The sequence below is a fragment of the Gossypium hirsutum genome, chromosome D13 (assembly GCF_007990345.1).
Source record: "Gossypium hirsutum isolate 1008001.06 chromosome D13, Gossypium_hirsutum_v2.1, whole genome shotgun sequence".
In the NCBI taxonomy this organism is placed as follows: Eukaryota; Viridiplantae; Streptophyta; class Magnoliopsida; order Malvales; family Malvaceae; genus Gossypium; species Gossypium hirsutum.
In genome coordinates, this window is record NC_053449.1 from 46,575,157 (window position 1) to 46,645,511 (window position 70,355).

A 70,355-nucleotide genomic window follows, 5' to 3' on the forward strand; every position below is an offset into this window, starting at 1 on the left:
AGTTTAAGTTAAATATATATTTGCATTGTTGAAGCGCATTGAGCATAAACAGAGGGAGGCAGCTTTTCCTGATTTGATTCTCTTATCCACATTCCCTCCTTTCCATTTCTCATTCCCATACTGCGAAATTTATCGTAAACACCGTCACCTGTCGTTGTTTCTTTTGATTTTCATTTCGCTTTCGTTTTCGATTTCGATTTAGAGGCTGCCCCTTGGATTTGGCTTTGGACTTTGGTTTTATCACAGCAAGACCAAAGCTTGCTTTGCTTCTTTTTTTTTTTTACTGCTATAAATAACCACTGTCTTGGCTCCTCCACTTTCTAATTTTGTTTCAAAGAAGGCATTTCTCAAGGAAAAGACAAAAAAAATATGAAGTACGTGCTGGTTACTGGAGGCGTTGTTAGCGGTCTGGGGAAAGGGGTAACCGCTAGCAGTATCGGTCTTCTCCTTAAATCATGCGGCTTTCGCGTCACTTCCATTAAGATTGGTACTTATTTCTTCTTCTACGTTGAAATCCCAATGCTTTCGCCTATAGAATAAACCCTTCTGTTTTAATACCATCTGCAGATCCTTATCTCAACACTGATGCCGGTACAATGTCCCCTTTTGAGCATGGCGAGGTTTTTGTCCTCGATGATGGAGGCGAGGTAATCTTTTTTTTTCTTTTACTTTATCATCAAATGCTGTTGATGATGTAAATTAAACCCTGTTCTGCATTTGAAGGTGGACTTAGACCTTGGAAACTATGAGCGGTTTCTTGACATTACGTTAACGCGTGACAATAATATAACAACAGGAAAGATTTATCAGGTCCATTCTCATCTCTTTTTTTTTTCTCTTTCAATTCAAGATTTCTACCTTCTGAAAGTCTCTTATCAATCCCATGCCTTTGATTTTGACAGTATGTTATTAACAAGGAGAGAAAGGGAGATTATCTTGGAAAGACTGTTCAGGTCTGTTTTAGAGGTTATGGTATTTTTTCAACAAAGCTTCCCAACATGTTTTATACTTTAAATTTCCTAATTTTGTTTTCCTTCTTTGCTTTAGGTTGTTCCTCACATTACTGATGCAATACAAGAGTGGATAGAACGTGGAGCATTGATACCAGTGGATGGGAAGGAAGGTCCTGCCGATATTTGTGTCATTGAATTAGGTGGAACTATAGGTACATTCACTTCAAGAGTGTGTCTTTGTTGCATTTCTTTTTTATTTTTTCTTTTTGTTCTGTTTCTTAATTGCAACTTTTCTTGGTCCAGGGGACATTGAATCTATGCCATTTATTGAGGCACTTGGGCAATTCTCCTACCGCGTAGGTAAGACTATTCTGTTATGCTTCCTTATCTAACCGGTTTATACGAATTCTTTTGAATTATATGCTGGTGGGATTTACTTTGTGTTTCTCGTCTTAGGCCCTGGCAATTTCTGTTTGGTTCATGTCAGCCTTGTGCCCGTTCTCAATGTTGTTGGTGAACAGGTATTTCTTGATGCTTTATCTTTTACATGAAATGAACTTCTCTTTTTTGACGTGTCATTATTTCTAATTATCATTATTACCAAATCAAATAACAGAAAACAAAGCCTACCCAGCATAGTGTTCGTGGACTTAGAGGACTTGGCTTGACACCAAATATTCTTGCTTGTCGCAGTACAATGGTTCTACTCTCATTTCTCTTTTTCGAATGTATTTTCCAGTGCTGATTTGGCATTTCTTATTCACTCACCTATATTTTTTTGCAATAGGCGCTTGATGAAAATGTCAAGGAAAAGCTCTCTCGGTTTTGCCATGTGCCGGTAATGCAACATAAAGCTATTTGTCTGCTTCTTGTCCATCTTTGAAATCAGTAATTACTGTTATTAAGCAATATGACCTATTTTCAGGCAGAAAATATTGTCACACTCTATGACGTTCCAAATATTTGGCACATTCCTTTACTACTAAGGGTAAGTAGTTCACTTTTTGAGTATTTGTAGTCTAACATCTTAGGACGAAACTAGAACTGACAATATCTATTTACTAATTCATTTGTTTATTTTTCTGGTCATGAATAGGATCAAAAGGCACATGAAGCACTCTTGAAAGAACTGAACCTCCTAGGGTTTGTCCAATGAACTCTCTAATCCACCCTGCATTCATATCTTTTCCTTTTGATTGCATGATCTATCTCAAATTCGTCTATGTTCTCTTTATGTTTTGGCTATGATGAGGATACTTATTCATTTGGCCACTTCTGGATCTAGTTTTCTGGTACGTATATTTACAATTGTATGAATTGCAGGATTGCAAGGAAACCTGACTTAACAGAGTGGACTGCTAGGACCAAAGTTTATGACATGCTTCATGATCCTGTGGGTGCAAAGCATCAGTAAATTGTTATCTGCATCTATTTGCATATGGTGAAAATCATAATGCGTTTGCATTCTTTTACATTGCAGGTTAAAATTGCCATGGTTGGAAAATATGTTGGGCTTAAAGATTCTTACCTTTCTGTTTTAAAGGTGAAAGCTTTGTTTGTTCTGAAAAATATGAAAAGCTCCATCCTTTGTAGTTGTTGTTCTTCATTTATTTATTTCTGCCCCTTCTACCAAGTCATTTCAGCTAGTGCTGCTTACTCTACTCTTACAATGCTTCCCTACAGAATCCTAGTTGGGAAGAGCAAATAGGCATGCTGTGAAATTGGTTTCTAATTTTTTCGGTTCACTGTGATAGGCACTTTTGCATGCATCTGTTGGCTGCCGCAAGAAGCTAGTTGTCGAGTGGGTTGAAGCAAGTCATCTTGAAGATATTACTGCTAAAGTGGTCAGTTTTGATTGTAATACTTCCCTACCACTTTTAACTTGTAGTACTTATATACTCACAATGTCTATAAATTACCACCTTACAGGATCCTGACACTTACAAAGCAGCATGGAATCGTTTGAAGGTTCTTCTCACCACAATTGTTAACTTGGAATGATTTATTTTAAATTTGTGTTTATATCCTTCAGTTTCTCTTGAGCTATTTCCTTGGAAAGAACCTCTGAAAGGTCTTTTACTGTAGGGTGCTGATGGTATCTTGGTTCCTGGAGGTTTTGGTGATAGGGGAGTGCAAGGGAAAATTCTTGCTGCGAAGTATGCTCGTGAAAGCAAAGTTCCTTTCCTGGGCATCTGCCTTGGGATGCAAATAGCTGTAGTAGAGTATGCACGTTCGGTTCTTGGCCTGTATGATGCAAATACTGAAGAGTTTGATCCTCAAACCTCAAATCCTTGTGTCATATTTATGCCAGAGGTTTATAAACATATTATTTTTGAAAAAAAAAAAAAACCTTGTCTAGTACCATTAAGTGAATAGTATGTATTGTTTGTTTTATTTCACAGGGTTCTAAAACTCATATGGGAGGAACAATGCGTCTGGGATCAAGGAGGACTTACTTTAAGGTTCCTGACTGCAAATCTGCCAAGTTGTAAGAACGTGGCTCTCTTAAGCTTAATGCTTATATGTGAAGTTACAAACTTAATGAAATTTTTAGGTTTATATTCTATGCATTATATCTTTTTCTTAATAGCTGTTTATTCTAGGTACGGTGATGCAACCTTTGTTGATGAACGGCATCGGCATAGATATGAGGTAGTCTACTCATGCATGGAAATTGCAATTTATATGTGAGTGGAAGACTGTTTATTTTTAAGTTCTTAAGAATGATGTTCATCCTTTGTAGGTCAATCCTGATATGATATCACAACTTGAAGCAGCTGGTCTATCATTTGTTGGCAGAGATGAAAGTGGTAGGCGGATGGAGGTAAGTTACATACAAGAGTAGCATAGTTTATCTATATGAAAGCCCATACTTCCCTGGCTCTACATTTTCACTGATTGTTACTTCTGAATTTAGTGCCTGATGATTATGAGCATTGTATGTTGGCTGCGCAGATTGTAGAACTACCAAGTCATCCATATTTTATTGGTGTTCAGTTCCATCCTGAATTCAAGTCCAGGCCAGGAAAACCATCTGCACTTTTCTCAGGTACTTATCCACAATTTTGTAATATCTGGAATTAAGGGTTTACGGTGATTGCAGCATAATTGCATTTGGTATTTACGCTTATTTCATCTTTATGTGTTGTGCCTCCACTTGCTTAATGCTGCATTTTCTCCACGGTCCACTAGAACAGTTATCTAAATTTAGGGGTGCCACTGCATGTAGGACATTTGGGTCATTTTTGTAGTGTGCAACAATTGAAGGTGATGTGCTGTTTTCGTTCTTGTTGCTCCTGATTCTCATTCAATACAAAAATATTTCCTCCATAATTTGAAGCATTGCATATTTGTTAGTTGTGCCATAAATGAGCTCATTTAGAATGCCAAAGCAGCAAAAGTGCATCTTGCTGCTGCATTGGAATCTGTAACCTGGAGAGTCAGTTGCCTAGATTGCTGACGGTTTGCCTAGATTAATTCTGAATAATATGTTAGTTAGGTGATTGACTTCAATGCAGTTGACGTCTGTGATCTGCATTGAAGTGCATAACACGATTGGAGAATTTGTTGTTGGGTTGTGATTATGTCATGTCTCTAGCATGTACGAATATTGCTTATACTAATGCTTGGCAGTAGGATATTTCTCTTTCACGAAGGAACACCTAAAAATCATCTGTTCAACTTTGGCAGTCAAAAGGTCACCATATAATTTTTGTAAATCTCCAGGGCTTATCGCTGCATCATGTGGGCAAATGGACTTGCTTTTAAACAAATCTGATCATTTGAGCAATGGAATGGCAAATGGGATAAATGGGAAAGCAACTTCCAAGCCCCGGGCAAACGGAAACTGTTTCAAGTCATCCAACGGATCATTAAATGGTGTATACAGCAATGGTAATGGTGTCCACCATTAAGGAAGCTGGATAGAACTCTTCTGGTTATGGGTTTAAGTGTGCGTCTCCAAGAGCTTTACATGGACAACGTTTTATATTATGGGTTAAGTTTCCCCAAGAGTTTTTCAATAGAACTTGGGCGTGTCTGTACAGTGGTCGAGTACAAGTAGGGTTTAGCAATTGAGAAACATACTTTTTTCCAGGGAGTTGTTGGGTTTTTTGGTGTTGGATGAAACGGATATATATATCATTATATGCAACAGGAGGTTAGAGAATATGGACAAGAGGTGTCCAAAGTTGAACTTAATATCCTCTGTTTGCTAGGATTTTGGCTTTAATTCATTTAGATTGTAAGAAGAGAATGCTCTATCAACAATTGAAGACCTAGCATTCCTCTGCAACTATACACAAGCCTTTATGTTTGCAGTAGAAGAAACTGCATGATAATGAAGATGCTGATGATGTTGCATTTTAGATTAGAGAAATTGAAATCTCTCTTATATTATTCTAGGTTGATTTGAGTTTTGGGTTTTATGATATGTATTGCAGTTTCATATCAAGCCTACTTCTGGATTTTATTCACTGTTATAAGGACAAATATTATCATCATTGTTATGGAGTTAAAATTGATCATGATATCGGATCCAAATCTTTAATAACAAAACTCGTGCTTGCTTTGAGTTTCAATATTTGATTACGAATTATTTGGATTTTATGTTTGAGTCCAATTTTGTTTTGTTAGGCTATCTCGTTTAACGTGTTCAATTTGTAAATTTAGGTCTCACGTGATGATTTATAACTTGAATCAAATTAGTCAATCTCACGGGGTGAAGAGGTTACAAGTACAAATACATAAATAGAATATCATATTATGAAGTCATTCATAGCAAATTCGTGTTGCCAACCAGTGATTGGTTAGTTGAGAATCACAAAGAGATTATTCATAGGTGCGAGAAAACCAACATAATGGTTGTTTATAAATAACAAAACAAACATTAAGTGGTAACCCAAAGGAAGGAAAGGCAACTGTGATATAGGGAAAATAAATATCTTTTGCCAAAAAACTGAGGGTAGGAAATGTATAGACAACTACTCTGCCATAAATATTATTTAACCAGAAATTTCCTATTTCATAAAAGCCGAGGATTAAACGGTGAACCATTCAAAAAATCCAGAAATACTTCAATTAGCTAATGGGTTTGGTTGTTGTTTATTATCTCTCACAATTCATTTATTCTTTTAATCCCTCAAATCTCTCTCCCCATTACCAAAACAATCATAATTAATTAAACTCCCTTCTTTTTTCCCCATTAGATAGATCTGTACATCTATGATGGGTGGTGGTGCCACTGCTCCTTCACTTTCATTTCCGACCAAAATCTTGTTAGCCTGCTGTGTCCTAGACTGCTTCTTTAATTTAATTTATCCTAACTAAATTCCCTTCCTTCTGGTTAGTCCTCCATGTCACCCTTCCTTTCGTTTTTCTGCATTTTTTTATATAAAAAAAATATACTAATTATTTGTCATGTTCTTTGAAGATCTTGTCTTTACATTACATGCATGGATCATGTTTTACGTGCCTACCATAATCTTAGAAAACGTGTTTAACCGATCAAAACATGCATGCAATTGCAAAACATGATTTGTGTGTGTTTTTTTAATGTGTTGATCAGGAGTCGTTCGAGTTTCTAATTGGTACATGTCGTCAAAAATTAACAAAACCCTCAACTCTGACAATAACGAGGTAGCGTATGCGTAACTTTCTGGTACAATCTTTTTTCTTTTTTTTCTTAATTTTAATGGTGGTGTTGATATGTGATGAAGTGGAGCCATATGTCATCGGGAGCAGCAACAGATTCACAACATTCCAAGAAAAAGAACAGCTTAGCTTGCAATCCACCACCTCAAGACCAAAGGAAAGTGGAAGGGATGGGTAAAAACAGTTCCAGTGGTGCATCACATCATGGACATGGGTCCAAAGTGAATGAAAACGTGTCATCTAACCACCAATATGCCCCAAAAATGATGGATCCTGTTAAGATGCCCAATACCTCATCAGATGCTGACTTTCAAAGCTCCTGGGCCAAAACCAACGATGCAAGAAATGCCAATCATCAAGGGAGTAGGAACAGCAATCGCAGTGACAGCATGGAGAGCACCACCGCGCCGCTTAGGCCGCATACCGGGGGTGATGTACGGTGGGATGCAATTAATTCTGTGAGTGCCAAAGGTCCTATTGGTCTGAGCAACTTTAGGCTTCTGAAGCGCATTGGATATGGAGACATAGGGAGCGTGTACCTGGTTGAACTTAGAGGAACCAATGCGTATTTCGCAATGAAAGTGATGGACAAGGCATCCCTGGCAAGCAGGAACAAGTTGCTGAGGGCCCAAACGGAACGAGAGATTCTTGGCCTTCTTGACCACCCTTTCTTGCCAACTCTCTATTCCTACTTTGAGACTGAAAAATTCTATTGTCTGGTGATGGAATTCTGCAGTGGGGGCAATCTTCATTCCCTCCGCCAAAAGCAACCCAACAAGCATTTCACCGAGGAAGCTGCAAGGTTCATATCGATTTAGTTGGAGTTGTAGGCCATTGATTGAAGATTCAGCTTAATTAATGCTTGATTTGGGTTTTGCAGGTTCTTTGCATCAGAGGTGTTGCTGGCACTGGAGTATTTGCATATGCTAGGTATAGTATACAGGGATTTGAAGCCAGAAAACGTGTTGGTAAGAGATGAAGGCCATATAATGCTCTCAGATTTCGACTTATCGCTCCGTTGCTCCGTCAGTCCGACACTGGTGAAATCCTCATCCAGTCATCAAGCGAGCAACGGCGGCGGCTCCACTGGTGGCATCTTGGACAACGAGCACGTCCCCGCGCATGGCTGCATGCAGCCATCCACATTCTTCCCCCGCATCTTGCCTGGCAAAAAGAACCGCAAATCCAAATCAGATTTCGGTCTCTTCGTGGGAGGCTCCATGCCGGAGTTAATGGCGGAACCCACCAACGTCCGATCCATGTCCTTCGTCGGAACACACGAATATTTAGCACCGGAAATCATCCGAGGCGAGGGTCACGGCAGCGCAGTCGACTGGTGGACCTTCGGGATCTTCTTGTACGAACTCCTGCACGGGACGACCCCATTCAAGGGCCAAGGGAACCGAGCCACTCTGTTCAACGTAGTAGGGCAGCCGTTGAGATTTCCGGAAACTCCACAAGTAAGCTTCGTGGCTCGCGACCTTATACGAGGCCTACTGGTTAAAGAACCCAGTAAACGAATCGCATGCAAAAGGGGAGCAACGGAGATAAAGCAGCACCCATTCTTCGAAGGGGTGAACTGGGCACTGGTGAGGAGCGCAATGCCGCCGCACGTGCCGGAACCGGTGGATTTTTCGCTGTTGTCTGCAAAGGAAGAGAAGAGGAATCATCATCTTCAACATGAACTCGGAGATCCTGGAGCTCCTCAAAAAGCCAATTCCTCTGACTATGTACAATTCGAGTACTTTTAGCACCACATTTCTCCCATTAATTCACTGCTGCAAATTGATTCATATGAGATGAATTTCAATATATAATTATAATTAACTATAATTATAAGTATGATAATTATTACTATATAGTCTTATACGTATACAGATTGTTGTATGCTTAGTAGGATTGGAGTTTTTGTTTCAAGCTCTCCCGTCATTATTACTACTAGAAATGTGTAAAATTTCTCACATTTTTAACATGTATCTCTTTATATTTCTTTTAAAAATTATCTTGAAATATTAGAAATTTCGCCTTTCTATTTTATTTTCTTTTGTGAACTTTTATTATATTTGAAATTAAATATAATTTAACAACCAGGTGTATATTTAATGGCATATTATCATTGTATGAGTCTCAGACTAAACCCGAAACGAAGCAATTTTACCCATTACAATTTCATCACAATTGTTGTTTGGATAATATATATCAATTACAGTTTCACACCAATGGTTTTTTATCCCATAGAAATTTTGCTTTACAACACAACACTTTTTTTTTCCCCACATTTGCCCATTTATTATTTTTTTATTTTTACTTTTGCAAATGTAAATCATACAAATCTATCATACTTTTGGGTTTTGACCACAATAAACATATTCTTTTGATTAATTTTATTGCAGTAAACTAAGAAATAATTTTGTTAAAACATCATAAGATAACAAGTAAATGATATTTTAATTGAGTAAAAATATAATATTTTTAATATTTAATTATGTAACTATCATTCAAATAATATAAAAATATGTATCTTCAAGGAATGGAGTCTGCGGCAGGACTCAGGGTGCAAGGACTCTTGGGCGGGCCCCTAAAAAGGTGAGTGTAACATCCCTAAAACCCCTTTAAGTTAAAAAGATTGCTAATACAAGATGACATGTGTTAGAATTTTCCAAGGAAAAAAATAAGAATTATTAGCATTAGTAGAGAAAGTAATTGGATACCAAAAGAAATTGAAAAGACTCGTGCATTGAGAGAAAAATGAAAAATTATTAGTGTTAGTATAAGTTCTGATTACGTATTTGATATATTCATGAAGTAGAAAATGAAAAGAAATGATGAAAGTGTTAGAAACAAAGTGAACATGGTTACAAAAGTGAGGAAAAAAGGAATTAAAGCAAAAATAATGAAATTCTACAAAAGAGAGGTAAGTACATCCAAAATCTTACCTTACTCAATTAAAGTATGTGTGATTTTCATTTAAATTGTTATACTAAAATTCTTAAGATTGAACTATATATATATATGGAAATATTAATATTTATTATGAAATTAATTAGAAAGATGTGGATATATGAGCTTTGTTCTAACAACAAAGTAAATAGACTAGGTGAAGTGAAAATTAAAGTAAAAAGGATTAATTGTAAAGTGTACAAAAGTTTGTGTGAAATGAGATAATATGATAAAGTACTTAAATGAAGAGTTAAGTGCTAGTAAGATTGATATAAAGTGATATTAAAAAGATACCATAGTGATTATTGAATTAAATGACATTAAAGACTAAATTATACAATATTCAAAAGTAATTAAGTGTACTAAAACTTTGAAATAACATATTTTAAGTGTAGTGATTTATAGAAGTGAAGTGAATTTCAAAGTGAAAATATAATGATTAATGAAAAGGGATTAAATTGCACAATATGCAAAAAAAGTTAGAATTAAGATAAATTTATGTTCTGATGTGGGAAATGAAGTATGATGAGATAGTGCGTTATATATCTTATGTGTAAATGAATCATAATTATAGTGCTTATTGAATTAAATGACATTAAAGACTAAATTGTACAATATTCAAATAATTAAGTGTACTAAAACTTTGAAATAACATATTTAAGTGTAGTGATTTATAGAAGTGAAGTGAATTTCAAAGTGAAAATATAATGATTAATGAAAAGGGATTAAATTGCACAAGATGCAAAAAAAGTTAGAATTAAGATAAATTTATGTTCTGATGTGGGAAATGAAGTATTATGAGATAGTGCGTTATATATCTTATGTGTAAATGAATCATAATTATAGTGCTTATTGAATTTTTATAATAAGGATTGAATGGAAAAGAATTCAAAATTATATAAGTTTTATTCTAAAATGTAAAACTGAAGCTAATTTCGATATATTTTCCCAACTAGACAAGATGCAAATTAGTGGGATATAGATGACATGCCATTAGAAAACATTCAGCGCTTTTTGTTCTAATACTGCACTTCGGTGCCACTCTGTTATGATAAAGCAGTTCGGTGTTGTTCTATTCTAATACTGCACTTCGGTGCCACTCTGTTCTATTATTGCACCTAAGTGCAACTTTGTAATATCTCTGTATATCTTCCATGTTCTGTTAAGTCTACATTGGGTATCTGTTAAATAATTAATGACAAAATAAAGTAATGATCAATATGACAAGTTTATGTGAAAGTGAAAGGAGATGATGGTAAATTAAACTATATTGAATAATATATAATTATAAGTTTTAATTTTAGTAAATTCTAAACTTATGTTATATAATACTAATGTACATTATTTATGCTTGTTTAAAGAAGATGTACAATTAAATCTTATTTTAGTAAATTTTAAACTTGTGTTATATAATATTAATGTACATTATTTATACTTGTTTAACATGTAGGTAAATACTCGAAGTAAAGTTTTATTGAGGATTAGGCTCTTCACATCTCAAGGACTTGGATATAAGTATGAAATCTTCAAAACTTTGGTTTAGGTTAATGCCATGCACATAGGTGAGCAGTAGTGTAAGAAAGGGGATGTTTAGTTATACTTACACTTGTGTTTTAATATTTAGAATGGGTAAATGCAAGGTATTACATGATTTAGGGGGTCTTGGTTAATGCTTGGATTGATTATGAGTAAATTTGGTATGGTTTAGAAGTGTTTGGAGCAAAACTTTCACGTCCCCTATCTTAGGTCTCAAGACATGCGAAATATGTCTTAAGACATCAAAAATTTGAACCTAAAAATTTATAGTAACAATGCCACGTCTTAAGACATATTGGACTTTGTCTCAAGAAAAAAGCTCTATTGTCTCGAGACCTACACCCTATTTTCTCGAGACAAGGCAACTAAATTTCTACTGTGCCCTAGAAATGTCTTGAGACATGAAGGCCATGGTCTTGAGACATACAAACTTGCAGGGCAAAATTTTTAATTAGGTGATATGGGACTCAAAACAAATTTTACATACAATTAATCTTTCTTATTAGTCAAATTATGTTCCTAAAAGCATAATAAAGACTTGAAATCATTTTTAAAAGTCTAATTTAAAAGTATTTGAATTCATAAATGAATGTTCAATATTCAATGTAACATTCGTTGCTCGAGTTTACTTGAGTAAAGAGTGTTACATTTGTTTTAGTATCAGAGCCTAGAAATTTTTATTCTAGGATCAAGAATGGGTCTAAAAGTACATGCCATATAGACTATATTGATGTGATGAGATTTGACACCAATTTTAGAAGTATTGATAAGTGTGAAAATTAGAATCATTACTGAAGATATAATGATTTTAAATTAATTTGTGGTGACATAATTGAAGCATAGATAACTGATATATATGTAGATAACTATTGAAACTTGATAGTGAACATCTGATGAAAATTTATTCTTTGTTATAGATAGTGGAAGAAATGGCGGTAAATTTGATATTGCCTAACGTGATAACAACCCCAAAATAGAGAGAATAAGTTGATAGGATGATGAGAAAAGTGCAAGATTATATAATGAAACCTGAAGAAGACATTGCTCAATACCTTATTACTGCAAATCGAAAGATACGAAAAGTGATATGGAAAAACCACGAATTGATTAGAAAGAATAAAGTACAACTCTTGACCTTTAGAGGGACACTAGTAGAATATGAAAAACAAATAATATTTGACCAACTTTGGGAGACATTGACACTGCGAACATATTGGAATCTAGTTATATGTTATGTGAATTATATAATCTTTTATGGAGTAAAGAAAATGGCAGGACTAAGTGTAGGTTTGCAAAAACTTATTAGGAAACAAAATACTTTTGAAATGCCATAGATGGATAAATTACTTATTAGGAAACTATCGAGGGAATTTATATATCCTATATCTATTATAAAAATGGAAGAGGTAAAAGACCTTAAAGAGTTTTCAAATTGGATTGTAGAAGCTAAATTTGAAGAGAATTCGAAATTGAATATAGAGAATTTTCCTGAGGAAGATACATAATTTGAAATAGAAGAAAACTAAAAAACGGGCTCAAGTAAGTAAAAATAAAGATAATGTAAAGTTTGCAACACCCTAAACCTGGCCTAGACGTCTAGACCAAGTCCAGTGAGTTACATCAATAATGCTAAAACACCACATTTATACCACAATCAGTACAAACCATTTAATACATAATACCCATACAACAATTAAGTGAGTATACAATCTTTTCCAAACATCATATATCTTAAAATATCGAAATCCCTAATAGTAGTATTTAGAAGAAAGATAGAAGTTTAATTGAGCTCCCACGGCATCGACCCGTTCAAGATTGAAAATCACCTGAAATCCAATCAATAATGAGTGAGTTGTGAACTCAATGCATAAAGAAGTTTGTTAAACTAAAACACATTTATTAAATAGTTTCTAAATTCAAAAGTTCGATTTGGTAACAGATGCATTTCTAGTCCAGATTTGAGATAGATTAATTACATGTTAAAAGAAATTTAGTTTCATATACAGAACAGATCAGATTTAGATGTAGATATTCTTAACCCCCATCCGCTACACACTATCTTCGACAATCCCAACACACCGTTAAAGGCATTCAATGCCCAACAAACCCTACACATCATAGAGTGTTTGTCTGACATGTTTACAGAAACGTAGCTTAGCTGCTAGATCGTAATGGGACAAAGCACTTGAATCAGAATTATAAACATGGTGACTTAGCCACTAATTTAGAGCAAAATACTTCCTTCTTCACAATATCCCAACCCATGCAGAATATAGAAATCCACAATATGTATTCAGTTATTTTGAATTATTTCACAAGTAGATAACACAGTTCAATATCAGATTGAGTATCATAGTACACATACAGTTATGGTATTCATACGCCCGTCACCAAGTGTCATAGAATACTCGTTCATTCAAATTCAGATCATCCATACAATGGGGAAATTAATATCAGTCTTAGGTAACCTTTACGGCCTCAAAAACGGGTTTCGGGCCCTTTTTATATGCCACACGACCTGGACACATGCCCATGTCCTTGGCCCGTGTGGTTTTGAAACATAAATAGAGAGTTACATGGCCTGGACACAAACCCGTGTGGCTCCAAATTGATGAACAGTGAGTTACATGGCCACCCACACCGCTTAGACACAGTCGTGTGGCCCACATGACCTGGATACTATCATGTGGCCCATACGGTCTGGACACACACCCGTGTGCCTGGCCATGTAGCTCGACAACCACCATTTCCTGCGATCGAAACTTGTAAAATTAAGGTTTTGGGCACGCACCTGATGTAACTTTCGAAGTAGCAACAACGTAGGGATTCTCTAACACCTAAAACGAACAATTAACAGTCAATTAAAAATAGATCATCATCAATACTAAGTTTTGATGCGACATCGACACACTTCGAAAAAATCCCAATTCCATTTAACCATTACTTTCGCCTACAAATGAAATTCATGAATTACGAACATTAGAGAAACTGTCGTTCTCGAAGCTTCCTCCTAAGGCCAACAATTAACGTGCAAATAGAAAAATTCCATCACTAATCGCGAAACCAATTTCATAGAAAAAGAACAACAACCAATTCACAAAGTTTTTCGAAACAACTTACCGACAAAAAAAAAAGACAAAACACGAGTCTAAGTAGAAGCTACGAAGTAACAAGGAATATGATCGATAATATGACGAACGAAAATAAGCAAAAGAAGACAAAGAGAAATAAAGAAAGAAAAGGGAAAAAATGAAAAAATGAAGAAGAAACGTAAATTTTAATTGATTTAACTTCCAACCAAAAATCTGACAGTTAGCAAAATTTTCTTAACGCATACAATGAGATTCAAACTAGGGACCAAACAGAATACAGACAAATGCTTAACTAGTGAACCAACAAGCTCATTCTTAACATAGGTTCACTCAGAATTACACTTAACTATATAATGCATGAATAGGGGTTATTCTAAAATGATAAAACTTTTAATGACGCGACTTGAACTCCAGACTCTAATCACAAAAGCAGAGCACACAACCACAGATACAAAGACTTAATTACTACAGATTCTCAGAATTAAATTCTAAAATTTTAGAGCGGTACAAAGTTAAAGACTAGAGGGTGTATATGAGAATGAGTAAATAGAGTTGTACATATATGAAATGAAATTTAGAAAATTTTGAACCCATAAATGAAAAGTTTGATATATTTTAATGTTAGTCTTTTGAAAATAAAAAAGATGGTAGAAGTATAAGAAACAAAATAGAATTATGTGATGATTTGATTATAAAAATTGGCAAATGAATTTTGAAGAAAAGAGTACAGAAGTAAATAAAAATATTAGTCAAATTAATACTCAACATCAATAAGAAAATAAAAGAAAAGAAAATTTCTTGAATGAAGAAATCGAGAATAGAATAAGTCTAGGAGATTTACAATGTTTGAAGATTAGTGTATCTTTAAGTGATAAAGGAAGCAATTGAAGTGAAAGTTGGAAGCTGAAAACCATTAGGTGAAAGAGGCAAACTATGATAAATATAATTACCTTAGAGAGTTTATTGGCAACAATTGGGCCAATAGATTCTAGAGGAGAATTGTAGCGATTCAAAGATCTACTAAGCTATTATATTATATATCTTTGGTCAATCAATGTTTGCTTTTAGAGAAGAAAAGATTAGGAAGAACATAAGTAATTTAGTTACAAGTGAAGATGGAAGTATATATAAAGAAAATGAAAGTGAAATGATGATAATGTGAAGTCAAGGAAAAAGTGTGAATAAGAGAAAGGGAGTTCATAACTAAAAAAGTAAATTTAGATTTGATTAAACATTGCTATGTAAAAGAAGAGTTAAAAGAAGAATATTACGATTAATCAAGTTTAAAGTCATACAAGAACTAGAGAGATTATGATAAGGCAAGTGAGAATTATTGATTGAAAAAGTTGAAAAGATTTAGATGATCAGGAATAGAAGGATGTATGTTTACCCCTATTTTTGGTAGAATAAAAATTATTAATAGAATTTATACTTAGAAAATAAATCCTCTCAATTTTCAGGCAAAATAACAATATTTTAAAGTTGTATGTTTAGCCCTGCCAGTACTATGTATTTATAGGGAGAAGAAGTGAAGCCCTTGTTGAATTAGTAGAAGTCTATTTGAATAGAAAAACAAAATCCTAGTCAAACTAAAAGAGAGATGGAGAATAACCATAGTTAAATATACTAGGGTTTGTCGTCCCATGTAATAGCATGAGGGGCTTTTGGGCATCTCCTGTATTGAGTCTAATTATAAGTACTTTCTGAACTTTTAATCTAATACTTTATAATTCAATCTGACCCAATACATGTTTTCCTATTTTCCAAAATAAACATCACAAATTTATTTAAATAAATAAATTAATTTTCCAATTAAATAATTTTCTCAGCTTGATTCTAATTTTGTTAAAACATGACAACTTTACCGTAAAAGAATATATGAGAAAAATATATTTAATATTTCTACATTCAACAGATTCACTATAACCAATTAATTTAATTCATTTTTTGAACTTCAATTAATTTATTGATTAATAATTTAAAAAACCATAAATTAATTTTCTAGGTCATTTCCATTTAGTGAGAAAACCACATTCATTTTCGAATGTTTCTCATTTCTCCAACTTTACAATTTCTATCCATTTCTGTTGTTTGATTCAACATATAATTCATTTCTTATTTTAATGAGCTAGCAGAGGGACTGATTGGACATATGTGGTTAGGGCTCAAATGATTTATAATTAAGTTCCAACTTTTCGCCTATTAATTGTAAACTCATTTAGTCACAAAGTCATTTTACTATAGTATTGTGACTGAGCTCTCCCTAATGACATACCTTTACGAAAGTAACTCTATCAGTACTCCTCAATGACCTTTTTATAAGTGTGTTACCCACATAGGGTATCCTTAATCTCATTGGGATAAATTCGCTCTCCAAATATGAATCTATTTTATCTTATGGTAACCATTACATCTTCCTTCATAAAAATTTAATTACTATAAAATATTAATCAAGTCATTCATCACAAAGACAAATAACCTATGACCATGTTTACTTTTCATCTATCATGTAATGCTAATGAGAGAATATCATTTACCCGTGAATTAGGCTATGAAATCTAATAGTGTGGATGATGCTACATATTGCAGAAATCGTCTACCCAATGCATCAGCTTTCAGTTCGTTATTTGTTTGAACTCAGGATTTTACTTACATCAAAGTATATGAGTTGTCATACTTCAAGGCTTAGAATTTGTATTTGACTAGCTGACACGATGGCATACTCTTGTAAGTTAGTTTGTCTAATTAGCAAGATTAGACCGATGTTGGGATGGAACCGTCTGGCGAATTATTTTGCTGTGATCCATCATCTAGCAGACTTTCGTTTCTCTAGTATTGGCGAACTCCTGCATTAGCAAGTTCTCCCATGTGTGAACACACCAGTGGCATGTTCTTTTATAACTTGGTTAATTGTTCAATATTTTAATCCGGAGTAGGTGGGAAACATATCAGTTATGTGTTAAACTCTTAGTAAAGAACGTGTCATTTTTCATGACACTTGTAAAACCTCGTTTATGATGTTTGATTTGTGGAACCATGTGTGATTAGTGGAATCATGTGTGCATAAAAGGTGATTAGGTAACCCGTTATAGTGGGATTATGGGATAATTCCTATATAAATATGATGAAAGCTTAACGGAGAAGAACTTTACTTTCTGTTTCTTTGTTCATCCTTGTTCTTTCAAAAAAAAAAACCTAATGTATTCTTGCTGTGGGAAGAAGGTACCATCTTTCAGCTTGATTGACCTTTCTTAAGCCAACTGTTGGTAAATTCTTAGGTCCTTTAGATTATTATCAAGGGATAATACGATCGTAGGAACCATTTATAAAGGTTTCTATTGGAGGTTAGAGGGAAGGAAACTTTTTTTGGGTTAATGTTTGCATGTTTCCGTTTCTTGTTTTTACATTAAAAGTTTAGCTATTTATGTACTTAAAGGAGTGTTTAATCTTATTTAGCTTAAGAAACAGGAGAGGGCTCGAGTGCAAGGGAAAATACCTTGTAGATTAGGCAAATCTTTTCTAGTAATCTCTGGTGAGTTCATTTCACTCGCGCTCCTATTAAATCTCATCCTAATTCCTTTATAGTGTTGTCTTCCTGGTAAGTATGTTATTTACAATCAATTGTGAATTTCTATGTTAACAAACTAAAATGATAAATACAATATACGCATGAATGGTTGTGAATGGATAGTCTTCCTTGGCGTACAAACTCCCTATTCAAAATGGTAGAAGGGGGAAATGGTAGAAACTGTTGAGATGTGATGGGTGATATGTATGGAGATTATGATATGAAATGAGATTTGCATCCAGTATGGTATGTAAATGCAAATTGTGATTGGTGAATTCCCCGACCTTTCAAGAGAACACTTAAGTGCTCAAATTAACAAGGAAGATTTGCAGAGGTTTTTTGGATATGAAATACTGGCTCAATGGAGCATTACTATGAATATGAAATCATGGCTCTTCAGAGTGATATGTGGATCAGAAGCTAACACAAGCAAAGGTCCATGAATAGTCTATGCAAAGCATGCAAATTTTAGATAAATTTAATGTACGTGAATAATACTTAAATGAATAGGTATCTGCATGAATTACGCTTAACAGTGAAAAATATCAGCATGTGAGCTAACTTGGGTTGTGGTGTGAAATTGTCTGTTGTTGTGGTTAGATTTAACTAGTATTCGCACGAAAGTTAAGTTACTGGTAATTGTATTTAGTGGTGGATAGTATCTGCTAACGAACCTTAAATTGTTTGATGTTATGAATCCACTAACAGATCTTATGCAACTATGTTGGTGTATCCATGTGTAAGTTGTTGGTTTTGCTGAGTGTGGTAAAAACCCATCTAAATTTCACTTCTTGAAAACCTTAACAAAATGTTTATTATTTATCTTTGGAACTCATTAAGTTCGTTATGAACTTACATAGTCTTTATTCCCTTCCATTTCAAGATCTGTTGAGAAAGAGGACTTTTGAAGGGACTCAGCCAGCTAGCGAACTCTTTTGTGAGCCGTTCATTGTTCTATTGTAACATGTATATTATTTTGGGGCGGCCTATGGTTTTAGTCTCTTGTATTAAATCATATAAAAAGGGATTCAAACTTTTTTATTTCAATTGTTTGTATGTAATGAATGCTGGGCCCACTAAATTTTATGTCATGCGAGTTAAACTTACTTACCCTGTGGCTCCACAACCTCCACCCCTTATTGTCCCTTCCTTAGCACCCCCGCATCCTCAAGATTTAAACTTGATAAATGTTCACAAACATCGAATCGATAAAATCTAAAAATATTGAACTGAGGAATATTAAGGAAATGAGATGACGATCTTGCTAAAGCAGAGTATTGGTTAGAAAATTGGTCAACTGCACGTGTACACGTTAAAACAATAAATTTATATAACAATTTTGAAAGTCCAGTTTTACTACAAACGTACAGTGTCAGTTGTAATATTTTTAAGTATACAACGGAACACTTAGAGTATTCCAAGGACTGAACCTAAAGGAGTTAGCGATTTAATGATTTCTATTAAAAAATACATGTAAAAAAGGAATCTAGCTAACTATTCACTAATTTCTATAGGATGACAAAGCATTAATAGAGATTTTTAACACGAATTTCTAAACTAACTATCCTAAGGACTAAATTGTAAAAAGTAAAAAAACTAAGAAATTATCCTATAAATCACTAATGGTGGTTGGTTTACTTCAATGTGGTTCACTGAACTTCAGACAAGGGACATAAATTGCTTAAATTACCAAGTGGCTCCATTTTAACTTTCGATTCAATTTTATTGACTTAGATGAATTAGGTCTGATTTATCATCTGATCTTACCGGTTAATCTAGGACTAATGAATGGGTGCACGACAAGATTACCTTTTGGTCTCACTTTGTCTAGATGTTCCCTTAGGGGTGTCATTACCTAAGTTCTTAGTTCTATTCAATTTAGTCCAATTTGTTATGATTCAGTCCCTTATCTAAAAATCACCTTACCCACATCTCTATCAACTAATCCGTTAGGGTTTAGTTACCTATTACCATATTAAAGCTAATACACATGAAAGAAACAACTAATATGTCCATAAGCATCAAATGCAAGAAAGTAAAGATAAAAGATTGGATTTTTAATGAATGAAACTAAAAGCAAAGTAAAGATGAACAACTAGTAGCAAGGTAAGAAATAAGAAACATTGAAGGTAAAATCTTTAACAACTAAAACTAAAGAAAACTGAAATAATATTAAGAAAAGATAAAAGAGTGATTACAAGAAAGTTTAAAGTCTTTAACATGTAAATAAAACTAAACTTCAAAAAAAAAAATAACTTGACTAACAACTAGGAAACTAAGTAAAACCAGAAAGAAACATAAACTAAAACCATAAAACTATAAAGAAGAAAACTACCCTACTCCTAAGCTAAAAGATGAAAGAAACCCTAAAACTAAAGAACTTTCTAACTTAAACTACAAATGAAATGAAAAAGAAAAGAAACCCTAACCCCTAACCCAAAACTAAGGAAAAAGATGATAAAAACAAAAGTGAAAAACTCATCTTTTTCATCCAGCCAAAGGTGGCTTTAAATAAATGATTTCAACCTAACTTTTGTACCAAAATTCCCCTAGGCGTTTAATTTTGATTGGTGTGGCCGTTGGACAAAAACTACCCCTGTAGTCATTTTTTGCGTCAAGCTTGTGTATTGCGATATCCAGGGCTGGGCACCACGATACCCAATTTAGTATTGAATTTTGGGTGGGTCTCAGTATTGCGATACTTATCCTTGGTATCACGATACCATTGTAGGTGACCTTTATTTTCTTCATTTTAGCGCTATAAAGGGTATCATGACTTTTATGCTTCAATATCGCAATACCCCTATTCTAGGTGATGTTTTCTTCATGTTTAGGCCACTGTTGACTCCCTACAATACTCAATCAACTTGTTAAGTTCCCCATGGCACATGTAACACCCCAAACCTGACCTAGACGAATATGGAGTCTTATACAACTTAATTTGAAGAAAATTAACTTAAATAATAAAAACTATAATTATTGTATGTCACCTTCAAAGTAGACAAACAAGGTAAAACATACAAAATAGCATAAGTTCAATAAAAAATAAAAATAATCCAACAAAAATGACCGAGCTTCCGCCACACCGAGCCATCTAAGTCAGTGGGTTACTTGAAATTCAGTCAAACAGACAAAATTAGTTTACCGAAAAAATGTGTAACTTATAATTTTTATTAAGCATAAATTATTTCAGTTTCTCATTACTCAAACAGTTCACAGAATCAGAAACGAAAGTAGAATAAAATATATATTAGTTGCAGACATTATAACAAATACATATATAGGTTTCCTACAACCATCCGCTACACCATCGTCGTCCAACCCTACACATCAAAAGGGTATCGAGTACCCATCCATCCCTACACACCGTATAATTATTATATGTCACCTTCAAAGTGTCGCAGACTAGCTACTAGTGTCACGGGCCACAGTTCAAAGCCCGTGACCATCGCACCAAATGCATCCAATGGAGGTCTATTGCTCAGATGGGGATCATTTGGCCCACGAGAACTGGCCCGATTCAATGAGATATTGGAGAAGCCTATCAGATTGAAGCCTGGTTGGCCCGATAGCGAAGAGATGGCAACTTAGGCTAATATGGAAACATGATCTTAAAAGATATGATATTATAATCTTAGAGATCTTAGATATGATATGGAATCTTATAAGATATTATTTTATAAGATTACATATCTTATCTAAGATATGTAATCTTAGAAGATATGATATTATATTCTTAGAGATTTGATGGTAGGTAGCCTTTAATCTCGTCCGTCGATGTAAATGTATCTTGACCGTCGGTTTTGGGGGAGCTCAAGTATAAATAGAGAGCCTCCCCCTCATTTGTACTCACTCCATTCATTGTTTCATTATTCTTTGTGAATAAGAGAATAGAGAGCATTTACTCAAACACTTTGTGTGCGTCCCTTTCTGTTGTTCTTTATAAGCTTCTTTTGGCATAAGTTTGCTTCCGCTGTACGAGTTGGTGCCTTGGAGGAGTTCTTAAGGAATCCTCATTCGAGTAAAGGCTGACTTGGGCGAGTTTGGACGAGCGAATCGCCTAAGGCCGCACGGATTGCGAGACGAAAGGTCCAGCCCCGTGTCAAGTGGTACCAGAGCTAGAGTTCGAACCAAGAAGTATCCGAGCTGTTGGTTCGAAGGCACCGTTGGGATGTCAAGAGAAGAGTCTGAACAAAGGTGGGCGAGGAAGTCTTTGAGGGAGATGTTGTCGGCTGTTGAGGAACGCGTGGGGAAACTTGAGGAGTCCATGGAGGACGCCAAAGAGTCGAGCAATGCGCTTGGGGAAAGCATTGATGACTTGAGGGAGCAGTCAAGGGACTTTGTTACCGAGTGTCTCACCTTCCACAGGGATAGTGTGCAAGAGTTGCTAGATTCCCAAAGGAAGAAGCTGACGGAGAGGAACAATGCTCTCGAAGCCATGATGATGGCTTTAAAGGAGGAAACAATAGCCACGACGAGGGCTTTGAGCACAAGGATAGAGGAGCTCGAGGGAGAGTTAGCCTTGTGTCAAGCAGACGTGGGGAAAGGAGTGTCGAGTGCAGCACTCAGTAGCGAGTGTGTCCCGGAACCGAAAGAGTTTGTGGGGACAAGGTCTGCATGTGAGGTGGACAATTTCTTGTGGAGGATGGAACACTACTTCCGTGCCAAAGGAATCGTGGATGATGCGGTTAAGGTAAATACTGCTTCAATGTTTCTTACTAACAGTGCGCTTTTATGGTGGCGACGTAGGACCACAGATAAAAGGCAAGGTGAGATTGGGACGTGGCAGGAGTTCCAATGCGAATTGAAGGGACAGTTTTACCCAGAGTTTGCCGAGGAAGAAGCTCGGGCAAAGTTGCAAGGAATAACGCAACGGGGCACAGTGGGGGAGTATGTTCGTGAGTTCAAGGAACTCATACTCCAAGTTGCAAATGTGACCGATGAAGAAGCATTGCTTGCTTTTCAAAAGGGATTGAAGCCGTGGGTCAGACAAGAGGTGGAACAAAGAGGTGTCCAAAACTTGTCGGAAGCCATGACGGTAGTTGAATCCATAGTGAAGCTTGGTCAAGGGAACGACAAGCTTGGGTCTTCCAAGTCCGATGGAAGGGGCGTATGTGAAATGGATCACAAGGAAGATAGTGTGGATGGCAATGGCAACGGCGACAATGGTGGTAATGGGAAACCACGAGTTGGGAAGAAGAAACCCAAGAGGAAAAGAGACAAGCTGAAATGCTTTCTGTGCGACGGTCCACATATGTTGAAGAAATGTCCAAGGAAATCCGCGCTTGAGAAGAAGCCGGTGGGTAAGGCCTTGGGACTTGGTTCGAGCGCAAGGGGTGTTGAACCTAAGGAGGCCAAAAGCGAGAAGAAGCCAGTCGAGTGCTTCTTATGTCATGGTCCGCATCGGTTGCGGAAGTGTCCGAGGAAGTCTGTTATCGATGGGAATGATCGAGCAGATACGGAGCCCAAGAAGCTTGGTTCGAGCAAGGGTAAAGCCGAAGCCAAGAGGGCTAAGAGGAGCAAAAAGAAGCGAGTAAAGTGCTTCTTGTGCCGTGGTCCGCATGAGTTGCGGAACTGTCCAAAGCAAGCCGTAGTCAAAGGAAAGGCAACGTCCGAGCATAGAGAGTCGTCGGAGGAGCTTCCACCCAAGGGAGAGGTGAGTTTGTCATCGAACTTAGAGGAAGAAGTTGCGATGAAAACAGTGAAGCTAGGAACAATGAGGCTCGAATCGAGTGAAGCGTCGGAGTTGGCCGAGTCATCGACAAGGCTTCCACCTATGGGAGAGGTGGGTGGTGCATCGGACTTCAGGGAAAAAGAAGTGATGCATGTGGGACAGTTGACCCGAGTAAATGCAAAGGTACATTCGAAACACTCTGATAGTGTTTTGCATTCTAACTTGTGTACTTGGCGAGAACGTAGGGGCCATTTTGAAGTTCTTGAGCAAGGAGGCCAAGAGACTGTGGGCAAAGCGAAGCCAAGTGTCGTGAATCATGAGGATTCTGTTCGAGGGAAGTTAGAATGTGGGCAAGGGAGTGACATAACTCCTTGTCGTCGAGATGTACAAACGAGTAGGACGGCTCGAGTTAAGAAGCGACGGAAGCCGAGGCAAAAGTCCCAAATAAAGGGAAAGGCTAAGGCGTCGAGACGAGATCGAGACGAATCAAGTCAGTACCATTCAGAAGTCGCAACGAGGGCGTTGCGAGAATGGGTAGGGGAGAATGTCACGGGCCACAGTTCAAAGCCCGTGACCATCGCACCAAATGCATCCAATGGAGGTCTATTGCTCAGATGGGGATCATTTGGCCCACGAGAACTGGCCCGATTCAATGAGATATTGGAGAAGCCTATCAGATTGAAGCCTGGTTGGCCCGATAGCGAAGAGATGGCAACTTAGGCTAATATGGAAACATGATCTTAAAAGATATGATATTATAATCTTAGAGATCTTAGATATGATATGGAATCTTATAAGATATTATTTTATAAGATTACATATCTTATCTAAGATATGTAATCTTAGAAGATATGATATTATATTCTTAGAGATTTGATGGTAGGTAGCCTTTAATCTCGTCCGTCGATGTAAATGTATCTTGACCGTCGGTTTTGGGGGAGCTCAAGTATAAATAGAGAGCCTCCCCCTCATTTGTACTCACTCCATTCATTGTTTCATTATTCTTTGTGAATAAGAGAATAGAGAGCATTTACTCAAACACTTTGTGTGCGTCCCTTTCTGTTGTTCTTTATAAGCTTCTTTTGGCATAAGTTTGCTTCCGCTGTACGAGTTGGTGCCTTGGAGGAGTTCTTAAGGAATCCTCATTCGAGTAAAGGCTGACTTGGGCGAGTTTGGACGAGCGAATCGCCTAAGGCCGCACGGATTGCGAGACGAAAGGTCCAGCCCCGTGATACTAGAGCACAGTGCAATAAATCGCCAGAATCAGATACATATACGTCGCTTAGCCACCAGCCTTGGTAGATTATTAGACTGCCCACACTTCTTCCTTTAATCATTCCCAATCTCAATGTTGATGCAAATTTTTTAGATATCAGATATAAGCATATAGTGTTACAGATTCAAATTAGACTCATTTAATACAGAATACACTTACTCACCAGTCTGCGTATCGATTGTACATATAAATAGCAATTTGTGCATAAATAGATTATCAGGTAATGGGTTTTATAGCCCAAATCAAATCAGATGGAACCTACGATAGGCCTACGTTCATCTAGAATGATGTTTACGACCTTAACAAAAAATCTTGAATTTAGGTCCATACGCTCGTGTGGATTCACACGGCATGGTAGGCTGGCTTGTGTGGTCTACACGGCTTAGCACACGTTTGTGTGACCCATTTCATTTCCACATACGGCCTACCATATGGCCGTTTGGTTCAAAACAATGAGTTACACGACCTAGCACATGGCCTAGCACATGCCCGTGTGACCCCTGACCCACAATATATCTCACATGGCCTAGACACATGCCCGTGTCTCTGGCTCGTGTGTCTCTAATTCCAAAATGGTGAGTTACACGGCTCGGACACATGCCCGTGTCCCTAGCCTGTGTGCTTGAAATTCTTAACCAGTGAGTTATACGGCTTGACACATAATCGTGTGGCTTACACGACCTACCACACGACCCGGCACACGGTTGTGTGGCGTTGACAACCATGTTTTTTGATTTTTGTCATTCATAAGATTTAAGTGTTTTCATTACACACCTGACATGGTTTTGACGTAGAATCAACCAAGGTGAATCCAAAGCCTAACAACGACAATCCAAAGGCCAATTACATAATTAATCTCAACGAAATACTAGAATTAACATACAAAACCAAAACTGATGTCGCAAAGCTTCGACACAAAACCCCATCTCAAAATTTAACGTTTACCTTGCACAAAATTGTGAAAAATAGAACTAGTGCGTTGGAAGAACGATTCTCGTAAGATATTCACTTGAAAAGGAAGCCAATGGAACACTTAAATAGAAAATTCGAGCAAACTAAGTAGAAAACCAATTTCGACAAAAGCTAAACAAGAACAACCGTCTAATAGAATTTTTAAAACAAAAACTCACGCAATTAACCTTTCAGTTGACAAACAACATAATATGCAATTTCCCTGATAACACAATAGAAAAAAATCAATAACAGAACTTTAGAGTTTATGGAAGAAAAAGAAAAAGAAGAAAGGGAAGCGAACATGAAAACAAAAGAAAGGAAAGAAACAATTTAGTTAAAATTAAGAAAATAAAATAAAAAATAATAAGAATAACTAACTCTGCAGAGTAGTAAAAACATATACGTTTCTTCTTTACTTAGTAGAGACTCAAACATAAGACTAAATAGTATACAGAAGCTTAACCATTGAACCAGGAGGCTTATTCTTGACACAAATTAACACAAAAATAAGCTTAAGTCAAGAGTTCAAAGATAGAGGTTGAACCAAAATAAATAGTAAAAATTCAAGAAGGGAGATTCAAACTCTCGATCTCAAACACATAAACATAACACTTGACCATAGATACAGAGACTTAATTATTGATATAATTTATTAAACAGATGTTCAAAATTTGGTGCATTATAACACAATTGGCCATTTTGGGTCTCAAAAGTGTTAAAAATATAACATTTCATTTATTAAAGCTAAAAATGAAAACTAAGTAAAACATGATAAAAAATATATAAATTGCTCGAAAATAAGTATGTTGAATGTAAAGAGGAGACTAACTTGACACATCAATTTGTGGCAGATCAAAAACACATAACGAATTTTTGACGAGATGATCTGCTCACCAAGTGAATATTTGAGGTATGTCGACTTGTTATTAAAAGATGAGGCATATCAATGGTGGACTACTCACCGTACAGATGCTCAACTTGGCTTTGACATCCGCTTTCCTGCTAGACCTGCTAGGAAAGAGTTCGCTGAGGAATGGAAGAATTCGAATAGATTTTTTCTTGCTGATAACCTTGTTGAAACCAGTGTTGCCCCCATCACTGGATGTGAAAGGGATGAGAATGAAAAGGTAAAAGTGGAAGAAGATAATATTAACCCTAATGATGCAAGTGCAAACACTTAATTTCATTTTTTATGTATTTATTGTACTTTGTCATTCTATTTTGAAATGAAAAGACTGGCTTTTAGTTATGTCTTAAACATTTGATAACTGATTATGACTTTCCTTTGCTAAGTTGTTGAATTAATTGTAATATTAAATTACTAACCAACAATAAAGCCAATCGCGATTGTAAATCATTAAACTACTCAATGTAGCTGAGATCTTAAATCTGCATACTCTAAAAAATATTAATAGGTTTAACTCTTAAGCAAACAGTTTGAATGGAATTGCGATCCTAAATTGATGAACTCTAAATGAGTTTTTCATGATCGTAAATTAATAAACTAAAGCTGTGATCATAAATAAAAAAATTGTTTGAATGGATTTGCGATCGTAAATCAACACACTCTAAATGAGTTGTTTATGATTGTAAATCAATGAACTAAAGTTGTGATCGTAAATCAATGAGGTTTAAGAATGTCAGTTGTGACCATAAATCAACAAACTGTTTGAATAAGTTGTGAATGTAAATTGGAGAACTCTAAATGAGGTGTTCATGATCGTAAATCAATGAACTAAAGCTGTGATCGTAAATCAACAAACTGTTTGAATGGAGTTGCCACCGTAAATTGACGAACTCTAAAACCTATCTAATATTTCATAATAATAAATGAAGTTACCAATAATCATAAATTTATTAAAAATAAGAATGAATTTCTCATACATTCAAGTGACGAAAGTTCCGTGTGTGAGGCAAAATAGGACCATCCATCTTTTGCTATTTTTGTAACACCCGGTTGATTTTTAATTGACCCAAAATTTAAGAAAGCTAAGATTAAATTGAAAGGATTAGTGAAATGTTGGGCTTCACTAGGAATTTTAAAATTTTGATGGTTGAATTGTAGTTAGTTGGATCTCAATTTTAATTTCGTTAGATGGGAATCAATTGGTTCTATAGTGGGAGATAAAATGATTAAAGATGAATGGTTGTACCGATCTATGTAAGAGTATATATGTGTGTATGTGTATGTGTAGAGACGAAATTTCTCATTTTGTTCACACATTTTTCTCTCCACAACATCATCTTCTTCAATCACTCTAGAGAAGAAGAGGATGTACCTGAAGGAAGCTCTACATGTTCCAGTAGTCCTGTGTATTGAAGTTTAGTAATAGAGCAATTGAGGAATTTGTAAGCTTCTTTACCTCTCTGTACTCATGGGCTGAATAAAGAAGTAAAGTAAGAACTCTTAAAAACTTCGTATAATGATGGATTCTGGGTTTTAAGGGTTGAACACCTTTAGTTTAATTGATAAATGGTTGTCATGTTTAGTTGCTACAACAGAAGAGGCTCTGGTGTTCGGACAAGCTAAGTTGACAAAGATAAGGAAGAGAGGTGAGTTTTTGTACCTTGCATTTAGATGATAGATGATGTTGTGTGACTTGCATGCATCACATTGATGATGTATTGAGGTTTCCTAAGGTGTGGTATGTATATGCTTGAAGAAAGAGTAGGTTGTGTGAGCTTTCGCAAGTTGACTGTTGATTGTTTTATGGTAGATAATATAGCGTGATGTTTGTTTAATGATAAATCGTATTATGTGCTTAAGTAATGTAAGCATAGTGTGGTGGAAAATGTTGACGGAATAAATGAAGTTAAGATGAATGGAAATTTTTGTTAGATACCGCCATATGGTGTTACTGAGTGCAAGCTGTGATGTGTAAAGTTTTGGGCCTTATAGAGGGGACACTGTGGTGTTTGAGCATCAAGGTTAGGAATGGTGAAATGGAGGAATGAGTGGAGGAATAGGGAAAATAGAATTCCTTTAAAAACCGCCATACGATGTTGAAAAGTGTAGTCGTGATGTGCTTTCAGGGATTGCGGAGGGACACTTAGGTGTTCGAGCATCAAGGTGAAATATGAAACAAGCCTTTCGGGATGACATCATGATGATGGTTATTAGGTTCCATTGAGCAACACCGCAATGGTGGTTATCAAACTCTATGGGGTGACATTGTGACAACGATAAGGTCCTACGGGGCGACACCTCAAAAGAAGTCTAAGATGTAAGACCATAGCTCGGCTAATGGAAACCAGTACAGTCCGCTAGGACAGTAAACACGGGATAGTAAACATGAGAAAGTTTGCTAAGACGTAAAACATAGGATCACATTTGGAAAGTTCGCAGTTCAAGAGGGAGGCTAAGGGATTTAAGTGGAGTTTACGGTGTGATTAGGGCAACAAGTCACAAGAATGAATAAGCTTGGTGTGTCTAAGGAAAATAGACCACAGGGATAATGAGAAAATTTACCAAGGATAGTAATGAGTGATGCCAAGGTTATGTTTCAACCTAGTTTGAGTGAAAAGAAAAAGAGACTCCTTAGGTAAGGGGGTATACGTAATGTACGACAAAACAAGTTAGCTAGGGAAGTTGCGGATCCCACATGGTTTAAGCGGACACAAAATAGGCTCTATTAGGATGCAATCATAAATTGTAAGCCAACTCTGGGGAGCCTGGTCCATTGAATTGAGTTGAACTTCTATATGGTTTAGTTGATTTTGACCAAACTAAATTCATTTTAAGATCTTTCTTCTTCTTTTGTTGCTTCTTCTTCTACTTCTGCCCAGCCCATCCCAAATTTCAATCTTCTCTTTTCTTTTTTTTTGCTCGTCCCTTCCCCCCCAAAATTATGTCCTTTCAACTGTTTAATTCCAACGTGACGAGTTAACTGGCCACGTCAGCTAGTTAACGGACCATGTCACCTGTTCCGTTAGACCTGTAATAAAAAACGTTAGTGGGTGACTGGTTTGTTATTTTCCTAAAATTTAGTGACTGAGTTAAAAGTTGAGTGCTTATTGGTGTAGTTTAGCCTTTTCTTTTTAAATATATATGTTTGACACTCATTTTCGTATTGGATATTTATTTGTCTTAAACACTCACACACCAGTCTAAGTAATATAGATAGTTTATAGGTTCAAGCATGTGTAGATAGTTTATTTACAAGAATATATGAACAAAGCAATCTCAAGGAAACTAGCTAGCTTTATTGGTTTTGGTTACAAAGCAACAATCACAACCAAAGGTTAAGGCTAATGGAGTCTTTCTTTTAGATCAAGAAAGATAAAAGAAAGGTCTCCTAGTGAAACTGTGCCATTTTAATACTGGCAATGTTATTTTCCATTTTGGTTGTAATGCTGACAAAAAAGATAAAGGTTTAGTGTAGTTCTGCTTCCTTGTAGACATCATGTTCTTTGCAGGTATTTGCATCTACCCTTGTAATACTGACAATGTTATTTCCCATTCTAGTTGTTTTCTTAATATTGAGCTATTGGTTAATGCAAAGATGCCTGTGAAAGTTTTGGCTTAGACATCATATATACTCAAAAATATATTATTATGGTATTTACATGACTTTTAGTGGCATACCATATTTTTGACATATGGTGTGTAATATTTTCATTTCTTATCAAATGATGTGGAACTTGTTTTCTTTAATTATTAATAATGTTGTTTCTTTCTCAACACTTGTTGTGAGAAGTGCAAAAGGTGTCCAATCTGTTGTGTTTCTATTGAAGAGCAACTGTCGGTCTATGATGTCTAGTCTCAAATTATCTGTAGAAAAGTTGGTGTAATTTTTTTTCTAACCGTTTTGAATTTGCTTGTGTTTTTAGATGAAGCAACCATTGAGAAGCTGATCATTCTGGTTTCTCCAAAAGTGATATAGTTGTGTTTTGCCACTTAATAAGTTGTAAATGACTAGTTGCATTATGAAATGAAATTATAATGATTTTGACATGTTTTGTGATAAATCATAGGTCTTTTCCCCTTTTTCTCTTATGAAATATAAATAAGGATGGGTAGCATTATTCTTTCACCATCCTTATATAAATCATGGGTCCTTCACCATCCTTATTTATATTTCATAAGCAAAAAAGAGAAAATGACCCATGATTTTTAGGAATTATATGTTAGTCTTGGATTTTTAGGAATTATATGTTGCTTGGGTGGCTTGCATTATGAGGATAAAGAAAGATTGACGAGTTAAATCTTTTGGTTTGTGATAAGGAGAAAATGGTGGGACAGTGTGATTTGGCTAGGGTCAAATGGAGAAATAATCAGAGTTGTTGAGCAGAAACAACCAAATGAATGCAAATATAATGATGCAATTGATGCTTTTTGTACTATAAAATGTTGTGGAGGAAGATGAAAATGAATTTCAAAAAATCTTTTAATATAATTTAATATAAAATATTATTTCTAAATTTCAAAAAATATAAAATATGATTTAATATATTTGTCATTTGAGTAATTTTTTTTAGATATTTATCATTTACAATTAAACGTATGAATACTCTTACAATAATAACAATAATAATTCTATCCAGCCAAACAATTGTTATGCCTATTCAATTTCATTCCAATTCATATTACAGCCTATTCCATTATAGATTTATTTCATCCCAGTGAATTAAACCTGCTGTAAAAGTTGGATTCTTACAAGAAATGTTCTCTCCAATAAACCTGTTGGGAGATGAATCGAGAATTGCAGAAGAAAAAAAAATGGAACCAAAAGTGGCTAACATCATTGAACAAAGAAAGGATGAAACTGAGTCCAAGGTTGGTGATGATCACTCTGTGACAGACATGGCGCCGAAGATTGATGTATTAGTGAACAAGGTAACCAGCTTAAAAACTACAATTTCATCTCTGTTAGTTCTTATTCAAAGATTAAGATAAAAAATGATGAATTTCAAGTGCAAATTCAAAGCCTAGAAAATGGTAAGCAATCTGATTGATAGGAATCTTGATTTGAAGATGAAGATGATGGAGCTAAATTTGTTATATATAAGGTCATGATTTGAATATGAAGATATAAAAAAAATCCTTTTTTTTTTAATTTTCTAAAAATAAGGATTAAATTCTGTAAAAAAATAAGGATTAAATTGGAATAATGTGTAAATATTCAAGATTAATTTTTAAAATTATAATAAATTAATATAATATGCTACGCCTAGATTTATTATTATAGCAATTGTAAAACCAACACTACTAATGAAATTGAATAAAAGGACAAAAAGTGATTAGTTGCAGTTTACACCCCCCCCACCCTTAAATAATAATAATAACCGTATCGGTGATACCGATGGGGACTGCTTACTGAGTAGTCGAAGAAACATTCTGCGACTGAGTTGACCTATTTTTTGGAATTGAATCATTTGTCTGGACGGTGGCCACATAAGGAAGGCGTATGAGAAGTTGAGGTTCTGCAGAATCAATATCCCATGATCTTTATTTGAAACCTCTGAGAAGGAGTTGGTGAGTGGGCGTTTCAAGTAAATTCGAATCGACATGGCATTCCCTACTAAGATAAAAGTGATGAATCCAATAGTTGAGATGGACGGTGAGATTCCAATCCCCCGAATTCTCTCTTTCCGCTTTTTGTTTCTCTACCTTAACCGCTGATTCTTCCTTCCTTTCTAATGCAGGAGATGAAATGACTCGTATTATTTGGAAATCTATAAAGGAAAAGGTATTTTTTTTCAGTTTGTTTTTGAGGGTTTTTTTTCTTACATCTGTTTTTGGTTGAATGTTTTCAGCTAATTTTTCCCTTCTTGGAGTTGGATATAAAATATTTTGACCTTGGTCTTCATAATCGTGATGCCACGAATGATGAAGTTACCATCACTAGTGCCGAAGCTACTCTTAAGTATGGCTTTGAAATCAGTGTTCATATGTTTGTAATTGTATGCAACATTTGATGTCTTTGCTTGCTTTGCTTTGCCATTAATTACTTTTGTATTTGTGTTTTTAGGTATAATGTAGCAATTAAATGTGCAACCATAACTCCAGGTATGAGTTTCCTATTTTCTTTTCGTTTTTCTTTTCGAAGTTTCAAGAGTTCCAATAAAATCAATCATTACTTGTACTGAACTAAACATCTAACTCAACAAATAACTTAGTTCTATCTAATTAACTAGCTAACTATCCAAAGTAAATTTGAAGGGTGAGACTCGAACCTGAAATATGAAAGTTACCATCAGAATCAGTCGTTAAAAAAAAGTGTGGGATTCAAAATTGGGCAAGTGTTGGATTCACAATTGAGATCTCAAAATTCCAAGGCCTCAACCTACTATGAAGAGAGGGAAGAGGAAGAAATGAGAGATAATAAAGTGGAAAAGTAGAAAAAAAAAGAAAAGAAATTTGGACAATGCTTTTTTTCTTTTTTAGTTTTTGTAAGGAGCAGAATAGGTGAAAATGTTTCCATGTCTCATGTTGTTTCACTGTAAAATATCTCATATCATCACGGTAATGGTGTTTTCCTAATGGGATTAGTAATTTTACACATTATTAACAATGTCTACATGGAAGAGGACTGCAACTGTCCAGATTGACTAAAGAGGGTTTATCAAAGTGATTTACTGTATGATTTTTGACAGATGAAGGTCGTGTTAAGGAGTTCAACTTAAAGAAAATGTGGAAAAGTCCAAATGGGACTATTCGAAACATTTTAAACGGTTGGTGATTCTCACTTGGTACCATGTTGTTCCCAGTTTTTGGTTATTATTATTTGCTTTTATTTTGGGGGGTTTTGAAACAGCTAAAATTATTTCTTTTTTTTTTGGTGATTCCAGGAACTGTTTTCAGGGAACCAATTATCTGCAAAAATGTCCCTCGGCTTGTCCCTAGTTTGAGACTTCATCTTAATATATCTTTTTTATTATTCTTACTATTACTGTTATTTGTATTTATTCATCAAAAACATTACAGGTTGGACCAAGCCAATCTGCATCGGAAGACATGCTTTTGGCGATCAATACCGAGCAACTGATTTAGTTGTACAGGAATCTGGAAAACTTATGCTTGTCTTCGGTAATCTTGTATTTTTAATAGAGAGATTCTGTTAATTCATGTTTTGTTTTTTGACAAAGATTGTAGATTTTCTGTAAAAGAAAACCCGAATCAATCTTCATTTATCTTATTTTATCTCATTAATCTCAATTTTTGCAGTTCCTGATACGAGTAATGAGAAGAAGGAGCTTGAGGTTTTCAACTTCAAAGGTGCTGGTGGTGTAGCTTTGTCGATGTACAACACTGATGAGGTACATGTTCAACATGTTTTGCTGATTGTATGATCCAACAGGTTTCTAGAAGCAATTAACTATTATAATGGCTTTGAATTGGAAACAGTCTATTCGTGCTTTTGCTGAGGCTTCAATGACTACCGCTTACCAGAAAAAATGGCCACTTTATCTAAGCACAAAAAATACAATTCTAAAGAGTTACGATGGAAGGTTTGCATTTGCATTATATGGTCTTTTTCTCATTCTGAGTTATTATTTGATCTTTGTTACCATGTATTCCTATGTTCTGGTGATATCTTCTAATGTTTTTCTTTTTATGAAGATTCAAAGACATATTCCACGAAGTTTATGAAACCCAATGGAAATCAAAGTTTGAGGCAGAAGGTATTTGGTGAGATACAGTACCCATTGCAGTTTGCACTTGTTCTTAGTTGGAGTAACTACACTGACAATGCTTATATTGCTGTGTTGTAGGTATGAGCACCGGCTTATTGATGATATGGTTGCTTATGCTCTAAAAAGCGAAGGAGGTTATGTATGGGCATGCAAAAACTATGATGGAGATGTCCAGAGTGACTTCTTAGCCCAAGGTCTATCATAATTTAAAATTATTACATCTGCTTCATATGTAATCATGATCAATTGCTTCTTGAAAGTGAAAGTAAGAAGCATTTCATTGAGATATCTCTAACAAAGGTTTTATTGTTATGCTTGATTTCTTTTGTTGAGTTCCTAAGCACTTTTTTTTTGGCATGGGACAGGGTTTGGATCACTTGGGTTGATGACATCAGTGCTGGTATAGTCTCTCCCTCCCTCTCAACCACACTCATGCTTAGACAGACAGAAAACATAACCCATATGCAGAGCAACATAATGGCCTCACACATGAAAAAGAGGAAAAAAAAGACAAAAATATCCATGCACAAGCACCCACAATGTAACAACAATTAGGGAATTTTTGTGTTTTTGTGAGCTGTTGGTGGGTCTTTCCTTTTTTCTTTCTTTTTTTTTTTGGGGGGGGGGGTTGGTATAAATATAATACTGATGAAGCAATCCATCATCTCTTAGAAGATAGAAGTTTTAATTGCAAGCATACTTGGACAATTAGCATAAAATCATAGTTACAAGGAAACAATTCTTACGTTAACATTGATCAATAATTCATTAAGTTTACATAGAGGTTTTACTAGCATTGCATTATTGTAATTTGTAAATTAGTTATATAATTATTTTAACACAAACAAAATTAGTATAAAGTCATCACGTTTACGTATACTAAGGGAAAATGTTTGGTTTATAAGGTGGGTCCATTGTACAACTTTGAAAAAATTCATTATGTTCGCAACGCTGACTACTATGACAAATCCCAGAACTTTGATTTTAAACCATTATCTTGTATTTTCTTTTTGGTTATATGAGGAATTTGATTCCTTTTCAGATGTGCCCAGATGGAAAGACTATTGAAGCTGAAGCAGCCCATGGCACAGTTACCCGCCACTACCGTGTTCATAAAACAGGAGGTGAAACTAGCACTAACAGCATAGCATCAATTTTTGCTTGGTCACGAGGCCTTGCACACAGGTATTGACTTGTTATTCTTAATCTAGTTATTGAATGTATGTAGTTTATTTTCTGAAAAGCTTGGAATCCTTATGATGGTGGTGTTTTAAGTCTGGGCTAACTTCTCTTGGAAACTAGGAACTCTTGATGAACAATAATGTGAAGGAAAATACACAATAATGTAAATCCTTGCATTTGGAATCATTTGCAATTTTTCATGGAAAATAATTTTCCTAGGCTTTTGGACCCACATTTTAGAAAATAGGATGGTTAGCGCATGTCAATAAATTTCCTATATTGCCCTTGTTTGCAGATATATTTACCTGAATAAAATTTTCTTAGTAATTCAAATTATACTGTGTAATAGACACAAAGTTGATCATTTTAAATAGTCAATAGTATCTTAACTAAGTTTGATGCTCTCCACAAAACAAAATATATTATGGTATAAATGGAAAAGGAGTCCAAAATAATCCTTATTGTTAAACTGTAATTTAAATTGCATTCAAGCACCTTTGACATAGATGACCTGTTTGTCCAATCACAATTTTGTCCACGTTAATCTCCTGTTATGGTCTCTAGTTATGGACCGAATCACTGGACGATTTGTGGGAAAATCGTTTACCTTAGCGGGGCTTTTCCCCTTGTTTTTGTTTCCTCCATGCAAATGCCTTATGGTGAATGTGTAGTACTCTTCAAAGGGGGTCCCTTACCTTAGACTCCTTAGAGGAAGTCTTAAACCTCTTAAAATTGATTTAATCTGAATTTTATTTCTGCCAATCGGCCACTTAGATAGAGGTTACATAGGTTTACTTGTTTGAATTAAAGACTTATAAGCTAAGGAAATTAAAACAAGGATTCTAAATAAAGAAAGAGACATAATATCATAAATATACTTTGCATTAAAGAAGATCTCATCCTCCTAATAAAAATAAGCTAATCTCTCTGAAAATAATAATTAATGTCTTCAATGGCAAGATAATAATTGATGTCTAACATTACTCCCCTTTAAGAAAAAGAGCTTGTCCGCAAGCTTGAGATTGAATGGTTCGTGCATTTTTTGGCCTGTTATTGCATGCGAGAAGATTTAGGTTCCCTACCCTCCTCTTGAGTCTTGATTCTGTGCAATATCGTTAGGATCTTTTCTCTCCCACCAAAATAAGTTTTTATGTTGGTGCCTGAATGAGTATGGTCTGTCACAATCATAGCAAAGATCCATGTCTCTTCGTTCTGGCATCTCTGAACAAGTCAACCTTTTAGAAAAGGGAGGGTTTGTCTTGCTGGCACTGGAGTCTCTTCTTGATGCCCGACTCCCATCCGAATTGACTTTTGACGCTAAGTCAATAGGTCTGGTTAACTGTTGTTTTTTTCTCAAAAGTTCTTGTCTAGTTCATTGCCTGAATTGGAGGTTTTTGTATCTCCACATCTAACCGAATGGAACTTGACAACCCTGTGGTAAATATGTCAACTTGTTGATCTACTCGCACAGATTCAGTATGGGCTAACAGCTCTTCAAATCGGCACTAGTATTCCTCTACCGTTCTTGTCTGTCTCAATTCTATCAGTTCTCCCAGGGGGTTATCACGCATCGCTGGCCCAAATCTGATCATACAGTACTCCTTGAAGGCAACCCATGAGAGAGATAGAATTCCTCCTTTTCCATCCGGTAAAACCACAAGTGTGTGTCTCCCATAATGTGAAGCTCTCTCAATCGCACTTCATCTACCTTAGTTGTTTTTTTTATTTGAGAAAATTTTCTCACACCTGTGTAGCCAAATTAAGAGATCTTTCGTTCCGTCAAAGGTTGGAAAGCCTTAACTTTATATTGCGACACCATTCTTGAGCCACTTGTTGACTCTGCCCTGTTCTCTTGTCTATTTGGTCAACTACCAGCTTCGTTGACACTGTTGTTTCCTCTGTCAAACCCTCTTTCCCTTTCAGGATTCTGGTTGGAAGCTATCAATTCTTGTATCTGCAGACAACTGTTGCGATAGCTTATTTTCCAACTTTTCAATGCTTGCAGCCATTGTAGAATTCCCTTCTTCTAGTTTTGCGTCAAATTCTCTCTAAGGTTGGAATCGTCTGTGGTGTCTGGCTTTGAGACCAAATTGTTACAGTCCCCAGTTCTGGATCAAGTCGCAGACGATTTATAGGAAAATTGTTTAACTTAGTGAGGCTTTTTCCCTTGTTTCTATTTCTTCTGCGCAAATGCCTTCATGGTGAATGTGTGGAACTCTTCAAAGGGAGTCCCTTACTGTAGACTTGTTAGAGAGTCTTAAACCTCTTAAGATGAATTAATCTGACTTAATTTTATTGTTGTAATCAGCTTCTTAGATAGAAATTACAGAGGTTTACTTGTTTGAATAAAAAACTTATTGAAGATAAATCTGAATTTTTCTTATTCTTAGTAGAATCCTATTACAACCTAATATAGGCTAAAGAGTGGCTGGAATCACAGTCCACTAAAATAGAAAACAGAATTCCTATTAATTAGGAATCCCAACAAAACAGGGAAGTGAATAAATTGCAATAGCTAATTCCTAATAAACAAAAACTAAATCTAATCTTCTAAATAAATAAATAAATAATGATCCCTTTTTCTACACTTATAAGCTAAGGAAATTTAAACAAGGACTCTAAATAAAGAAAGACTCCTAATACCATAAAGATACTTTTAATTAAAGAAGGTATCCTAATAAAAATAAGTTAAGATCTTTAACAAAAACAATTAACATCTTTAATGGCAAGACAATAATTAACGTCTAACATCTCCCTTAAGCATTCACTTTCAAACACAGATGATAGATTGCATAATTTAAACTTGAACTTCTAGATACAATAAGGTGTGGTAAATTAGTCAGATTATCTAAACTAGTTTTAACTCCAGTTACATTGATGGAGCATCACCTTGAGGTTTTATTAGGTTTTCTATTACTTAGAGATATATTTTGAGTTTTTAGATTATGACCAACCATGCATAGATCCCATTGCCCCACCCGATTTTGATTGTGCTGCATCTCTTAATCAATTTTTAGGAAGCCGAAAATCTTTGCTTTTTGAATAATCCCTTTACTTAAGTAGATCACTCTACTCATGGCATCAACAACCTTGTTCTTTACTTTTTACTTAAAATTGCTTTTCCAGTAGTATGCTAAACTTGTCTTTGTATGTTCAGTGTCTTCCTTGATGCTCTTCTTGATCCACCAATTCAGGCTTCAGGATACCACCCTTCCACCTGTTCAGCTTAATCTGTTTCACATGCAGCCAGTGCCTTTATTATTTCCATCCTCTTTTCACCTCTGATTTAAGGTTTGATTGACAGTTTTACAAGCAAAACAAAGATTGTGATGCCCATGTTAGCCTCACATTCCTGTATTTTCTTCTATTTCTCTTTTTGATCTCTGATATCCTAATGCCTCTCTAGTCAGAGCAGTGTCACAACTACCATTGCTTCCTCTGATATGATATTATCTCTGCTTTTCATTCCTGTTTTGGTTCTGAATTCTGATATAAAACCTATTTCATATATATATATATATTATTTTTACTTTACCAAGGAGCTTCAGCATGTCTGTGGCTCTGTGTTTCATATACCGAAGACCTTTCTATTCCCTTTCCAAGTGAAAACTTGCTTTTCTTTTCCTAATGTGAAGATTTTTTGTTCTCTTATAAACTGAGTCCTTTCTTTTCTTCCTATCTGGATATAGCTATTGAGCCTAGGATGGAAAGCAATATATGTTTATTATAGGTTGAAACTACATTCTGAAATACTGCTGCGGTAGTTCATGTATAATCTGATTCTGATGGCTCCTTCCACTGGATTATGAACTTCTGAAACCCTTCATATTTGGTAAATACTATTTCATTGTCTAGAACATCTTTGATAAACTTTACCTTACATTAAATGTGGCAAAGATGCTGCTTTCTTGAAGTTGTTATGCCCTCCATAGATCCTTGGTAAGAAGCAAGGTCTTTTGCATTAAAGATGTGGATAATTTCTAAATCTTATGGCAACACCAAAAAATGTAAGCTTTTGAATTGAGTGAAGTTTTGTTTGGGGGAGCAGTTTCTTCAGGAAATGTCTCTGGTGATTAATAACCCTCTTGAAATAAAATCTCTTGTAGCTTTTGTTGCTAACAACAATATTTTGTTAAATTTAATCAAGAATTTCCTGAAGGCTGGATATATTGAGGAAAATAAATTTAATGGGATGGTGCAACCCATTAAATGTTAAATGGCAAATTCTTCAATAGATAGTATCATATCCCATTTAGAGAAAGGCTTACCAGCCAAACGACACGGTAGTTCACCTAGATTTCAGTTGAGAACATAGCATCATCTATCTGAGGCACAGAAGCCAAGGAATATTCCTTATTGGAACTTTAGATTTGCAAAATCGAGAGAAGATCCAATTGCATGGAAATTATATCGCTACAGTTTAAACTTCAAATGCAGTTTGTTTGAAACGCTTGTATGAAATTCCAAGATTTTGCCAAGGAATTTCCGTACGAAACTAAACACTACTGTAAGAATGCTAAATTTTAATACTGCTTGAGAGTTGAGACATGACAATTGCACTTAGGCAATATAATGTATATGCAGGGCAAGGTTGGATGGCAATGATCGACTTCTAGATTTTACTCAAAAACTGGAAGCAGCCTGTGTTGGAACAGTTGAATCTGGGAAGATGACAAAAGATCTTGCGCTTTTGATTCACGGTCCTAAGTAAGTTCTCTCTACTAGCTTTCTAAAAGTTTTGCCGCACCTTAGGCAAGTGTATGTGAAATTAAATTCATGTGTTTTGCAGGGTTAGTAGGTCTCAGTATCTAAATACCGAAGAGTTTATCGAAGCAGTAGCCAAGGAGTTGAGTAACAGAATGTATGTGAAACCAAAGTTGTAAAGCATGCGTGTATTGTGTGCCCTCTCGTCTCACTTTTAGCTTTATTTATACTTGCCAATAAATAAGGTCTGATACATGTCCTGCACTGCATGCCAGTTATATAGATTTATAAACAAATAATGTATTGAATTCTACATAAACATTATAATAAGTTGAAGTTTGGGACACTTTATTTGATTGAAACAAATAAGTCTCGATGAGATAGTTTTATGTTTAGAGTGTTATCGTCTTTTATAAAGTACCTAATTTCAGTGAAATCAAAGACGTTGAGTTCATTAATCTGTATGAACAATGAACATGGTGAAATTTCCGTTGTGTGCGTTGGGAGATATTGGACTTTTGGATATTTCCATTGATTTCCCTTTGTAGTTTTTCACGTTAGAGACTGCAAGGCAGGCTTTTTAAATGTCTATAACTTAAGTCCTGAAGATAGATACTTTTGTACTATTTTTCTAAAGAGGTGAAAATTTGCAATGATTTTTTAAATTAATTCCATCCAATATCATGGAGCAATTCCATTGGATTCTAGAAGTTTGGATTCTTAATTTCGTTACAGAAACCTAAATCTTACATTTAACATAGTATTATTACAATCATATCTTTATTTCCATTCAAGTACAAATCTTATCCCGTTATTTGAATACATCAATCTCGATTGATTTTGTTTTATTACTAAATATTATATTTTATTAAAAAAATTTAGATAATTTGTAAATTTAGTTAACATACTATCTTCTATTAAACCCAAGTGAAACGAGAATTTTAACCATAATTTCAAACAAATTGATTATGCCGAGAATATAAAATGGCTTGAACCAAACACTCTTGAAAAGGTTTGGTTCAAATAATATAACATTATCGGCCTATGATTGATTTCTCATGTAGGTAAAATGATTTGTATGGTCTCTCTCAATTTTGATATTAAGCACATTGGTTCTTTTTAAAAAATTGGAGTAATTCAATTTCTCTCAAATTTGAAAGTGAGCAGTTAGATAATTAATATTTTTTTGTCAATTGATAAAATAAAAAATGTAGCCTTCAAAGTTTATACGTTCTATCAATTTAGTATTGATTTAATAAATTTATCCCACGATATTTACGTATTCTATCAATTTGGTCTTGATTTAACAAATTTAGCTCATAATATTTATATATTTTGTAAACATTTATACAAAATATATAAAACCAATAGCTAAATTTGTTATTATACTAATAAAAAATATACATTTAACGTAAAATACTAATATTATGATCAAATTAACTTGCTCCAATTTTGTTGAGAGGTACAAATTCAATTAGTATAGAAATTGGGAGGACGGGAGAGTAGTTTTTACCCCTAATGCATTAAGTTAAATTTTGCAAAAGTTCAAAAGGTCTAGAGGAAAATGAAGACACGTGGCGTCGGTGCGTGTGAGACAAAACAAGAGGGCGGGCAAAACAGAGCAGATCGATAGCCCAACTTCATTATCTCCTGATGCCAAAAATTACAGTGAAATAGTTTGAAAAGCCATGGATAAGGAGAAGAAGGAAGAAAGTAGCGCAATTCACCCCGCGGTTGCGCCACTGTCCTACTTGTTGGGCACATGGAAAGGCGAAGGCGAAGGAGGATACCCCACCATCAACTCCTTCCGCTATGGCGAAGAGCTTCACTTCTCTCACCCTGCGTCTGGGAAGCCCGTCATAGCCTACTCTCACAAGACCTGGAAACTCGATTCTGGTCAGCCTATGCACTCCGAGTCCGGTTATTGGCGTCCTAAACCTGATGGCTCTCTTGAAGTTGTCATTGCTCAGAGCACTGGCCTTGCGGAAGTTCTCGTATTCTCTTCTCCCTTTCTCTTTTCCCTTGTCTTTAACCTCCGTTGTTCTTCTTTTGCTTGATGTATGTTTTATTATATCAGAAGGGGACCTACAGTGCAGAGGACAATGTCATCAAGCTTCATAGCCAAGTCGTAGCCAATGCTTCCAAGGTATTCTTTTCTTTTCCTCTTTTCTCATTTCTCAGCTATATATTTTGCTATCATTATGATTTCTTTTTCCATTTCTATCTCTATTCTTCGTGCTCTTTGAATTTGTTTTGCTCAATTTCAAATAATATATTTCTTTAGTAAAATTGGGTTGGAGTTCCATGTTCAGTATGTTGTGATACTGCCTGTCGTTTGTAGTACCTGAACCTCTAAATCTTGAATAAAAACCTCTGTTTTTGGCATCTCAAGCATGGCCCTTGATACATTTTAGCTCGCTGGCCCTAGCTTTTTGGTTGGGGGATAGTTCAGGGTGATAAAATCAAGTAAATTTTGGTCAAAGTCATTTCTAGCTATGATGGACTCTGTCTTCCTAATCCATTTGCTCACTTTTTGATTATCTTTACTAGTGAGTGGTGACTTAGATATAGGAACTGTTGACACAAAGGGATATTCTTCTCTGCTTACTAATCCTTAGTAAGTTTAAATTCTTTTACTAATGTTCTTATCATGTCCCACTAGATACACTTTGAAATAGTTAAAAGTATAAATAGTCATTTGAAATGTTTGAATGTGTAGCTTAGGATACCCATCTTTTAACGTTTCTGCATAAAAATTCCAAGTAATCAACTGTTAAAGTTATGGGGTTGGAGTTCCTTTTTCGTTGAAGTTGGGTCTAACTTGAACCATCTATGCCCTTGCCAATAGCAAATTATTTTTAAAGCATGAGCACAGACAATTAGTTAATATGCTACAATGTAATTACTTAACAGAAGCAGTAGCTAAAATTTCTTTGTTGGTTCTTGTTCTGATATAACATCTTCTTCTACGATAGAATATAATGGAACAGAAGGAGAATCTGCCCTTTTATAATTCAAATTTATGTTTCTGGATAAAGTATGATTCTCCACTATGCTTTACATCTTTTGTTATCCACATTTCCACACACTCGTCCTTGATACAAGAAGCAACTGTGCCCTTTCTCTTTGGATTTATTAGTTCTACTTTTTCGTTTTTGCTCACGGCCCATGATTTATATCTACTTGAAACTAATCTTAATGAACTTTATCAAATAAAATTTACTTTGTTCTCTTTTGAGTTCCTTGACAATGTTGCTGCACATTCCACACACTTAGCATTTCTGAAACTGCCACATCAGACTCGGGAATTCCCAACTATCCAGAATAGTTGTCCTGCTAAATTATGTGCTTGTTTCACTTCATTTTGAGTTATATACTGTTGAGATATGGTGCTCCTTGTTTTTATTGTCCTGATATCGTTAACATAGCCTCTTTTTATTACTTTAGCCTTGGATTGTGTGTTATACAGTTGACCTCACTAATGATCTCAATTTGTAATTGCATATTTTAAGAATAAAATGGGATATCATCGTGGAAGTCATAGATATGGTTCATGCTGGTGGTATCACTTAGGAGATGATCGTTAAAGCCGATTCTGAGGATGAGAAGGATGGCTTGAAAATCTAAACAAATTTTATATAGATACCAAAACCAAATAGGATTTATTTTTTATTGACATGGTTTGCATTGGTTCGAAGAAAATAAATAGTGGCATTGGTGAGAAAACTAAATAGGATTTTACACAAAAAGGTCTAGTATTTAGATGGGAACTAAAAGAGTTGTAAAATATATGATAAAGGCAATTTAGCAATGGATAGTGATTTATGTGGGACAACTTTTATTTTGAGAACCAATTAGTGTTTATGTTCAAAAAAATCATTGAGCTATTAAATGAAAACATAGTGAAAAAGTCGGAACAACAGGTTGAGTAAAAGTCAAAACTTAGACAAATGGAATTGAAATATCATAGTTACAGGGAAAGGGAAACTATAAAGTGCAAGGAAAGATGAAATGTCAGATCAACATTTTAAGGTTCTTAATAGTCTATAAAGTTACTAGAAACTGAAATTTGAAGTTACCAACAACAGGATGTGCCAAGGCATGAGAGTAGCGAATATGATGGGTGCATAAAGATGGCAAGAGTGATGAAATTAGTCCCTTGGGGTCCTTATCTTATAAGTAGTTATCTTTAGAAATTAGATTTATCTTTAGTATTTAGCTTCTGTGATTCTCATTTTGTGAACTATATTGATGTTTATCTCCTTAGGTTATTATTGTTATTATTATCATTATCTTTTATCAATCAACATAAAATTTTGTTATTAGTTAATCTTATCAAGTTGGTTGTTTATGCTATAAGAAAATTTCATATTCTCTTTGTTGCTATGAACCAAGTGGCCATGTTTACCTTAAGCTCAATTTAGTACTAGAGACGGACTTGAACCATTATATAGATTTAACAGGTCACATTTAGGGGTGAGTATCCAGTCGAATCAAGCCATATTGAGTGAAAAAAATTTGAGTTAATAAGGTTGATTTGTTTTATTTTGTGAACCAAACTTGACTTGAAAAATTACTGAATTGTGTCTAATGAAAAGAAATTCAAGTTAGATTCGATAGATCTGTTCAAGTTAAAATAAATAATTAATTATATTTAAGCATATAAAGCAAGTGGTATAAAATTTTAGGTGACTTGAGAGTCCGCTTAAAAACCACAAATCACCCACAAACACAGATGCACAACTTTTAAGTGGAAAATCGTTTGATAAGAACGTAAAAACTACTGGACTAGGGTCCACCTAAAAAGTTTCATTTAACCACAGCATTACAATTTTTTAGCTATCATAAAACAATGAAAGTTCAGGATTTTCACAAAAAATTAAGATTTTTGTTTAGGCTTTAGATTGAAAAGCTATATTAGTTAGATGACTAATTTAATAATTCAAAACTAGCATTTACAAGCCTTTTAGTCATTGTCAAAAAATCTGCTCGATCGAACCATTTGATAATTTAATCGATTTTTTTGAATCAAAGCAGATTTGGCTCACCTTATCAGATAATAGGACGGAATTTTGAATCATTGCCACCCAAATCTTAGACAATCTCATAAATGTAACAGATCACAATCACAATGAAGCCCCACTCCTTGGGACTAAGATCTGACCTGCATGGTATGGAAGCCTGCATCGGGCTGACACATGCTCTGTTACTAATGGTAAGTAGTAACATTCAGGGCCTAAGCATCTCTAAGCCTAGAATTTTTCGAGCCTAAACCATATTACCCTTGAAAGCTTAAGCTCAAGTTGCTAGTTTTGATAGACTTAAATCATACCTCATAAGGAAGAGAAAGAAAAGGTGAAAGCTAAAGCTTCTTTTTTCTCATTGGACCACCACAGTTACCATATGAGGAAGAGAGAACATGGTTAGAAAAGTCAACCACGAAGAAAAAGTCTACAAATCTAGTACTCTCTTACATGGCTATACCAAATAAAGAGCAAATGCATAAAATGAAGTAATTCCTCCACAACAAACATGAAGGGGCACATGAACTCCACAGAAGTGGACCAACGGGCAAGCCAAATACATAAAGGTATTAGGGACATCAGTACTTTGCCCCCACAGATTCCCCTATTTTGCCTCTCTATTTTATTTCTTTAACAAGTGACGGGATTCGGGTCACACAACTCTAACAGAGGGAATAAGGTCCCCAATGTCACAAGGCTTGCAAAATTGATGCCACAAATGCCACACAAAGAAAGAGTGCAAGCCATGTACACCCCAAGAGGAAGAAAACACAGACATCAACCATCGTGTCAACCATTTTTGAAGGGAGGGATAACACAAAAGGAAGGCCCAAAGAAATCTTGAAGACTCTTCGAAGGACCATAAGGAAGTTCAAGTGGAAGATGTTATTAAAATAACTTTTAACACCTGAGGGATGATGTGAAGTTTTTTCAAGTGGAGGATGTTATTAGAACACCTGAACACTTGACAGAAACCTTCGAGTGGAGAATGTTATTGAAACATTTCAAACTCTTGGAGATGATGTAAAGACCTCCAATACAGAAAGAATTTGTCAAAATAATCTCAAGGACCGAGAGGATCAACAATAAGAACCCTAAAACAAGTGGATGTCATTACTAAAACACTTTGAGCATTTGGAGAGATGACGTGAAGACCTTACATACATAGAGAATGTTATCAAAACAATCTTGAAGACTTGGAGAAACAATGATAGGATACTAAAATAAGTGGAAGTTGGTCACAAAAACACCAAACGCTTGGAAGGATAATGGGAAGACCTCCACGGCATAGAGAACACCATAAAGCAATCTCAAAGACTTGGAGAAAAAATTTCAATGACAAATAACCCCGAATACGTGGAAGTCGTTGAAACTTTTGAACATTTAGACGGATGATAAGAGAACTTGCAATACATAGAGAAAGCTATACTTGCAGAATGTTAATGGAGAAAACATCAAACAAGTGGAGGATGGCATGGAAAACCCTAAACAAGTACAAAAAGTTTAACTATTGCATCAATAATAGTAAATTTCTCATGTGCCATAAACTTCTTGAAAACACGTAGAATAATTAAGTTAATAGAAAACTTTGCACCAAATTCCTCATTTGCCGTGATAGATATGATCTTGCTTCTTAGGTTAGGAAGATTAAATCAATGGAAGCTAAACAAGATAGCACTTCAGTAAAGCATTTAGTCTCAAAATGTAGAGATTCAACTTGCATATTCCCCACATTCTCAGGTTTAGACAGACCATGTTGCATTATGTCTTTTGTCCCTACCTATTTGTCATCACCTTTTGATTATTTGTTGTGCTTGTTTTCTATGATGGAATTGAAGTGAATGGTTTTTCCCCAATTTTCAAGCATTATCTCATTCGGCCTACCTCATTCTTTTCAATCATTAAAGGCGTGCATAATTGCAAGTGGGATTGATCAACTGCAATCCAAATCAGAGAAAATACCCTAACTAATAATCTAAAGTTGTACATTAGGCAGTTTGAGACTTTTGTTTCTAGCCTAGTTTGAGTGAAGAACATAGTGTGGATGGCATATGAAGAATAAAGTGGAGCCTTATTAACGGCAGTGCATTGGTTTTTTTGTTGAGCAGGTGAGGGAGATAAGTCGAGTTTACGAGATGGTTAATGGAGATCTACATTATGTTGTTCAAATGGCTACCAATCTTACCACTCTTCAGCCACATCTTAAAGCTGTGCTCAAGAAGCTGCCATAAAACTTCAAAGTAAGTAGTTTTTCATTTCGTTGGACCGGATCAGACTATTTTTTATATAATATCCCTAAACTCTGGTCCCGGTCAAATGCCAGAGGCAGATTGTTTTGGCTACAAAAGATATTGCAATGTGGTGGCCAAGTCACAATCTCTGGCGCAGAAACTGGATTATCGTGTATTGAAGGCCAACTCATTTAAATGTTGACTTAAAACAAGTCCAACTTTCTTATAAATTAAAAAAAAAAAGAAAAAAAAAACTTCATGACAGACAACAACTTATGTTGAAAAGAAATGGTAATGTCTTACTTTAGGGTGGGTGCAGTTTGCAGATTGAGAAAATTAAGATGAATGAACAGCTGGATCATTCATTGACTTTGCATTACTTGACTAAATCAACTGTCTAAATCCTTAGCATTTGGCATTGGATTTACGTTAATTCACCACTATCACATTTCCAGTCGTGTGTGATATTGAATAAATTTAGAATTCCAATATTTTTAACATTGCCAACTTTTCTTGTTCTTTTAAATATCTTTCAAGTCTTTGGGTTCTTTTGTAATTTAAAAGGAAAAAGAGAAACGTTTTTTGCTTTTTCATGTTTTTAGTTGAGAGGCATATGCTGAGCCAACTCCCATCTCATTTCTCATGTGATGTGAGTGAAACCTTTGAATGCGATGCAAGTTCCTTAACAACTATGGGTTTGAGATTTATGATTATGGAATAACTTTTCTTTCATTTAGCATTTCAATATTATGAAGGATTAAAAAAAATATGATACTGTTGTCCAATTTTACATTGATAATAAAGAAAAGATGAAGTAACCGAGTATATGTAGACCTTATTAATTTATTTCTCCTACAGCAATCTCTCATAATAGCTTCTTTTTTGTTCCTTGGAAATGGTTGCTTGTAAGTTTTGCCTAATGTTGAATACGTTAACCCTATAAACGTTATTAAATATGATCTCAAGATTTTAATTTAATTGTAGTAATAACAACAACAACAACGTCATTGTCAAATCTGTAGATAAGATACTAAATAAATAAATAAAGGAAGAATTTCCTTGTTTCTGTCTCCTATTATCTCTCTTCAATAATCCCTAACTAAAAGAATGACTGGTTGTTTACAAGTCTTTAGACTCTTCTAATTATTATTTTTAAAACTGTAATTTAATTATTTTATTATAAAATTAAGCAACAAATCTTAATATTAGTATAAATGGCTAAAGTTGATGACAATGCTTCTAGGTAAAGGAGTCTCCTACTTTTATCCACCGATTTCTTATATATCTATTAAAATCGATTTGAATAAATTAAAATTCTTTTTCGAATTGTGACTTAATGAATTAAGTTATTCAAGTTATTTGTTTTTTTTTTAAGTCAAAGTAATTCAATTTTTTGAGTTCAGGTCGAATTAATTTTACAATTAAAATAACTCGAATAATTCGAACAATTCAAATAATATATTGGCGTAAACACCCTTTTAGTCCCTGTTAATTTCGAAAATGAGCAAATTGATTCCTCTAACAAAAATTACTGAAAAATTCAAAATAATTTTAAAAGTTCAAATATTTTAAAAAATTGAAATTTTCATAAATTTTTTTAAATATATATAATTAAAAATTCTAAAGTTAAAGAAAAATCAAAATAATAATTTTGAGGCCTAAACAAGTAAATTATCAATTCAAGTTTATCATATTTTTTCTCTTTATTTTGGTTTCAAAGAGTTCTCAAATTATATTTAAATTTGTGGGCTCTAACAAGAAATATTAATATTGCTACAAGATTTTAATTTGGCATGTTTATTTTTTAGTTTAACTCAAACAATTTTACTCGGATCAACTCGACTCGATTCGAAAAAAATTCAAATCAAATTAGAATGATAAAATGAGACTGAATGACTCAAAAATTTTGGCTCCAACATTCATCCCTAAATATAATTATCGAGGTCACAAATGATATAATATGTTTTTAAAAATTAAAAAGAAAGTGTAATAAATAAAAATGCAACATTTAGATGATATTTTATTAACATGATTGTGGATTTTATTTATTTCTGAAAATTGAGATGAGAGCAACTTGGTTGCCACAATGCAACAGCTTGAGTTGCTTGAGTTGATTAAAAAAGTAGTCCTCTACCCTAAAAATTTGACACGAATTATTAGAAGAGCAGGGCAGCCACCGCGTTACTGACTTTTTACTCTTTTTATTTATTTGTTTTGATTAATAAAATGCCAACACAACAATACACAATAATTGGGTTTTAATTTTAGATTCCATCCCTAGATATAAGAGAGTTGAATTTTGGGGCAGCCATTTGGAATCCAACCAATGAGAGAGAAGGAACACATAACCCTACTCAACACAGGCAGAGGAAATTAATTACTATTTTTATAAATAATTTTAACTTTAACTCGAAAAATCCTTCTTCATATTTCAGGAAAATTAATAAATTAATAAAATTGAATAACAGTATTAAACCTATAGTTGACATGTAAATTAGCAGTCCAATACAAACACTTCAATAATCTACCAAAAATTAATAAATATTATCAATTGAATTAATTTATCTGCTTTTTATAAAAGCAATCATTTATATAATAATTAATTAAAAAGGAAAAAACAAAAGAAAGATGAGAGAAGTGGGAAGGGATGTCTGTGTGGTTGAAGACTTGAAGCAACAATCTATAAATATATATATATATATAGATATGTGTGTATGTTATTTATTACAAGAAGCAAGCACAACCTAATCAAAAATCCTAATTGATGGCAGATTTAAAGCAAAGGGGTATATATAGATTGCAACCAAAATAAGCATTTTTTTCCTACTTTCATTTCTCTTTTTCTTTCTTTCTTCCTGTCTGGTCTGGATCTTCTCTTTTGTTTAATTTGTTTAGAGTGAGCGTATACTAGTTATGAAGGTGAAGCTCATTATTTTAGTCCCATTCATGGTGTTGGTTTCCATGGTTGTAGCTCAACAACATGTTGATCAAATGCAGCATCAACACGATTCCAACTCCATCACATTAGAGTTAATACATAGGCATGCTCCTCAGTTCACCAACAACCACCCTATAACTCAGCACCAACGCCTGGTCGACCTTCTCTACCATGACATTATCCGCCACGGTATCATGTCCCACCGAAGACGAGCCAAAGAAGAGGATCCACTCACTGCATCCATTAAAATGCCGCTTGCCTCGGGTAGAGATTTCGGGATAGGCCAATACATTACGTCGTTCAAAGTGGGGACACCGTCGCAGAAGTTCTGGTTGATAGTCGACACGGGAAGTGATTTGACGTGGATCCGGTGTCGATACCGATGTTCGAGAGGGGATCGTAGTTGTACCAGAAAAGGGAGGATAAACCGAAGGAGGGTGTTCCATGCTCCATTATCTTCATCCTTTAGCCCAGTTCCTTGCTTTTCAGAGATGTGTAAAGTTGAGCTCATGAATCTCTTCTCTCTCACAACATGCCCTACTCCAATTACCCCTTGCGCCTATGATTACAGGTACGCATATTAGATTTAGTATTTAGATTTGGAAACAACTTCTAAATGGAGTTACGACACATTGTTGGTAAATAATTGACCTCACCTCTCCTCTGCTTATGATTTTGTTTATTTCCGTCCAATGTCCAATACACGTATCTCCACGATAGGTGGAGTTGAGTTAAATAACCTAACCCTAAAATTGGGTATTAAAGTTAGAGCTGCTTGGGAGGTAAATGCTGTTGGGAGAGCTGCTAAGGCTCACTGATATTTATGTCAATTGCTTCTTTTGTAGTTTGGCTTTAAATGCACTAAACCAACCTCCAGACAATTGAAGCCCCAGAGTTGGCTTTTAAATTCACTACCTGTCCATATAGTAAATATTGATTCAGAAATTATGATTTGGAGCACGTTTTTAGTTGAATTATATATTTATTACACAAAAATAAAGATTTGTAAATCGGAGAATAAATGGTGTCAGCCATATAGTTACCGGATGAGGCTGGGTAGTGCAGATACAATAACCCATATTGCTATCTTAACTACCATCCAACACAAAGATATTAGTGGTAGTTATTATTAGTAGGTAAGGTTCACATGACCCAATATTTTTTTGGTACCAAAACCGGACATTCAAGTCCTGTAAGAGTGGGGCCTTATTTTGGGAAAGCCAGCAATTCCTAGTGGTGATGGTGAAATGTGTCTGATTTTCCTAGTGGTAGGGTTATTGACAAAAAATATAAAAATTTATTTTTATAAAAATGAAAATTAATACTTCAATTTGGATTGGTTTGATGTTCAATTCGATTATTATTATGAAACAGGTATTCAGATGGGTCAGCTGCAATGGGAGTGTTTGCTAACGAGACCGTCAGTGCTGGCCTTACCAATGGTAGAAAAACCAGACTCCATAATGTGCTAATAGGGTGCACTGACTCTTTCCAGGGCCCAACTTTGCAAAACGTAGATGGTATCATGGGATTAGCCAATACCAAGTATTCTTTCGCAACCAATGCTGCCGCCACATTCGGTGGCAAATTCTCTTATTGCCTCGTTGATCACTTGAGCCATTTAAATGCCACCAACTACATCATCTTCGGCACTAACCGAAACCAAGTCAAAGTGTCTGGCAATACTCGCCACACCCAGCTCGAACTCGATGCTATCCCTTCATTTTATGCTGTAAATGTGATAGGAATCTCTGTTGGGAACAAAATGTTGGAAATACCAATGCAAGTGTGGGATGCAAGTGAAGGCGGTGGAACAATCATCGACTCCGGCACTAGCCTAACATTTCTAGCTGATCCGGCTTACCAGGCAGTGATGGAAGCCCTTAAGGTGTCGGTTTCAAAATACCAGAGGGTGAAATTGGATGGGGTACCAATGGAGTATTGCTTCAACTCTGAGGGTTTCAACGGGAGTTTGGTGCCAAAATTGATCATTCACTTCAATGATGGAGCTCGGTTTGAACCACACTGGAATAGCTATGTCATTGCTGCTGCTGCTGGAGTTAGGTGCCTCGGGTTTTTGCCTGCACGTTTCCCTGCACTTTCTGTTATTGGAAACATTATGCAACAAAATTATTTGTGGGAATTTGATTTGAAAGGGAAAAGGTTGGTTTTTGCTCCATCTTCTTGCAACAGTAGCTAGTACTTGGTGTTTCAACACTTCCACTCCCATTTTGTTGTTAATAATTCTTTGTAATTCCTCACATTTTTCTTCTATTCACTCCTTTGCTTTCTCTCTTCCCCTTGTACTCATCAAATGTTTTTTGTTTGTTTGTTCGTTTGTGTCTGTTTACACTTTAATGAGATTCTTTGTTATACTGCTGCTTTCCTCTTCATATTGAAACAGTTACTGATTTCAATTACTGGAACATTTGATATTGAAATGACCTTAAAAGCCTAAATTCAATTGATTCTAATAGGCAGGCAAGGCAAAATTTGAGGCGACTGTAGTTTTTTGTCAATAAATGACGAAATATGCAGGCAAGGTAAGGCCAGGCACCACTTACAGTCATCTCTAGGAAGTTTAAATATCCCTATTAATACCATACTAGTACTTCAAATCATATTACCTTATTTAAGAAGCTTTAAAACACTGCAAACACAAACAGCATCACCATTCTCCCCAACAAAAATCCAACTTACTAATAAACAATACCCACATTCAAATGAAAGCAGTTCGTCCACCCCTTCGACTATGCCTATCATAAGCAGTGTTGAATTTGTCGACTAGCTCATTCATTGTGCTGCAAGAGTACACGTCAACGTCATTGTCACCATCACCATAATAATACATCATACCAAATCATTTTAGCCAAAGTAGGCATATTATGTAAACAAAAGTAAACATAATCCTTACCTTGAGCAGTTAGTGAACATTGCAAGATAAGTAATCAATAATGTGTCGTTGTATTCCTGAGAATAGGTTATGAAAAGAGAGAAAGAAAAGCATGTAAGTGATCAAAAGGATGAAAATGCAGCTTAATCATTTGCTTCACCAGATTAAAAAATTGATAGGCAATTCCTCAAAAGGAAGGTCACTAAATCCAAAGAACACAAATGATTGAAGTAGGCAACAATCATGCCCATACCAATACACTTAAGTAGATTATGTGAATTTTGAACTGTCAAGATCCACACCAGTTTTATTTCCAAGATACCCTTGCTAACTAGCATAACATATCTTTCCATTTTCACTGTCGCAACAGAACAATTAACATACAACAAACATCTTCTACAAATCTGCTAACAAGCTGCTATGAACTAAAAGTTTTAGAAGACCCTATTACCAGAACATAACCGAATATTCTACCAACTTTCTGGAGGTAGGTTGGATTTTCAAATCTTTACATATGGAATTTAGGTAGCCGCAAGAAATGGTACTCCGGCACTAACAAGTTGAGAGGATGGTTGCCCATTTTAAAATACCACACTTTCGAAGGTGTCAGTCGCAGTTATGCTAGAAAAACCAAATCATGCCCACAAGAACAGAAAACATCTCTACCTTCTTCTGGTTAGCTATCTTAAGTGGTATATTGTATGATTACACATCTATCAACTTTTAGGCTACACAAAGTGACAAATAGTCCTTCACTTGCTTAAACAGACCCAGAGAAAAAAAACTCACCATCAGAAAGTCATCCTGAAATTTTTCTGATTCAATGGCAGGTAACCTTCTGAGGAGACTTGATACTTGCCTTAATAGTGAATTTTCGCAAGGAATATCACCTGAAATGGAAAACAACCAGAACTAGTTCATGGCCTTGTAATCCACAATAGCCCAAACAATAGTCAAACTTTGTCAACCTATCCTCTATAAATAATATATAACATCCGATAAAAATTCGGAAATGACTGATTAAAAGTCATAAAGACAATAAAGGATGGTAGCATTTCCTTTTTAAATCCAGAAAAATTTGTCAAATCTAGTCTTCAAATTTCTTGTCAAAATGGAAAATTAATAGTTTATATTCAAGTATTTTCCGTGTTTGAAACTTTTATCTACACCCTACACTAAAAATATAGGTTTCTTACACGAACGTTTGAATATTCACATGCATTACAATAAATTTAATTTGCACTACATTCGGAAGGACCAGAGGCTTATACCTTTTTGCATCCCAACAAGATAGTGATGAAGTACCCTAATTCTGCTATTCAACATCTTGATGGCACTATGTATACCAGTAAGATGAGCAGCCACTGCATCACAAGCACAGAAAAGAATACTTGTAACCATCAATGACAGAAATAATAGGCTTCCATCAAATAGGATTGTTACTTTCCACAGAAATCCTAAGAAGAAAAAGTAGAATGCAAGCTTACATTGAGTTGCTGCTGAACCTCCATCAGATGGCTTTAGATGGGCAACATGATCCACAGAGATCCTCTCAGCTTCAACAGTCTTTAAGCACCCCCCCCCCAAAAAAAAAAAACAAAAGAAAAAAAAGAAAGAGAAAATGGAAGAAACAACCTCAGTAATCCCAGTTGGTGAAAATTATAAGAAAACTGGGTTTATAAGAATGGAAACTTGGAAAGTACCTCAATTGTGTAGCTCGAACGGACAAAAATAAGCTGCGGAATCCCATCTATAACGTGCAGCTCTTTTATGTTGACAAGACCAACAAGAGGAGGAATAGAAAATGTTATCACCAAAGAATAATGAGGAACTGTAAAGGTTATTAAAGCTACCTAAAACTGCACAAGATTTTCAGTGAGTGTGTTCCTATCAGGATGATATAAGCACATTGAATTAATTCAATAGGAGACTAGTGTTAGTGATATTGTCATCCCTTTCTAATCACCACCACAAATGGTCAGAAATTACTTTTAAGCAAGAACATGAGTTGATCATTCCAGGATTAAAGAAAAGTTAACACAAATAGACCAACTCAGCAAACATAGAATGTAAAATCTCATGTTAGCAAACAAAACATGTTCTGGCAATATGACGGAATAAATTAGATGGTAACCTGATCAAACTGAACTCAACTACACTTCAAACTTTAAAAATATAGTATAATGTCACACAGGACACCTTATTGCAAAAATTCAGACACAGAATAAGAGACGGTAGGTATTGATTAACATAAAAGGATGAAATAAAGAGAGGCTACACACCACTTTCATAAATGGTGACTGGAAGATCTTTTTGCGTGGGATTGATTGCAGGATTGAGAAGCACATAGAGAGGACTTTCATTAATATCCATCAACTGTAACAATGAACAAGGAGAAACAATTATCAAAAGGAGAGGCAACCAAGTATTACAACATTATAGTTCCATTGTAGAAATAAGTCATAAATAGAAGCAGAAAAGCAGACCTAATCCATTTCTTCATGATCATCACCATATCAATCAAATATTTAATAACAAGCAACACAATCAAATATGCATCGAAACATAAATTACAAAGTAATTATCTATATATAACTGTGAGAGGATGGTTAAGAAAACATACGGCTCTATGAATGTGCATATCGGATTCCTGGGCATCGCTCCCAGTGGAGTACCATCCAAGTATATAAAAATGGGGGAAAACCTTCTTATCTGGGAAAATCAATTCAAAGGAAAAAAATTTTAAATTGCCAGTACTACTACCGCTAAAATAAGGGGAAAAAAGAACAAAATGAAAAAGAGAAAAGACATACAAAGCTCCTGTTTCTTCTTGAGGAAGGGGCGGTCGAGGGAGTGGGTGGAGGGATCGTAGAGAAGCTCGAAGCTGTTGAAGATCTCGACGGTGCGGCCCCTCTGGACGCCTATGACACATCCATAGACTCGAGGAGCTTGCTGCTGGTTTTCGACGCCATTGACGGTGGCGGAGGTGGAGGTGAGCGGAGGTGGGTTCAACTGGGACTTGACACGAGTGTAGTGATCCGATATGTTCACGATTACCAGCGGATGAAGCTTGAAGGTTAGACCGCTGCTCGACGATGACGCCATTCTTTTGATTTCCAATTTTTTTTTTTTTTTGTTTACCGCTCCTACTCGATGCTTTTGCTTGATTTTCCTTCCCTTTTGCCTTGCTTGCTTTCTCTTTGCTTTGGTTACTCTGCGTTTTAATTTAATTTAATTTACATTATATTATATAGTTGGAATTGGACTTAATTAATACAATGGTCTCTCTCTATAAGTGGGAACCGAGGCCAGCCCAATAGATGGGCTTTACCACTCCTAAAATGTGTCCAAACCCCCACTTTGTGGGTGAAATATAATATTTAAATTTGAATTAAAATTATAAGGAAGTGTTTTTTTTAATTATATAATAATTATTATTAAAAATTAAAAGTTTTTAAAAATTTTATTTAAAAAATTTAAAAATCATGTACTAAACTAGAAATTTTATCACATCCGTATGCGTATAAAAACTACGTATTTAAAATATAAAGGTATTTTTAAAAATAGTACACAATAGATAACAAAACGTTTGGTTTGAATTAACAATATTATTAATATATATATACACACAATTAAAAGAAGTAATAATATACGAATATTAAAATTACAATGCATAAAAAAAACCTTTTGTATTGTGGTAAATTTAAGGTTTTACTAATGTAATTGCAATAGGTTCAAATCGGCTTTTTTCCAAATGTACAGCCCAAATTTAGCCTGGGCCTCATCAAACCAAACCAGGCCCACTAACCTAAAATCAAACCCAAACCCTCAACCCAATTACAAGCCTAACCCACCAAAACCCAGCCCAGAAAACACAAATCAGAAAAACAATTTTTTTCAAACCCTAGGTGCGCCGCACCTAGGGCCCTCTGTCGGCCGCCACTGTCCCTACGCACGCCTCCCATGCCTCTGCCACCACCTGCCACCGTCCCATCGCCACTCATCCTCCCTCTGTTTCACTTACCTGCTCCACCTGCAAAAACAAAAGGAGAACACGCAAAAGGCAGAAAGGAAAAAAAGAGAGCAAAAATAGAAACAAAATATTGTGAAAATCAGCTATAAAGAGCCGAATACCAACATTGTAAGGGGGTTTTTTTTCTTTTCTTCCGATTCTTGTAAAAAACAACAGTTTCAATAGAAAGAAAAGATAAAAACTAAATTTCAAGGTGATTTTCTTCAGAGTTTTGTTTTGGATTTCGGTTTTTTTTTTGTTATTTTTATTTTCTTTTTTAAACGGAAATAAAAAGAGAAGGAAGAGAAAAACCTTACTTGCGCCGCGCCGGAGGAGGAGGAGGCGAACGGTTTCCCCCTCGTTTTCGGGCCTTGGGCTCATCTTTCTCGAAGTTCCGCCATAGATACGTGTCCTAGGGGCGTTTAGCTTCAAAATGGACTAAAAAAGATTCGATTTTGCACCTCCGGCAGCCGCCAACGGCGGTGCTACGGCGGAGGTGCACCGGCGACCTAGGACGGACCTTGGCCGGATTTGAGAGAGGGGAGGGAGCCTTCTCCGTTTGTTTTAAAAAAGGGAAAAGGGAAAAGGGAAAAATGAAAAAAAAAACTAGGGTTAAATAGGGAAAGGAAACGGCGCCGTTTTGGCCCCCCAAGATCCGCGCGTCGACCCGATCCGACCCGGATGGTCCGCTCGTTTTCGCAAAATGGGCTATTTTCGCAGTACTACACACATGATCAATTTTACTGTTCACGTAGTAGCCTTTACATAGTACTACACACATGATCAGTTTTACTGTTCACGTAGTAGCCTTTACATAGTACTACACATGTGGTCAAGTTTTACGGCTCACGTAGTAGCCTTCACATAGTACTGCACACGTGATCAAGTTTTACGGCTCACGTAGTAGCCTTCACATAGTACTACATACGTGACCAAAGCTTTTCGGTACCCATTGTAGCCTTCACTTAGTACTACACATGTAACCATAGTTTATCGATACACGTAGTAGCATTCACACAATACTACACACGTGCTCAAAGCTTTTCGATACACATAGTAGCCTTCACTTAGTACTAAGCATGTGACCATTATTTATCGATACACGTAGTAGCATTCACACAGTACTACACACGTGTTCATCGACACCTTATTCAAATCTTTACTCAAAAAATTTTATAATTTGTCCAAAACACATTATAATATTAACCCTGTCACGTATATTGTTACGAAACATAACAAAAATAATTATAACAATGTAATAATTACATACAACTTACCTCGATACAAAATGTAAAGATTTTGCAATTTAATCCTCAATCTTCTCTTTTCCCCGATTAAGGTTGATTTCTCATCTTTCCTGATCTATAATAGCAATTTGAGCTTGTTTAATATTCACATTTATTAAAACAAGCTTCGACTCAACTTTTATAAAATTACAATTTTGTCCATAAACTTTTGCATAATTACATCTTTGTCCCCAAGCTCGAAAATTAAATTTCACACCTTATTCTTATCTTTTACAACATGCTGAACACTTTTCCCTTCTATGTCAACATCAAATTCTCACTCTAACATACACTTATGAACAATAAATATTTTTACTGATTATGTCGATTTACTCGTTTTTGCTTAAAATCACTTAGAAAAAGTTGTTTAACATAATTTCTAACTTCATATTCCACCATAAAATAACAAAATAAACACATTTCACCTATGGGTATTTTTCTAAATATAAACCCTAACATGAATTATTGATAGAATAAGCTAAACCGAGCTACGATGATTTCAAAAATGCAAAGAACATTAAAAACGGGGCTAAGATGCACCTACTATGAGCTTGAAAAATCAAAGAAACCCTAGCTATGGTGTCTTCCAAGTTTTGGCAGCAACTTATGGAGAAGATAATGATTTTTGCCATCTTTTTCCCTTTTTATTCTTTTTATTACCAAATGACTAAAATGCTCCATTTAAAAAAAAATCTATTTCACCCATTTCTTATGTCTATCTTTGTCCATCTATTTCCTAATAGTCTAATTACCACATAAGGACCTCCAATTTAAAATTTCATAACAATTAGACACCTCTAAGATGTAGAACTCAACTTTTGCACTTTTTACAATTTAGTCCTTTTGACTAAATTAAATGCCCAAACGTCAAAATTTTCGAACGAAATTTTTACAAAATTTTTTCGTGAAATTATGGACCTTAAAAATATAATGATAATAATATTTTCCCTCGTCGGATTTGTGGTCCCGAAACCATTGTTCCGACTAAACCCAGAATCGGGCTATTACAACTCTCCCCCCTTAGGGATTTTCGTCCTCGAAAATCTTACCAGAAAAGAGGTTTGGGTACTGTTTCCTCATAACTTCCTCCGGTTCCCACGTAGCCTCTTCCATTCCATGTTTTTGCCACAACACTTTCACTAAGGCTACACTTTTATTTCTTAACTGTTTAATCTCTCGAGCCAAAATCTTTATCGGTTCCTCCTCATAAGTCATATCTGGCCGAATTTCAATCTCAATAGGAGAAAATATATGTGAAGGATCTGAACGATAGCGTCGCAACATCGATACATGAAATACATTATGTATTCTTTCCAACTCTGCTGGCAAAGCTAACCGATAAGCTACGGGTCCAATCCTTTGAATAACTTCATACGGTCCAATAAAACGTGGACTCAATTTGCCTTTATGGCTAAATCTCAAAATCTTCTTCCACGGAGATACTTTTAAGAACACTTTATCACCCACTTGAAACTCAATTTCTTTTCTCTTTAAATCCGCATATGACTTTTGTCGATCTAAAGCAGCCTTTAAGTAGTCACGAATTACTTTCACCTTTTCTTCAGTTTCTTTCACCAAATCAACTCCGTGAATCTGATTCTCACTGAGCTCAGTCCAATACAAAGGTGTTCTACACTTACGTCCATATAATGCTTCGTACGGTGCCATTCGTATACTCGACTGATAACTATTGTTGTAAGCAAATTCAAACAATGGTAGATATTTCTCCCAACTGCCTTCAAATTCCAGAATACAGCACCGGAGCATGTCTTCAAGAACTTGAATCACTCTTTCAGATTGTCCGTCGGTTTGCGGATGGAATGCAGTACTAAAATTCAATTTTGTACCCAGGGCCTCTTGCAACTTTATCCAGAACCTCGAAGTAAACCTCGGATCTCTATCCGATATAATGGACTTAGGCACCCCGTGCAATCTCACAATTTCAGCAACATATAGCCCCACCAACCTATCAAGTGAGTAATCTATGCGTACCGGTATAAAATGAGCCGACTTTGTCAATCTATCAACGATCACCCAAAATAGCATCCTTCTTCCTTGGAGTCAGAGGTAATCCTGTCACAAAATCCATCGTGATGCTGTTCCATTTTCACTCTAGAATCATTACCGGTTGGAGTAAACCCGATGGTACTTGATGTTTAGCTTTCACTTGTTGACAAATTATACACTTTGATACAAATTCCGAGATATCCTTTTTCATGCCCGGCCACCAATACAATTTCTTCAAATCATTATACATTTTTACACTACCTGGGTGAACTGACAAATCACCACTGTGTGCCTCACATGAAATGGTCTGAATTAATTCATTATTTTTTGGTACACATACCCTATTCTGGAACATCAGGCAATCATCTGAACTAATTCAAAAATCTGAGTCAACACCTGCTTCGCACTTAGCTCTCCTAGCTTGGAATTCACTGTCATTCTTTTAAGCTTCCCGAATTTGCTGAAGGAATAATGGTCTAGCCCTCAATTCAGCCAAAACTGAACCATCATCAGATAAGGTTAATCTCGTACTCATAGCTCTCAAAGCAAATAAAGATTTTCTGCTCAAAGCATCAGCAACCACATTAGCTTTTCCGGGATGATAATCAATCACTAGCTCATAGTCTTTTATTAGCTCAAGCCATCTTCGTTGTCGCAAATTCAAGTCTTTTTGATTCATTAAATACTTCAAACTCTTATGATCAGTGAAGATTCGACACTTCTCACCATACAAATAATGGCGCCAAATCTTTAAAGCAAAAACAATGGCAGCCAACTCTAAATCATGCGTTGGATAATTCTTCTCATGCGGTTTCAGCTGTCTCGAAACATAAGCTATTACTTTGCCTTCTTGTATTAACACACATCCAAGACCATTCAATGATGCATCACTGTAAACTACAAACTCCTTCCCTGACTCAGGTTGTACCAACACTGGTGCCTCCGTCAATAATGCCTTCAATTTCTTGAAACTTTGTTGACATTTATCGGTCCACTCAAACTTAACATTCTTTTGTAGCAACTTAGTCATAGCAGAAGCAATCATTGAGAATCCCTTGACAAAGCGTCGGTAATACCTGGTTAAACCCAGAAAGCTTCTAACCTCGGACACATTCTTTGGTGGTTCCCAATCCACAATTGCTGAAATTTTGCTCGGATCAACCCGAATACCGTCACTTGAAACTATATGTCCCAAGAATCCAACTTCACGAAGCCAAAACTCACTTTTGTTGAATTTATCATACAATTACTTCTCCCTCAGAATCTGCAACATAGTTCTCAAATGTTCTGCATGCTCGGATTCATCCCGAGAATAAATTAAAATATCATCTATGAACACCACCACAAACTTATCCAAATAGGGTCGAAAAATTTGATTCATCAAATCCATAAAAATAGCCGGAGCATTAGTTAAACCAAAAGGCATTACCAGAAATTCATAGTGTCCATACCTCGTTCTGAAAGCGGTCTTTGGCACATCGGATTCCTTAACTCTCAACTGATAGTAACCAGATCTCATATCAATCTTTGAAAACACTGTTGCTCCTTTTAGTTGGTCAAACAAATCATCAATTCTCGGCAAAGGATACTTGTTCTTTATAGTCACTTTGTTGAGTTTACAATAGTCAATACAAAGTCTTATAGAGCCGCCTTTCTTTTTCACAAATAATATAGGAGCACCCCAGGGAGAAAAACTCGGTCTCACGAATCATTTATCTGTCAATTCTTGTAGCTAAGCTTTTAATCCTTTCAACTCAGTCGGAGCCATCCGATAAGGAGCAATAGAAATCGGTGCAGTACCAGGTAACAAGTCAATAGCAAACTCAACTTCTCCAATCGGAGGTAACCCAGACAATTCCTTTGGAAATACATCCGAAAATTCACAGACTACCGGCACTGATTCAAGCTTCGACCTGGTTATACCAGTATTCAACAAATAAGCAAGATAAGCTTCACATCCCTTTTTCATGTATTTCTAGGCTGACATGTGCGAAATCACTATAGGCGATTTATTCGACTCTTCCGCTTCAACCCGAAGAATTTCACCATTTCCACATTTCAATTCAAGGATTTTCTATCTACAATTTACCTTGGCATCATGCAAAATCAACCAATCCATCCCCAAGATAACATCGAACTTATCAAATGGTAAGAGCATCAGATTAGCCGGGAAACAGTAACATTGAATCGTCAAAGGACAATTCTTGCAAACCTTATCAACTAAAACATATTTGCCTAAAGGGTTTGATACTTTTACCACAAATGCAGTGTTTTCAACAGGAAAATTTTTATTAGATACTAAATTCACACATACATATGAATGAGTAGACCCAGGGTTAATCAAGGCAATAACATCAATATCATAAAGAGAAAATGTACCAGTAATCACATCGGGAGATGATGCATCCTCACGAGCACGTATGGCATAAGCTCTAGCAGGTGTTCGAGGTTCTGATTTTGTAGTTGTACCCTTCATTCCACTTTTACCACTATCTCTAGTTCCGGTGTTTCTCGACGGTCTACCTCTGCTAACAGTATCACTCAATCTAACATTCTGAAATTTTTCTTCTTCAATTTTCTCAGGGCAATCTTTAATATAATGTTGTTGAGAACCACACTTGAAACAAGCCCGGCTAATTAACCAGCATTCACCAGGATGTTGTCTTCCACAATGTTGACACTCTGGTCTACTAGGCTTCATACTACCCACACTTGATACCGATGTAGCTTGAGCTTCGAAACCCAAATACAATTTTCCCCGGTCTCGACGTGGATATCTAGTTGAAGTAGTCACTCTAGGATTCATCCTTTTAGACTTCTTTGACTGAGTTTGAAATGGTTTACTCATAGGCCGCTTCCTTGTATCTCGAGCCATCATCGTAGCTTTTCTCTTTTCTTTATTCAATTCTTCAGCCTTACAAGCTCGATCAACCAATACTACAAATTCCTTCAGTTCCAACATCCTAACAAATATTCTAATGTCTTCACTTAAACCATCTTTAAACCTTTTACACATAGCAGCTTCGGTAGGTACACATTCTTGAGCATATTTACTCAATCTAACAAACTCTCTTTCATACTCAGCCACAGACATTCGGCCCTGCTTCAACTCGATAAATTCCTTGCGTTTTTGATCGATGAACCGTTGGCTTATGTATTTTTTTCTGAATTCATCCTGGAAGAATTCCCACGTAACCCTTTCTTTCGAAACCACAGATACCAATGTTTTCCACCAACGATACGCTGAATCTTTTAACAAAGATATTGCACACTTTAAACATTCTTCGGCAGTACAAGACAATTCATTAAATACCCGAATGGAATTTTCAAGCCAAAACTCTGCCTTCTGTGGGTCATCATCTATATTAGCTCTGAAATCTTCGGCTCCATGCTTTCGGATTTTGTCAACAGGAGGCCTACTTGATCTTACCAAGTCAACATTTTGTGGAGCTGCAGGAACCGGTTGGGGAATAGGAGGAGGTGGAGGGGGTTGAACATTCGGATTTGCACGAACAAATTCTGTATACCAATTACTCATCATTCGAAGGAAAGCTTCCCGAGCCTCATCCTGACTATGTGTCTCATGTCTACTTTCTTCATGCGCGGTCCCTTGTGCGGGAGCCTGCGCGTTACTTTCAACATCATCTGCCACACTTCGATCTTTACTATATAAAAAAAATTTAAATTGTCAGAAATCATCTCACTATCACAATATATAAATGGCATGTATAGATAGACTTTTACACACATTATACTAATCCGAGAACTGGCTAAACTATAGTTTTGATACCACTAAAATGTAACACCTCGTACCCGTATTCATCGTTGAAACAAGGTAAGAAGTGTTATCAAACGATCAAATTTTTTTTTTTACAAAAATTTTGACATAGTTTCTTTTCATAAATATTCAATTCCTCCTGTAAATTTTCGAAACACAATCTCAAGCAATATCAATATTTCAACCAAATACAATCATATATTCAGACACCATTAATCCATTCATAACATCCTAAACTATATGGACAATAGATTTAGGGAAATAATTCATCAATTATAGATACTAACATTTTAAACCAAACCACATTTTATACATTTATATATAAGTTTATACTACATTGCATTAAGTCATCTATACATGCCATTTTTCAAAAGGATTGGTTGCAAAATACCCAAGAGTTGATGATGATAGTGAGGATGATGTTTTGACTCCAACCAATTCCCGAGCTGATTAATATCACTATAAAACAAAGGAAAAAAAAAGAGGAATAAGCTTATAGCTTAGTAAGTATGTATGTAATTGATAAATAAATTTCTAGAATAATATCATATATTATATAATTTATACCACACATAAATCTATCATTAGTCAACTTCCAGCAAACTGTTTTTCTGCGTTACAGTCACTAAATTATTTTTATCCGGAGCTACGGAACAACAAATTAAGATCCGTAAATTTTCCCTGAAACTAGACTCATATAAATTCTTACCATAAAATTTTCAGAATTTTTGGTTCAGCCAATTAGTACCGTTTATTCTCTAAATATTCCCCTACTTCACTGTTTCACACTTCTGTCCTCTCTTCACTAAAATTTTTTTAACTCTTTGTAAAAAATTCAAAAAATGTTATCGTTTCTTTATCTTAAAAATTTGGAACAGGGGATTTCGAAATCAATCCAACCCTGTCTCTATAAAGTTTAAATATCCCCAAATATACAACTCCTTTGCTTACTTTGTTTCTTTCATATGAAAATAGACTCATTCAGCTTCAATTTCATATATTATTTAACCTCTAACTCGATTTCTATAGTTTTTTTGTGATTTTTCAAACTAACATCACCGTCATTGTCCAAATCTGTTCTATTCCAATATTCCTTATTCACATAGCACTATAACCATTTATTTTATAACACAACACAAACTTCATCACTTCAATCACTTTTCACAACTTATTACATTCGGATCACATATTCATATTTCATCATCATGACGATTTAAAAAAATATTTGGACCTTTTCACACAGTACTACTCATATTATTTTTATCATTCGATACACGTAGTAGCCTTCACATAGTACTACACACGTGATCAGTTTTACTGTTCACGTAGTAGCCTTCACATAGTACTACACACGTGGTCAAGTTTTACGGCTCACGTAGTAGCCTTCACATAGTACTGCACACGTGATCAAGTTTTACGGCTCACGTAGTAGCCTTCACATAGTACTACATACGTGACCAAAGCTTTTCGGTACCCATTGTAGCCTTCACTTAGTACTACACATGTAACCATAGTTTACCGATACACGTAGTAGCATTCACACAGTACTACACACGTGCTCAAAGCTTTTCGGTACACATAGTAGCCTTCACTTAGTACTACGCATGTGACCATTATTTATCGATACACATAGTAGCCTTCACACAGTACTACATACGTGTTCATCGACACCTTATTCAAATCTTTACTCAAATAAATTTATAATTTGTCCAAAACACATTATAATATTAACCTTTTCACGTATATTGTTACGAAACATAACAAAAATAATTATAACAATGCAATAATTACATACAACTTACTTCGATACAAAATGTAAAATTTTATAATTTAATCCTCAATCTTCTCTTTTCCCCGATTAAGGTTGATTTCTCGTCTTTCTTGATCTATAATAGCAATTTGAGCTTGTTTAATATTCACATTTATTAAAACAAGCTTCGACTCAACTTTTATAAAATTACAATTTTGTCCCTAAACTTTTGCATAATTACATCTTTGTCCCCAAGCTCGAAAATTAAATTTCACACCTTATTCTTATCTTTTACAACATGCTGAACACTTTTCCCTTCTATGTCAACTTCAAATTCTCACTCTAACATACACTTATGAACAATAAATATTTTTACCGATTATGTCGATTTACTCGCTTTTGCCTAAAATCACTTAGCAAAAGTTGTTTAACATAATTTCTAACTTCATATTCCACCATAAAACAACAAAATAAACAAATTTTACCTATGGGTATTTTTCTATATATAAACCCTAACATGAATTATTGATAGAATAAGCTAAACCGAGCTACGAGATTTCAAAAATGCGAAGAACATTAAAAACGGGGCTAAGATGCACCTACTATGAGCTTGAAAAATCAAAGAAACCCTAGATATGGTGTCTTCCAAGTTTTGGCAGCAACTTATGGAGAAGATGATGATTTTTGCCATCTTTTTCCTTTTTTATTCTTTTTATTACCAAATGACTAAAATGCCCCATTTAAAAAAAATCTATTTCACCCATTTCTTATGTCTATCTTTGTCCATCTATTTCCTAATGGTCTTATTACCACATAAGGACCTCCAATTTAAAATTTCATAACAATTAGACACCTCTAAGATGTAGAACTCAACTTTTGCACTTTTTACAATTTAGTCCTTTTGACTAAATTAAATGCCCAAACGTCAAAATTTTCGAACGAAATTTTTACGAAATTTTTTCGTGAAATTATAGACCTTAAAAATATAATGATAATAATATTTTCCCTCGTCAGATTTGTGGTCCCAAAACCACTGTTCCGACTAGACCTAGAATCTGGCTGTTACACTTCAAGTTTCCAAGCACTGATGAATTCCATTTTTAAAGGGTTATTGAGGAAACCAATGCTAGTGATGAAAGGCATTATGAATTTTTGGTTATGCCATTCGGCTTAACCAACGCCCCTTCAAGTTTCCAAGCACTGATGAATTCCATTTTTAAATGGTTATTGATTATATTCTCATTTACTCTAATTTTTGGTATGCTCATGTGGTTCATCTTCGAGAAGTACTTCAACCACTTCGAGACAACTAGCTGTTCACTAAGCAGAGTAAATGTATTTTTGGCACTCACCAAATTGAGTACCTAGGGCATATTATCTCGGCTAGAACTGTCACTATGGATTCTTCGAAAGTGGAAGGAGTTTTGAGCTAGCCAACTCCAAAATCGGTAAGGGAACTAAAAGGCTTCCTGAGACTATCAGGGTACGATAGATGTTTTATAAAGCATTATGGTATTTTAACTAGGCCTTTAACAAACTTGCTAAAGAAGGGTTCCCCTTGGGTTTGGACTGAATCTGCCAACTCAACTTTTGAGATGCTTAAGAAAACTATTTGCCAAAACCCTGTGTTGTCCTTACCAAATTTTAAGGAAGAATTCTGCGTAAATACAAATGCTAGTGGCCAAGGCGTAGGGGCAGTTTTGTTGCAACAAGGGGTTGGGAGTAAGATATCAAGCTCTTTCAATCTACGATAAGGAGATGCTAGCGGTTTTGCTAGCGGTCAAGAAATGACACTCTTACCTGGTGGGTAGAAGGTTCCAAATCCGCACTGACCACCAAAGTTTGAAGTTCTTAGCTGATAAATAGGCAACCACTCCCTTCCAGCAGAAATGGGTAGTGAAAATTCTTAGTTATGATTATTACATAACATATAGAAAAGGAGCCCAAAACAAAGTGGCAGATGCTCTCTCTAGAAGAGAACATGAACAGGAAGGCCAATTGCTACAATGTACGAGCAGCATACAGTGTTCAGGATATGGGAACGAGTCATAGAGTCATGCGCAACTAACCCTAAGCTCCAACGCATATGTAGGAACTCCAACAAAATCCTCAAACTCATTCCAAATACCATTGGGATGGTAAGGTACTCATGTGAAAATGGAAGAAAGTAGTTGGTAATGATGTTAGTTTGCGAAGAGGACTCTTTGAATACTTTCACAGTGGTTCACTAGGGGGACACTCAGGGATACTTGGGACTAAACGAAGGTTATCTGGATTATTATATTGGAAGGGATTATCTCGCTATGTGAAGTGGTGGGTTAGGGAATGTGCTACTTATAAAAAATGCAAGGCGGATTTATCTGCTTCACCAAGACTCCTACAACCCCTACCTATACCTACACAAGCTTGGGAATCCATTAGTATGGATTTCGTGGAAGGACTCCCAACTTCGAAAGGGAAGAATGTGATTATGGTGGTGGTGGATAGGTTAACAAAATATGGTCAGTTTTTGGGTCTCTCTCATCCCTTTTCAGCCTTGGATGTAGTTCAAATGTATATGACACAAATCTATAAACTACATGGGATTCCTAAATCGATCATCTCTGACAGAGATAAGGTTTTGTGAGTATTTTTTGGCAAGAGTTATTTAAACAGTTGAGAACCAAGTTACATATGTCTACGGCCTACCATCCCCAAACCGACAGCCAAACTGAAGTGCTGAACTAGTGCCTCGAGGGATATTTACGTTGCATGTCAGGAGAAACTCCTAGTGAATGGTTCATGTGGCTACCTTTTTCCGAATGGTGGTACAACACCACTCACCATTCATCCATTCAAACCACTCCTTATGAAGCACTCTATGGTCAGAAGCCTCCACTTCATCTTCCTTACCTAGCAGAAACCTCACCAGTGGCCGTTGCGGACAGAAGCCTTTGAAACAGAGAGGTCATCAGGGAACTGCTGCAGTTTCACCTCAAAAGATCTCAAGAGAGAATGAAGCAAATGGCCGATCAAAGAAGGTCTGAAAGGGAGTTCACAGTCGGGGATTTAGTTTACCTCAAGTTACAGCCTTACAGACAACATACTCTGAGAAAGATTCAAAACCAAAAGTTATCTCCAAAATATGTTAGCATCCAATAGAAGCTAAGATTGGTGTTGTTGCCTACAAACTACTTCTACCAGCAAGGTCACGTATTCACCATACATTCCATGTGTTGCAGCTTAAGAAACATATTGGTAGATCCCTAGTTACATCTAACCTACCCTTAATTGGTTCCGACGGTGCACTGAGCAAAGAACCAGTGAGAGTCTTGGATCGACGAATGGTTAAGAAAGGAAATAGTGCAGCCACTAAAGTATTAATAGAATGGGCGAACACCTTTCTAGAAGATGCAACGTGGGAGAACCTATAGGAGCTCCAGAGAAAATTTGCATCTTTTGATCCTTGAGGACAAGGATCTGCTGCAAGAGGGGAGCAATTGTAGGGAGCAATTGTTATGGAACGAGCTATTAGTCAACATCAGGGTTTAGACCAACTTTCAATTTTCTGTTTAATTTCGTTAAAGTGTTTTTGGCAGTTTCAATTTTGTTAATAAAACGGAGTGTTTTATTGCATTGGGGAGGGAGGTAGAACTTGGTACCAAAACGATTTGTAGACCAAGGTAGAGTCATTACTAAAATGGAGCGTATTGTCTGTTAATACAACTGTAAAAGAAACGTTTTTCCCTGTTTAGCCAACCAACAGTACTGCAGGGTGGTTATGCTTATTGACAATGAATTTCTGAGCAGTTTCTTCTCTCTCCATCGTGCTCTCTTTCTCTCTTCCTTCTCCATCTGTTTTTCTTCTCAAATTTCTGTACGTTATCATATATTTCAATATTTTAGCTTTATATAACCACACGTTAAAAGCATTTAAATGAACTATGTTGACATTTTTGGAGGTGGTAGATGGTATTGATTAATTAAAAAAGAAGGCTTTAGAGTAGCGTAGATAATAGAAGACAATGGAATTTCTTTGCTTTGTGTTTCTATCCAGTGATTTGGAGGCAAAATAAAGAACATTGTTGTGAGTACAATTACAAAGACATACGTATATATATGTATGTATGTATATTTTTTGTTCGGTAAATTACATCAAAAGGATCCACAGCAAAAGCTTCTGTAATATCCCCACTCAGTGCCAGATTTGGAGACCCAATTCTAATTATGATTCTAAAGACAGCATAAACAATTTGCTTCTAAGTCGTTCTAATTCTATATAAGTAGTT

The 70,355-nt window shown here is 35.5% G+C and overlaps 7 protein-coding genes across 8 annotated transcripts in view; 5 read left to right on the forward strand and 2 right to left on the reverse strand.

The window, feature by feature from the left end:
• The window catches only part of LOC107920278 (CTP synthase), a 5,656-nt gene extending 123 nt beyond the window's left edge, over positions 1 to 5,533 (forward strand). Inside the window, exons 1-21 of the mRNA XM_016849898.2 lie at positions 1 to 487; positions 568 to 647; positions 724 to 810; positions 903 to 953; positions 1,048 to 1,165; positions 1,257 to 1,313; positions 1,410 to 1,474; positions 1,570 to 1,653; positions 1,741 to 1,791; positions 1,879 to 1,941; positions 2,050 to 2,096; positions 2,277 to 2,346; positions 2,434 to 2,496; positions 2,708 to 2,797; positions 2,883 to 2,921; positions 3,039 to 3,266; positions 3,356 to 3,441; positions 3,557 to 3,605; positions 3,697 to 3,777; positions 3,909 to 4,002; positions 4,680 to 5,533. The exon at positions 1 to 487 is cut by the window's left edge and continues 123 nt beyond it. Coding sequence (XP_016705387.1) covers positions 370 to 487; positions 568 to 647; positions 724 to 810; positions 903 to 953; positions 1,048 to 1,165; positions 1,257 to 1,313; positions 1,410 to 1,474; positions 1,570 to 1,653; positions 1,741 to 1,791; positions 1,879 to 1,941; positions 2,050 to 2,096; positions 2,277 to 2,346; positions 2,434 to 2,496; positions 2,708 to 2,797; positions 2,883 to 2,921; positions 3,039 to 3,266; positions 3,356 to 3,441; positions 3,557 to 3,605; positions 3,697 to 3,777; positions 3,909 to 4,002; positions 4,680 to 4,867 — 1,809 coding nt within the window. The 5' untranslated portion in view covers positions 1 to 369 and the 3' untranslated portion in view covers positions 4,868 to 5,533. The remainder of the gene's footprint in view (positions 488 to 567; positions 648 to 723; positions 811 to 902; positions 954 to 1,047; positions 1,166 to 1,256; positions 1,314 to 1,409; positions 1,475 to 1,569; positions 1,654 to 1,740; positions 1,792 to 1,878; positions 1,942 to 2,049; positions 2,097 to 2,276; positions 2,347 to 2,433; positions 2,497 to 2,707; positions 2,798 to 2,882; positions 2,922 to 3,038; positions 3,267 to 3,355; positions 3,442 to 3,556; positions 3,606 to 3,696; positions 3,778 to 3,908; positions 4,003 to 4,679) is intronic.
• A 331-nt stretch (positions 5,534 to 5,864) lies between these two features.
• LOC107920279 (serine/threonine-protein kinase RHS3) lies at positions 5,865 to 8,627 on the forward strand. The gene is made up of 4 exons (XM_016849899.2): positions 5,865 to 6,296; positions 6,520 to 6,590; positions 6,671 to 7,407; positions 7,486 to 8,627. Exons 2-4 carry the CDS (start codon positions 6,546 to 6,548, stop codon positions 8,354 to 8,356), a joined length of 1,653 nt encoding a protein of 550 aa, XP_016705388.1. The 5' UTR covers positions 5,865 to 6,296; positions 6,520 to 6,545; the 3' UTR covers positions 8,357 to 8,627.
• A 23,265-nt stretch (positions 8,628 to 31,892) lies between these two features.
• Positions 31,893 to 40,514, forward strand: LOC107920416 (isocitrate dehydrogenase [NADP]). 2 transcript variants are annotated; one of them, XM_016850125.2, is made up of 15 exons: positions 31,898 to 32,205; positions 32,291 to 32,334; positions 32,402 to 32,511; positions 32,617 to 32,654; positions 33,242 to 33,319; positions 33,437 to 33,490; positions 33,573 to 33,674; positions 33,813 to 33,904; positions 33,993 to 34,096; positions 34,209 to 34,277; positions 34,361 to 34,476; positions 34,648 to 34,682; positions 35,325 to 35,467; positions 40,049 to 40,171; positions 40,254 to 40,514. In XM_016850125.2, exons 1-15 carry the CDS (start codon positions 32,154 to 32,156, stop codon positions 40,345 to 40,347), a joined length of 1,254 nt encoding a protein of 417 aa, XP_016705614.1. In that variant the 5' UTR covers positions 31,898 to 32,153; the 3' UTR covers positions 40,348 to 40,514. The 2 variants fall into 2 exon arrangements, with proteins under 2 accessions (XP_040964894.1, XP_016705614.1); XM_041108960.1 differs by lacking the exon at positions 34,361 to 34,476 and having other exon boundaries at positions 31,893 to 32,205; positions 34,209 to 34,270.
• A 1,216-nt stretch (positions 40,515 to 41,730) lies between these two features.
• On the forward strand, positions 41,731 to 47,914 carry LOC107918277 (UPF0678 fatty acid-binding protein-like protein At1g79260). Its single transcript, XM_016847800.2, has 4 exons — positions 41,731 to 42,162; positions 42,246 to 42,314; positions 47,301 to 47,432; positions 47,516 to 47,914. The coding sequence occupies exons 1-3, from the start codon at positions 41,857 to 41,859 to the stop codon at positions 47,421 to 47,423; spliced, it is 498 nt and encodes a 165-aa protein (XP_016703289.1). The 5' UTR covers positions 41,731 to 41,856; the 3' UTR covers positions 47,424 to 47,432; positions 47,516 to 47,914.
• A 2,115-nt stretch (positions 47,915 to 50,029) lies between these two features.
• On the forward strand, positions 50,030 to 52,734 carry LOC107920322 (aspartic proteinase NANA, chloroplast). The gene is made up of 2 exons (XM_016849980.2): positions 50,030 to 50,932; positions 51,736 to 52,734. The coding sequence occupies exons 1-2, from the start codon at positions 50,337 to 50,339 to the stop codon at positions 52,559 to 52,561; spliced, it is 1,422 nt and encodes a 473-aa protein (XP_016705469.1). The 5' UTR covers positions 50,030 to 50,336; the 3' UTR covers positions 52,562 to 52,734.
• A 119-nt stretch (positions 52,735 to 52,853) lies between these two features.
• LOC107920323 (COP9 signalosome complex subunit 6a) lies at positions 52,854 to 56,497 on the reverse strand. The gene is made up of 9 exons (XM_016849981.2): positions 56,068 to 56,497; positions 55,878 to 55,966; positions 55,537 to 55,630; positions 54,958 to 55,019; positions 54,742 to 54,820; positions 54,526 to 54,618; positions 54,044 to 54,144; positions 53,276 to 53,331; positions 52,854 to 53,162 (listed from the first exon to the last, which is right to left on the reverse strand). Exons 1-9 carry the CDS (start codon positions 56,357 to 56,359, stop codon positions 53,081 to 53,083), a joined length of 948 nt encoding a protein of 315 aa, XP_016705470.2. The 5' UTR covers positions 56,360 to 56,497; the 3' UTR covers positions 52,854 to 53,080.
• Positions 56,498 to 70,079: 13,582 nt separating this feature from the next.
• Positions 70,080 to 70,355, reverse strand: part of LOC107920035 (chloride channel protein CLC-f) — a 5,970-nt gene continuing 5,694 nt past the window's right edge. Inside the window, exon 9 of the mRNA XM_016849530.2 lies at positions 70,080 to 70,355. This exon is cut by the window's right edge and continues 137 nt beyond it. The gene's annotated coding sequence lies outside the window, so the exon portion shown is untranslated.

Excerpts from the sequence above, each read along its gene's own strand:
- LOC107920323 (XM_016849981.2), bottom strand. The coding sequence starts at position 56,359 with ATGGCGTCATCGTCGAGCAGCGGTCTAACCTTCAAGCTTCATCCGCTG. Across the intron at positions 55,020-55,536 it reads AGTCACCATTTATGAAAGTG|AGCTGCACGTTATAGATGGG; the intron begins GTGTGTAGCCTC and ends TCAACATAAAAG. Across the intron at positions 53,332-54,043 it reads TTCAGGATGACTTTCTGATG|GAATACAACGACACATTATT; the intron begins GTGAGTTTTTTT and ends ACCTATTCTCAG.
- LOC107920279 (XM_016849899.2), top strand. The coding sequence starts at position 6,546 with ATGTCGTCAAAAATTAACAAAACCCTCAACTCTGACAATAACGAG. Across the intron at positions 6,591-6,670 it reads TCAACTCTGACAATAACGAG|TGGAGCCATATGTCATCGGG; the intron begins GTAGCGTATGCG and ends TATGTGATGAAG. Across the intron at positions 7,408-7,485 it reads TTCACCGAGGAAGCTGCAAG|GTTCTTTGCATCAGAGGTGT; the intron begins GTTCATATCGAT and ends TGGGTTTTGCAG.
- LOC107920322 (XM_016849980.2), top strand. The coding sequence starts at position 50,337 with ATGAAGGTGAAGCTCATTATTTTAGTCCCATTCATGGTGTTGGTTTCC. Across the intron at positions 50,933-51,735 it reads CCTTGCGCCTATGATTACAG|GTATTCAGATGGGTCAGCTG; the intron begins GTACGCATATTA and ends ATTATGAAACAG.
- LOC107920416 (XM_016850125.2), top strand. The coding sequence starts at position 32,154 with ATGGCATTCCCTACTAAGATAAAAGTGATGAATCCAATAGTTGAGATG. Across the intron at positions 34,683-35,324 it reads GGTTGATGACATCAGTGCTG|ATGTGCCCAGATGGAAAGAC; the intron begins GTATAGTCTCTC and ends ATTCCTTTTCAG. Across the intron at positions 35,468-40,048 it reads TCACGAGGCCTTGCACACAG|GGCAAGGTTGGATGGCAATG; the intron begins GTATTGACTTGT and ends ATGTATATGCAG.
- LOC107918277 (XM_016847800.2), top strand. The coding sequence starts at position 41,857 with ATGGATAAGGAGAAGAAGGAAGAAAGTAGCGCAATTCACCCCGCGGTT. Across the intron at positions 42,163-42,245 it reads CTGGCCTTGCGGAAGTTCTC|AAGGGGACCTACAGTGCAGA; the intron begins GTATTCTCTTCT and ends TTATTATATCAG. Across the intron at positions 42,315-47,300 it reads TCGTAGCCAATGCTTCCAAG|GTGAGGGAGATAAGTCGAGT; the intron begins GTATTCTTTTCT and ends TTTGTTGAGCAG.